This window comes from Paramormyrops kingsleyae, chromosome 14, assembly GCF_048594095.1.
Source record: "Paramormyrops kingsleyae isolate MSU_618 chromosome 14, PKINGS_0.4, whole genome shotgun sequence".
Classification (NCBI taxonomy): domain Eukaryota; kingdom Metazoa; phylum Chordata; class Actinopteri; order Osteoglossiformes; family Mormyridae; genus Paramormyrops; species Paramormyrops kingsleyae.
In genome coordinates this window covers 21725545-21777748 of record NC_132810.1, presented here as the reverse complement: position 1 = coordinate 21777748, position 52204 = coordinate 21725545, and the positions used below count along the sequence as shown (strand labels likewise).

Genomic DNA, 52204 nt, shown 5'->3' with positions numbered 1-52204 from the left:
CTGAAAAAACCTGTATCTTGGGAAAAATGTTACTCTTTGCATGCTTAACCCAACCCGCAGAAGAGAACGACATGCCTGGGGCGACTACTTCTATCCTAACATCTCATCGGTCTCTAGAACCTTGTTGTTTCCGTTTGCCTGTTTTGAGATAAAAAAGAGAAATCTGGCAGGTGTCCAAACCTCCCCACCCCAGGCGACAAACACCTGCCTCTAATACCCCAAATAAGAAAGACGACAATGGAGAGACTTGGGAGAGAAAAGCAGAAACACGGCCACATCTCCAGGCTTTTCACGCCAGCATCTTCTGCTTCATGCTCTTCATGAAGTTGAGATGGTGTTTTCCCCCATGTTTGATTGAAACCTCTCTTAGCAGTAGTTTAAGAATGTTTAAAACTAGAAAAAAATATATTATATAAATTTTAGAATTTAATGATTTTATAATTCTTCCAAACATAATAATTGCCAAAAATAATAATAAAAGACAAACTAGGCAAAGCAACTCAGGGCGACACATACCTGTGCAAGTACAGTGTACAGTATTTACACATAAAACGTGCATGTATTTGCATTTTTAGAGAAAAAAGTGCTCAAAATTCTATACTTATATTGATGGGTCATTACAGGGTCTTCAAGGTCCCGAAGGAAAAAGTCATTACAGAGTGTTTTTTGATTACAAACTATGACATACTGTATATCTGGTAGTTCAGAATAAAGAAAGTTTAAATAACAAAGTTGTTGATTAATTCGTAATAAAAATCACTTAATACTTTGAGAATAAATAATATTTTTAAGTGAAAGACAGGTTCCTAGATCCCATGATCTGCATTCAAAAATCTGTAATTTGAAAATACAGAAATACATGTAAAATGGTAACAGTACACCACGAAAACGTGTACTGTTACAGCCATAGTAATGTGCAATATTTACAAAATATTCAGCTTGCCGTAACTTTAAATAGAATAATAGTTTTGTGACTTACATGTGTTATTTTTCATTATGAAATGAAAAATGACTTTTGTTACATTAGTAACATAATGAAAACTGAACAGGCTGCACATGCAGCAGTGGGTTGGGGTTGGGGTTGGGGTTGGGGGAGGTCTCGTGGTTCCCTGTTCACTACCCAGAAGGTATAACCAGGATCAATATCTTCTGCAGGGTGATACGATTGGTGTGTGGAGTTCAGTAGAAGAAAATAGTTAATTAAACTGCTCATTACAAAGTTTGTGGATTATTTTCGGTAACCGTGTCACGATTTCTGATGAGACATTGCTGTTGAATTTTTCAGATATACTTCTTTGCCGCTTTTACTACCAGGGAAAGATTCAGTCCCATTATTCCGACCTGACATTTCTATGGCCGATATCTTCAAAGCTATGCAGCTCCCAGCAGACCAACCTAGACGTATAGATACTAGCGCTGAAGCCCTTTCATCTTTTTCAGTTTTTGGGTAAACTGCCCCTTTAAAAGTCTGTAAACCTGGTGATGAAAGTTATTAAAATGACAGAAAATAAATAAACAAATAAATACGACATTCTGTTAGGTATTTTAAATATTTGAAATACATAAAATACAATCTCTCAAAGTATTTCGTTACAAATTACATCTGATTTTTTTACATTCAGGAAAAATACAAATTACAAAATACTCAAAAGTAATTATGTATTTTAACTACATTTAATTGAAAGACTGCCCATCTCTGCCTGCATTTACTATACCTCTGCTATATCTCAGTTTTTCAAGTGGCAACACAGTGTTCGAAGGCAGGGGGACTATAGGGACTTCCACTGCAGAATGATTGTTCCTGGACCCAGCAGAATGAAGGCCACGGCTCTGGCCTGTGAGGCGGTATAGTGTTTCTTTGGAGGGAGCACACCAAACACAACAACAATGGATTCAGGCTCAATTATAGCACCACATATACCGTACGAAAAAATGTTATGACAATCTCTTTGTATTTTTTTTTTTAACATTGGAATGATCAAAACATAGGACCAGTTGTAACTTGAATACTTTGGCATCTAGGGCACTCAGCACTTACACCAGGGTATATACTAACCAACCTTTCATTTCTGTGGTGTAAGTGGTTACTTCTTTAAACTGAGTTTTTGTTCAGCTACACAATATCAACTCCAGAGATTAATTAAAGTCACTAATTTAGACTTGCATGGTTTGATACAAATTCATCTGTTGTTTGCACTTAAGCACAAACACTTCAGGATGGTAATAACTCTACAACTTCACTCAATGAGGAAGCTGGATGTTTTACTAGAGCAATTCCATTTAAGCTCCTTGTGCAGGGACAGTACGGCATACCTCCCTGAGTCATGAGATGACGTATTTAACCTCAATGCCAAAGTTTACATTTAACATGCACCATGAAACTAAACACTGAGGAAAGTACACTCTAATCAAAGAAGCCAAACACATCAAACTAACCCTTCACAGAGACAGAGACACAGTACACTTAAGCAATGCCTTTTTACATACAGAAATGGTTCCTGTGTTTATAAGTATGCCTTTCAAGAATTAAAAACAATAAACCACAAAATGTTCCGCTGAACACATTAAAATCAGTTTAATATTACCTCAAGCAATTCAACTTATTTATAATGTGTATGACTATGTTGTAACGAAAAAATCCTGCATTTGTTATTAATAGGCCACAAGACAGAAATGTGGCACGATTTATGTTAAATAACAACAAGAATAAGTAACAGGGTCTTAAAAAGTATTGATAAACACATGCTAAAAGGAAAAAAAATTGAGTGGCAGGAAAATGTATGGTTAGAAACATGCTAGTATGCTTGCTAGGGTATACTAAGAGGTGTATTCTAGCTGTAGCATGCTAGCAGGAGTATGCTTGCTGGGGTATACTAAGAAGAGTATTCTAGCTACAGCATGATAGCAGAGTATGCTTGCTAGGGTATAAGAGGAGTATTTTAGCTGCAGCATGCTAGCAGGAGTATGCTTACTGGGGTATAAGAGGAGTATTATAGGTGTAGCATGCTAGCAGAGTATGCTTGCTGGGGTATAAGAGGAGCATTCTAGGTATAACATGCTAGCAGAGTATGCTTGCTGAGGTATTCTAAGTGGAGCATTCTAGCTGCAGCATGCTAGCAGGAGTATGCTTACTGGGGTATAAGATGAGTATTATAGGTGTAGCATGCTAGCAGAGTATGCTTGCTGGGGTATAAGAGGAGCATTCTAGGTATAACATGCTAGCAGAGTATGCTTGCTGAGGTATTCTAAGTGGAGCATTCTAGCTGCAGCATGCTAGCAGGAGTATGCTTACTGGGGTATAAGAGGAGTATTATAGGTGTAGCATGCTAGCAGAGTATGCTTGCTGGGGTATAAGAGGAGCATTCTAGGTATAACATGCTAGCAGAGTATGCTTGCTGAGGTATTCTAAGTGGAGCATTCTAGCTGCAGAATGCTAGCAGGAGTATGCTTGCAGGATTAAGCCAGCAGGAATATGCTAGCAGTGATTAAAACTGCTCTTGCTACTCTGTCAAAGCAATCTACAGTTTACAATTATTTGTACTCCATGAAGAAAAGTTTAAAACTTTCTAAGAACAAGCACTAGCACATACTCTTCTAGCTTTGTTCTTTCCCATTGTCATGACAAAAATACAGCTCTGGAAAAAATTAAGGGACCGCAGCACAACTTTTTATTTAATTTATTTCTCAATTTATGGGTGTGCGTCTATGAATCATACACATGTTTTGCAAACTGCAGCCTGGTTCTTCCCTGCTTCTCCTTAATGAAGGGCTTCTTCCTTGCTTTATGGGACTTCAGTCCTGCTTCTAGGAGCCTGATATAAACTGTCCTAGCACTGCACTTCACACCTGCACTTAATGTTTCCCCATTCCTTTTGAAGGTCACTTGATGTCATCCTCCGATTCATGAGAAACTGCCGGATAAGCTGACGGTCATCTCTGGCATTAGAATGTGGCTACTGTCCTTTACCTGGTTGGTCTCTGGTCATTCCCAGTGTCTCCTGCTTCACCTTGTTCTAGTGTATTGCGGTCTTAGAAACTGTGAACCTAGAAGCAACAAGTAGAACCATGATTAAACCAGGATTTAAAAATGCAGATTTTGAAAAGCAAAAAGATGGCGTGGTCTCTTAATTTTTTCCAGAGCACTATGACAGGCCAGTCCAACGCTTGTGAAAGCACAAGACCCCCCTTTTCAAAATGCAACATAAATGGTAGCCTTGGAGTCTGCAGCTCCAATTTATGCTCATGTACTATTCATTGCACCAATGAGCATCCAGCATGCGGCTCCCAGCCAACCACACGTGGCATCCACACTCCATCATTACGACCATATGAGGGCCTCCCGCTCAGACCGTTTTGCCATAAACATCATTAAGCATTACAAAGCTTATTTTGAGCTGGTGGAAACCTCGTGCGGCAGCTGCGTTTGGCCAGCGGTTTCCGTGTCTTCTTACTGTAAGTCAGTTCCTCTCTGTGGAAGAGAGAAAGACAGCCCCAGTAAAATCCACGAGACCACGGGATTGCGGCGCTCCAGTCATGTGGACTATGTTTTGCAAAAGGGGCGTAGCATTGTACATTGACCTTAAAAGTCTCGACTCATCAAAAATTAGATTTTTGAATGGGCTAATCCTAAATTTATGATTAATTTTTACACTGATGTCACATTGCCAATTTAGATATTTAAACTGCTGCGTATTTACATTAGTTGAGAACTCTCGTTTCTTGTTCCAGAACTAGTCTCAACATGTAGACAAAGTAAGGTTGATAACACTTTTTGCAAATTGACTTTCTTATAAGACTGAACACCTAGGACTGACATTCCCAACACTATTTGCACTATACACAACAAAGACACCAACATCAAATGGCAGAGGCTCAGCCAAAGCCAACCAATGAAAACACACCACGGCCAACATTGCGTCATTCCATTGGATAAGGGAAAGCTAACTAAAAACAGAAAATTAGCTAATAGTAATTATTTATTCTGCCACTCGGTAGAACAAAATTTATAATACTCTACATCTAAACAAGTTTAGCTGTGTCCAATGGAAATACAATGTTGTAGTCCTAAATGGAGTTTTGAAAACGATAAGCTAAGGGTGGTGGCATGGTGGTCTGTGTTGTATCATATTTCCAAGTTTGTGGGCTTGAATCCTGTCTCCTGTGCATGTGTGGTTTTCCTCTGTCAGTATATACAGCTAGGCTAATTAGCAGCTTTAAATTGCCCTGAGAGTGTGTGTGTGTGTGTGTCCTTCATGTGTCCTTGGATAGACTTCAGGCCAACAATGGATACACAGATAAGCAATTACATCTTTTACGTTGTTTCCTTGTCTTCTCTTGATAACAGATTTACATTTAAAAAACATGCATTTCATTAACTAAATTGTACAATGTATTTTTAGGAACAACTAGTGTTACACTATCTAGATATTTCATGAAAATGTGAGCTGTATTTTATCTTAAAGTTGAACTTGCTTTAAATTTTTCTCTAAGAAGACAATAAATGAGGGGCATAATAAATATTGCATAATACTAGGCAAATACCTGTCACTAGGTAAGAACCTGGCACTAGGCAAATACCTGTCACTAGGAAAGAACCTGGCACTAGGCAAATACCTGTCACTAGGCAAATACCTGGGATAGCTGATGTTTGCTTCCCTAGACAAACGTGACGAAGGACTGTTCTGTCAGCTCCTGCATCTATCCATTGCAGATGTCTGGCATGCTCTGCAAACTAAGAAATTAGCTGAGCATCACAGTGACAGCATCTGTTTCCAATATGTAGCAGAGCGGAAGGGTGGGTGCCCTGTTTGGTGGTAGAAAAACTACAGCCTACTGTTCCTTTAAATAGGCTGCGGGTTAGGGCAGGACGGATGTGGGGCATATTGTTTTATCCCATATTCCATGAATCTGGCCAACAGCTTCGTCCCCTAGAAGACAACAAATGTACAATTAGGAAGGAATGCTTGCAATGCTGTCTGCAGCTGCCTTGCTCTCAGCAACATCACAGGGCTTTCAAATCCCCTTCTGCAGAAGCAGGTCTGGCCAAAACGTCTCTCCGCATTTATATATAAGACTTTTTTCCCACCTGCCAGTTACAAAGCTGTGGCACAAGCAAAACAATTAACTCAGATTATGAGGACATCAAACATGACGGAGAGAAGCTTTGAAGTTGGAAGTTAAAAACCAAAAAAAAAAGTCGGCATTTAAGAAAATGATCTTAATTGCTCATATCTGTGCAAAGACATTTCACCAGCTGTCTTGTTTTTTAGTGGTTTTATGTGACTGATGACCAAAAACAATTAAAGCTTTGAAATATTCTGCCAAAGACATAACATATACTTCTATAGGTTTATTTACAGCATAATTGGTTGCAGCACCATTACTATGCCTTATTAACTCATATGTAGGGCAACACGTAATCGCTACCCATTTCTGACACAGCATCTTCATTTTACATAATAAGTGAGCGATATTATTATTATTATTCTATTACGTAGTCACTTACTAAGTTACTGAATGGGGTGTATTCCTACAGTAAACCAGTGAATGAATATTATCTTTCCCTTGATAGAAACAAGGGAAGTACACACAGAAATCCCTGGGATAAGATAAGCTGGACGACAAGCTGTTGTGCACCAATGACATTCCCCCCTGGCGGGCCAGCATGCTGAAATGTAGATTGCCCGTACAGCCCCTTCACTCAGCTGCAGGCATGTCCCTGGCCTCCGCCCGGCATGTCGGCCAGCTAACAATGGCCTCCTGTACCCCATCCGATGGCCCCGGCTCCGCGGAAACAATGCTGGGCACAGATAGTGCTTCGAGTCAGGTAGTCGCGGATGGAACAGATTCGGCTCCAGAAGAATGCTGTCAAAACCTGCGTGACAGAGAAGTAGTTCTTATATCAAAGGCAGGGACATAGGGAAACTCTCAACATTATCATGATTACCAGTCTGTACCAATCCTGCGCTCTTCCATGCTCTGTACTGGATAACAGTGCATTTATGCGAGACTGTAAAGTTCTGATAATAGATTTGTAATAGGCATAGATGTTACCTGTATTGGCAAATGCAATGCACATTATTGTTTATATTCTACTTGTATTGCATGCTATTGGTAATAATCCACTTCTGCACTTCTGCATTATCTCTGTGGCTATTTGTGCATCTTTTTATTACACCACCAATTTATTGCATATTTATTATCACACCTTACCTTGCACTTTTCTCTTGTCTTTTCTTTTTGTCTTTTGTCTTGCACTGTCTTTTGTCTTGCACTCCACTGTCTTGCAATGTTGCTTGGAATACATGACAACAAAACTAGAAACGCGATTCATTACTTTCCTACAATGACTGGTCACAGGTCTAATGTACCCAGTAGATCTATTTAAACCCGCTGGCTTAAAGCATTACGTCACCAAACATGATTCGGTGATGTAACCAATTCTCACAAATTGACCTCAAGTTCAAAGCTATACTGGATTATGCCGCAACATGAAAAACACTTTAAGGCTTAAAAAGATTTTTGCTTCGAAAATTTTGCTAGGATGGGTGATGATAAGCGAGAACTTTCCAGTTGTTATGAGTGTTAAGAGAAAACACACTGCTATCCTGTAAGATATTTATCCAGGATAAAGCACGCTAGTTTCTGGTAGCTAACTTTGATAGGAATTTTTAGTTTTTATATATATCAAGTTACAGAATCCCAGCCGATTCCATCCAAGAAAACACCGTACAGCCTACAGGCTTCCAATAATCTCTGTTCCTGATTGCATGACATTATCTCCATCCCATATGCATGTTATGATGAAGATCGTACACAGATTACACATGCAATCATCTGACAACTATCACAAAGTAACACGGTGAACAAAACATTTCAGGGGGTGGGAGTTTCATCACGCACAGTTGGTAAACATATCTGTGCAGCTACTTGTTGTGTTTATAAACATGTTAAACACATGATTACAAGATTAGAATGAAAGTATGCGTGTGCTATCTGGATGTAAATGATTTCAACACAGCATAAAGTTACTTAAAAAGTCTGACGTCAAGATCACACAATGTTCGTTTCATCTGCTTTCACTGATCTTTAATTATAATACTATTCGTTTCATATAACACAAGTAAAAAGATTATCTCATTTGAACCACCCTGTACCCTATTTATCACCATAGGTTTTATTTGTTGTTCTGATTTAATCCTCTCCATATTTTATGTATAGTTGCAAAGCACAGTTCATACATTTATACAAAGAAGTGTCTATGCTCTTTTAAGAAAGAAATTCATGCTTTTATTTGCGCTTTAATTATTTTGACAGTCTGCACAATTCAGCAGGCAAACTACTTTAAAACGCAGGAGCTCAATTTACTGCCACATAGTTAAACCACCAGAACGAAGTACTATTTAGCGACACATAGCTTTCAGGATTATCATGGAAACTCAGTATTGCCGTACCCTAATAGAATAAAGCACAGAAAGAAATGATTTAATTAGGTTTCCTATAAATCTAGACTATAGATCTAGCAAGTACCTATATTGTTCTTTCATGTGTTTTTGTGGAATGGGACACCAATCAACACTGCATTGTTTTCTCTCTTATGCTGCTACTTCTCTATAAATCTAGGAGAGGCACAAAAACGGGGTGAATAGTTTATAAATCAATTGAATCTGTTGTTTCGTACCCAGTTTATTGCTGTTTTTGTTAAGAGCCAGTCAACCAGACACGGTTCCTTTTTTTTTTGTCAGTCATCGGGTTGTAATAACTGCATCCCTCATTGGATTTGCCAGGTAAATTTTCCTCTCTGTCAACCTGTGTCTCTCTATCTGGACTGTAACCCTAGAATTCAGGGTTTGCAGGACAAGGAGAAAAAAAAAGTTATCTGGAATGGAGCAAACGCTCTGGCACTCAGCACGAATGACTCGGAGTTCTGTATAAGATCCCATTGAAGTCCGAGACGAGTGGCTTTGGGATGGTCGGGACCTGAGAGAGGGAAAAATGACATGTTTTATCAAAAATTACTGTTTTTTTTTTTAAGAATGCTGCTTTCATGCCATACAACCACTTTTATCTGCCCAATAGGTGCCCGGCGATCTGTGTTTGTGGGTAAACAGTATCCTTATTACCTAGTTCTCTTTCAAGTACTGTATAATCAGAATCTATAATATATTTTCAAATAAATTTTGATTAAAGGGATAATTCAGAAAAGGTTTCAAAAGGTTTCATGTTAGTTATAAGTTAGACTGCGAATGTTGAGGCATTTACAAATATGTTTTGAAAGAAGACACTAAAAACATGTTGGCCTACATCAAACGCAGTAGACAAAACAAGATCAGAGGAGCATATCACCATCCCCATCACAAGTTAAAATCTGCTTTGTGCCATTCATACCTTTCCTTTTGCTCAGGTGTGGATACACATCCTGTTTCCTGTGGCAACAATCTGAGATCTGTATGATTTCAGACCTTCAAATGATGAAGATAAAGGTCAGATTTGGAGAGCTTAGCACCATTAAATGCTTCTAGAGATAAATGGGTTTTTGCAAAAAATGTTACTGCGGATGATGCCGGAGGGTACCTTTAATCAGCAACTGGGTTTTCTAGCCTATGTGCTTTCTTATTGTTAAAAATATGGTAGTTTTATATGAGTTTTTTTATTATGATAATTATGTTATTGGTCAAGAAGAAAAGAAAAATGCCTACGTAACTACAACTGAATAAAGACTAGGTTTTGAGATAATCTGTAAAATTTGTTAAATACTATAGGCTTTTTTACTTGCTTAAATTCATACAATATAATGATTTTATTTTCGGACATGTTGCTCATTAAATAGACCAAAAGCAGACCAAAAGTAAAAAAAAAAAAAAGTAGGAAAAACTCAATTATTGCAAGATCTGTTCAAAAGCAGCTTGCAGATGCTAATGACTATAGCTGAAGAGGAAGCAATAAGTATTTTGCACTGAACAGAAAATAAACATTAAAAGAGTCGTAAGTACAAAGTGACACAGTGAGCCCTTCATCAGGACAGCCGGTAAGGTAGAGCACAACCTCTGATGCATCAACAGTGCGTATCTTACCTGGGCTAGGATTTGTCGTGACGGGAGGAAGAAAAAAAATCAAACAGCAGAATGGTAATGAAATATGTGAAATATAAAAACCTCACTTGTACATCATGCTGTCTAAAAAAAGGTCTGCTTAATAAATGCATATAAATAAATAAAAACGAAGTGACATGCATGCAAGAGCATGTGCAGGAAAGTTGTAGCAAAAATAAATGTTTGGAGATCAAACTGAATTTAAACTGGAGTTTGGAAAAAGGTTGATCCAATAATCAGAGTAAGATTTGATAAGGATGATTTCTTAACTGACATCGTTATCTTCCCACTGTTCCACTGCTGTCTTCCTCACAAAGGTCATAGTGGAATGGATAATTTATGTATTCTAATAAATAACATAATTATTTTAATTTTTAGTCCTAGTCTTTAAATATATGTAAATATCTGATGGTCGTTTTCTTCTAGGAAAGCTTAGTTCCCTGAGGGAAAAGTTGTGCAGCAGCTAATCCTTTCTCAAAACATCCATCCATCCATTCAACACAAAACCAAACACTACTTTCAGTTCACACGCACAGCCAGGCCAAAGTATATGTTTCTACATATGTGAAGAAGACTACAAGTGACTAAAACATTGAACATGTGCCAGATGAGAGTGCAAGTACAATAGGTGAGTTGAATTTCAATATCAAGGTATGAGTGAGTCACAACAACGGATACATCTCTAGCAAGGTACAACATTGTCTGAGATGCAGAAGAAGTTCACTTCCTGTCCCAGCCCTGAGACATGATGATGAGGCAGAATGGATATTTTTCCTTGACTTTGACTCAGCAGTAGCACAATATATTACTGGAATGTGTCATTTATTTGGATTTTTTTACTTTGTCCTTTACAGTAACTTTGTCGAATACTGCAAATATGACATATTGCCCTACATGTAGAACACATTTTCTTAAACTATGTACAATTGGTTTCTATTTTTATTCAACATGTGACAGACCATATACACATTATACATGATTCTGTGTATATGCTTGGAGCGGTTTTGACTGGTAGTGTTTTCAGTTTGTCGCTGTAGTGTGTAATGACTGCTCAGTAGGGTTTATTTATTGACCGGCTTTGTGTGTGATCTGAAAGTAAGTGTTTGGTTTTGAGCAAAGATGAAATCATTTTGAGTAGATTGTTTGATTTTCCAAGATGAGTAAAAGGTTTTGTGAATGTAATTTATTGTATTGAGAAAATGATGAAAGGTTTCAGGAAATCTGCTTTATCAAGTCTGAAAAATTGTAAATGAGGACTACTGTGAGGACTACTGTGTGCTGTTTAGTTTGCTGCAGCCTGTATTTTCCATCTTGCATCAAAGTTCAAAATGCATGTATTTTGATGAATAAGGACAAGTGGGTTTAGAAAATGGATAGATGTGAAGAATGTGTTTAGAGTTTTGGAAGAACGGGTGACTCAGATTTGCAAGTTTGGTTCCCAGAATGGGGTATAGTGTTTTACCAATTCAGAAAAGCTGTAATGGTGCATGTATGTGTGCTTTTGCATGTTTCTAATTTTTGTGTGAATAACCATTGACATTTGCAATGCCAGCTGCATTATTAGAAAATAGACCTCTATAGTATCTGAAGGTCATGCATTTTTTAAAGCTATCGACCAACCTGCATACACAACGGCCCCTTGCAGATATGATTAGCCACCACTGCTTATTGTTTTAGTGCTGGAGTAACTGTATCTTTCAATCTTGAAATATTTTTCACAACCATTGATTGATATTTTAGAAAATCATAAGGTCTCCCTTAAATTGACAAATTGATAAGAAATTTATAGTAGAGTTTGTATTATAGTGGAGTTTGATTAAGTATTTCAGTATATTTGACAAGGTAGATTATTTATGCAAGAATCCGAGCCTGACAGATCATCTAATTCTAATAATATTCAAGTTTGCTTTGCTACCTAATTTGTGCCACTGCCGCAGCCCTATGAGATTACAAGGGAAACCGTTGTGTCCGTGTCGCACTCATTAAGGGTCTTAGTCATTTCCCTGCGTTTGTTAGACATTTAAGTCTGTGATTCAACAAGGTGTGTCTAACCCAGAAGTGTTTAAGGAAAAAAGTGAAACACGGTATTTACTTATTTACTTCTTGATTTATTTAATATAATTTTAATTAAAAATACAGGCATGTCGTACAAATACTACTGGAATTAACATTAATAACAAATCAAACGGAATCTAAATCTTCCCCTTGGCGTAACAAGGTTACTGGACCTCAAATAAAATAAAATAAAAGTTGGGTGTCACGCTCTTGACAGAGTATAATGGTGTGGCCTGTCTGCTGTAAATGTCATTTGTCAAGGCCAGAGATGTAGGGTAAACAATATAAAACTTGGTTAAGATAGATGAGATTTTGAAACCCACATTGAGTGGGAAGAGATGAGGTAGATTCCATCACTCAGCTGTTGTTTTCTTTGCACTACAACCATCAAAAACCTTGATCCCAAGAGACTGAATTTAATTTGTTTGTCCACAGTGCCGCTATTATGGTGAAAAAAATGCTTTCAAGAAATAACTCAATAAAAAGGAGAAAGGTTAATGCCCATTATTCAGCATTAGGCACTCGAACAATAAACAATAAGTCATTAGTCCTAACACACTCACCTTGTTTCCTTTGCATGTCTGGATTCCATAAACACGGCAACTCGCAGCATTTTGAAATGTTATGCGATATGCGTTCCATTATGCAAATCAACCTTGAAGTGCCAGAGTTAAGACAATCCCTACTAACAGTAAAAATGTAACAGTCATAGCTAAATGATGAAAAAAAAGATAGCTTTGCAGGTTACAACTCTGGACTGATGATATTGCATGGTGAAGAAGTTTGTAATTGTAAGGCGAGATGAAATATCTAATCAAAATGGGCAACTTTAATCAAAATGTGATTTGGGCAAATCATATTGGCTACCAAAGCCTATTATATCCATAACTACTTATTCAATAAGGGTTTAAAGTGTGCCTGTAGGTTATCACAAAATAGGAAAGGGCACAAAGTAGGGGACACCCAGGATGTAATGACAGTCCATCACAAGGCACACACTTTATGGCCAATTTAGAGGCACAAGGTCACGCACAATCCAAAAAACTCAAAACTCACGTACATAAACCCCACCTACAGGGGTAGGAACTAAACCCACAAGCCTAGAACCGTGAGGCTTTCATGTTAACCACAAAGCCACAATGTCACCCTGGGCTTCTCTGTACTGTAAACTAAAAAAATATGATAGAAAAAGAGGAGTAAATGCAGTGATTTAAAGTAAATGTCTAAATAGTGACAAATATACATGTGCATGTGTAAATGTGTGTGTGTGTGTGTGTGGGGGGGGGGGGTCATGTGTGTATGTATATATATGTATATACACATATGTAAACCTGTAATCTTGGGATTGTGGGACCATTTCTTTGATCCTCACAAAGGGAAACTAATTTTCATAAAATTCTGCGACTGCAATAAAAAAACTAAAAATGTCAAAAGTTACTTATGGTTAAGGTTAGGGCTGGGTAGGTGTTAAGGTTGTTGTTCAGATTAGGGTTTTTCCCATAGATATGAATGCAGAGTCCCCACAAAGATATGAATAATAAACATGGCTCTGTGTGTGTATGTGAGAGAGAGAGAGAGAGAGAGAGAGAGAGATGTAATGTGCCCTTTACCTACGTGTGACACAAATCTAAGACTGTGGAGTACAGAAGCATATTAAAAAATGTCTTTGTCTCAAACATTACGCCATTATGCTATGCTATTGCTTAGAACATCTAATTCCACGTTTTGGCAACAAAACCCTTTCTAAAACTATATTACCAATTTAAATTAAACCAAGTGATATATTGGCATACACAGGCGGGAGCACACACACACACTGTATTATTTAGTGGTGTATGGGATTATATTTAACTGACTCTAAGTGAACTTTCGTTTCCTTTTTTCAAGAAGAAATTATAATAAAGTGAAATATAAGAACCTTGGAAAAGATTGTGGCCCGGCTGTTACTGAAACAGGATAATGTTTTCCAGACAGATGTTCATTGTATCTGTAAAAACAGTTCACATAATAGCTTATGTCACATCTGCGTTTGAAACCTAAACTTTTAAGTACACTTAAGTTACATATTAGCCTAAAGAATACAATTATTTTGCAAGCTGACATATTTCTCATTTCACATGTACTAAAAATTTCCACAACAGTGAAAAAATAACACAAACATAAAGGCTGATCTTGTCGAACAGGGAACTAATGTGTCGCATGCAAAATCAGAGTTTCTTTTAAATGCTTGTTTTGTATGTTTTTTTTCACGCATTCTGTTCAGTGTGACACATAAAGTGGGGATAGACAGATGTATGCTGAATGAGTATTCTCAATGAAATAGAATTTTACCTGACACTTTCCTATTTGTCCTTCATAATCTTTTTTTGTCAGTATCAACAAGTAATACCCAATTCCACCTCCCTTCTTCCCTGAGGCAAGTATATATTCTGTTGTGTTGACAAATGTGGGTTTGGCATCATTTGGAGAACTTTAGAAGTTCTAGCTCTCATTTTCCATGCGAAACCATCCTCTCCCCGGCGGCTGTACACAATTGCGCCACCGTCTCCTTATAAATCGTACACCTGTTGGCCCTTGCTCTGGTTCTACCTTCCCCGTTAAGGCTCTCTTATGCATATTACTCACGCCACCCAGGCTAAGTTGAAAAAAAAGAGCAGAATAAGAGCTGCGGGTCCATTTGCAATAAACACAGATCAGCGAGACAAAAACGACAAGCTGTATGGGTGTGACTGCAAGGCTATAATATGCATTTGTTACAGTATAAATTATGAATACATAAACGTAACAAACCATATTGCTAAGAAGGTCGGGATGATAGGGTTAGCGGTTAGCAGCTTCGTTTAAAGGCTTTTCAGTCACTTGCACGTTGCCAATTTCCAATACTGACAGGTATGCATTTATTTATCTGCAGGGCGCCCAGCCTGCGACCTGCAGTGTGTAAAGCAAGCAGTTGTCTTGGCAGCTAATATTTCAGTGCAGCACATTCCTTACCTTTGGGGCACATTTTGATACTTACCTTCTCTTTTATCTTTTTTTATTTGCAATGTGAATAGTATTTACAATTCAGCACACATGCTCGGGAATATTATTGAGAACACAGTGTATCTTAGGTGAAAACGGGGGTAAAACTGAAAACGAATGTTTGCTCTATACGTAAAAAAACATTATTCAGTCATTTACTATCACATATAATGGTAAACAAAAATGGCAGTACTACAAGTAGCAAAAATGCTTTATTTCACTTTAAATACAATCTTTGAATTAATGCGCTATATTCCCACAGTGCGCATAATTCGTAAGTTTAATAAACAGGCCTAATCATAAACATAATAACTCTACTCAAAATCATCACCAATATTATTCTCAGTATTCCCTGGACACCAGCAAGTTAAATAGTTTGTTCCACATTAGGAAATGCAGTGGAATGCAGTGAGAGACCTTAGCCAATGAGCTGTTAACAGCAAGGGGAGTTAATGGATTGATCTGCTGCATCTTGTCAGTAAATTTACTGCTGACTTCAGGAATGTGCCAGATGAAAAAGCAAGTTTCACACTGCAGTTAGAAAACATGATTAGACCCTGCTATGTTTAAGGTCTGCTGGAACAATAAAAAAGCTATTTAAAGACATTAAGTAGCTGTTACTATATTTTCTACAACTGTGATGTCAGATTTTTTTGAAAAATACCCACACCAAGGTTTGCGACATTCGTATCACATGATGCACTCACCATGGGCGTCGCCGCCATTAAATCAGTTGAACTGATGGATTTTCTGAAATAGATTGTGTTCTCATATGAAACAAATGGTAAAATGTAAACTATAAATGTAGATATTATAGCAACTTCAACAATAAACTTTATGATGAAAAAAAATGAACAGTAAGTACAATAAGTATTCAGGCATGTAGCCAAGTAGTAAAAGTGGAGAAAATCTACCAAGGAGGATGCTGGACACCCCATGAAATTTATTTCTGGCTACGGGTCTGATTGGTTTATGTCCAAATAAGCTGGCTGTGATCTTAAAAACTTAGAATATAATGAAATTCTTCCATTGTTAATGTCATTCACAATGAGAAAACAAACAGCTAATTTCACACGGTGCATAATTTTGCATTATGACCTGAATGTATCTGTGCCTCAGGTAAATTCCATGGTTTGTAGAGTAAAACCAGCCTTTATTGTGGCATAAAATAAAACACATGCACTGTAAGAGAATACTTAAATTAGCGAGCAACTGTGATAGTTCACTCTTACGGGATGTCTAGGCCTAGAAAATCCTTTGGTTCATTTGAAGGTTCGGTTGCTGATTGCTTGGTCGTTTCATTTATTTGACGAGTTTATAGGAACATATCATGGATCCATCCATCCATCCATCTATCTTCCAACCTCTTAACTAGTAGGGTGGCCTGGAGCCTATCCCAGACAGTGTTGCGCACAAGATCTCTTTGCAGCAGTAATTGCATTCATGCTTCTTATTGCCCAAGGAACAATATGGAATTGTTTTGGAATTCTTCCAAAAAGGAACATATATCCTTACAGGATTTGGTTCAAAGAGGCATGTATCACTGATCAGAAAGATAGAAATAGGGAATTTGACAGGACCCTGTTATTAAATGAAATTGAAACGATTGCGAAATTTGATCTCCATGGGTGCATTGATGGTAAGAATTGTGCAATATTTTGAATGATTTTTGCAAAAAAAAAAATACAAAAAGTATTACCAGTCAGCTGTGTTTCAAATATTTCTGTGACAAACATGCAACTTTAAGTGTTTGATCAAAGTATTCAAAAAACATATCTTAACATCTAGATGAATTCTATATTTAATTGCAGAATACGGAGAAGACATATGGTTTTGGGACCAGTCCACCACCACAGACAATTTCTCAATAACTCAAAAAGTATTTGATGACGTTTTCGCAAACTCTGCAGACGGATTGTGTAGGAGATGAACTTTTCAGATAAAGCACACCGTGGGGGAAAGGTGACTGCAGAAGATGCTTGACCATGTAGACATGATAACTATATTTGATTTTGTTACTTTGTGTACTCTATATGACCTTTGATGGATTTGATTATAAATTCACAAAATCCTTATATGGACGAGCATCACCACTACAGGCTACAGAAACCATTTTGTGAACACAGCCATCTGAGCCATCTAAACATATTCCGTATTCCGAAGAACATTGTACTGGTCAGTGATTCTTAAACTTGTGTGGCACAAGATGATTTACTGAATATTCATATAAACACGAATACGTTCATATATTATGAATAAGTTCTTTTTTGTCACCAGCCCCCCCAATTGGAACATTTCATCAATAACAGTTTGCCAAGGTAAGTAAAATTTGTTGCGTTGAACTCTGAAATTTATGGTGGGCAGAGCTTGCTGGGTAGGTAATATTTCCATTATACCACGATATTTTTGTTCATCAAAATTCTCCATGGGCTGGTGTGACTCCCCCCCCCCCCCCATCCCATTCATGTTGTGGGTGAATCCTCACTCTCCATGAGACTTACCTTGAGGGTATTTAATCTTGTCACATTGCTATAGTGAACATCTCATTGTTTTTTCAGCTACATTGCCATTTGTATCCATACTTATTTTAATTAGTCTAGTACAGATAGATGTTTATTACCAAAGTTTTGAATTTCTGCTGTAATTGATTTTGTTCACAAATATACAATTTTTTAACTGAGAAAAATAAACCTATTCAGTTTCTGAATGTATTCTCTGCCTTTATTAGCGTTTTTTTGTTTGACAATCATGCATTAGCAATGATGTCTCTTCTTCTTGCACATACATCAGATAATTCCCTATGTAGGATTTACTTTGAATTCAATGATCTTCAGCATAATCTTTTTATCATGTGATATCAGAGAAGTTTTTATTATAGTTGTTATAGTTTGTGAGGTGTTGTCAGATACCCATTTTTTGGTTTTGGAATATGCAATGATCTCTTCCAATCTGTAGGCCACCAGGCTGTTTTTAAGGTTATTTTTCTGCAAAAATTTCAACACTTTGATTCTTCTTCCATTGCTTGTCATATTTCTGTAGTTTTTTTCTTTCAAAATGTTTTGTCTGCCAAATAATTGATTGTGTCATTGACAAATCATTCTGAGAGACTATGAGTTTGTAATAAAAATGCTGACAGAAATAATATTTGTATGTATCATATATAATTCAGGCCTATCTGATCAGTTGGCTGTGGATCTCTTTGCTATGGAGATCTACTGTGTTATCCTTCCATATCGGCTTGATCTTCTTTCCTTCCATGAGTCATTATTTGCCCATTGATGTCATTCAGCAGACCCACACAACGTTTTTTTACTCTCATAGAAAAAAATCCATGTTTTTCAATGTTTGTTTATTTTTTCCAATAACTTTTTGTAATATTTGTCTTTCTTGGTAGTTTTCTGCTGTTCTCCACTTGTACGAGATCTTTATCTCTCCTGATGTTGGCTTCTCTTTGCAGCTTCTAATGTACCTTCTGTCATCCAGCTTGATTTCATTGGCTCTGTCTTTTTCACCACTCTTTCCTCAGATTCTCATTTTCACCAGTCTTTTCTCAGAATGTATCATTCTGTCCACACCGTCAAGTAGGTCCAGCCTCTTGAAATTGGCTTCTGATGTTTTTCCTTTAACGTAATGTGTATATTCTCCAGGTAATTTCTTGGAAGGCTTTGCTCTACTTAGTAAGCTTGACTAGTTCATGATTCATTCCGTAATCTTATCTGGGCCATGTCTTTGCTATGAGATGGGGCTCTTCCATTGTCCATTACTAACGACACTGTCAATTAAAACTCTCCATCTGGCGATGTCCAGTTGTATGGATGGTGCTTGGATGTTTAAAGAAGTATTGGCGATGAAGAGTTCATTCCCAGAAGCTGATTAGTTGCTGTTCTGTGTGTGTGTGTCTTAATGTAGCTGGACGTCCACTTGAGAGTGAGCTCAGTGACAGTAACAGCACACAGTAAAGTGCCCTTTGAACTCCCCTATGAGGAGTTCCTGAAATCGTACCTGGGGCAGTATGAGCCCAAAAAGCTGAGCCCACGCTAGTTGTCAAGGATTTCAAGGTGCATAGAAGTAATGATGCCATGTTAGCAATACAGCTATAGTATAGTGTTATAATGATCCTCTTGGGCTGCCTTACAGAACCTACAGTTTTGATCCACATCCCTTGTGTGGCAGACTGAAGTGCAGGTGCATGAGCAGCAGGGAATCCGCCTCCTGGACACCTGTAGAGAACTTATTTTCAAAGAGTTGGCCAAGGTCATCAGTACCACACTGTCAGTACGAGGTAACTTTTCATAGCCAATTTGAAGGGTATACAACTTCTCTATACATTAAACTGTTAACTGCCAGATATTGTAATATTTTCTACAATAACCATAATGATCAATTTTGACCATCATATGATGAAATTGCTGCGTGGCTTGAAAGGGATCTTGACATTTATCTGGATGGTTATGGGTTTGAATCCCGTGGCCATAAGAGAAATAACACCATTGGGCCACTTTGTGAGAATGTCTGGCACAGCGTCTACTGAGGAATGTTGGTATTACAGGAACGGAGTTGAGGAAGGTATCAAAGGAGGCAGTTGAAAGGTTGAGTTTCCAATTGTGGCTTCCAAGGACAGTTAAAAACTAGGAAACACAGTTCCCAAAGCCAAAAGCAGGCTAATATTATCAATATTGAGTGTTACTGCAAGTACTGTATGTGTGGATACAGAAGAGGTTTATCAGGGATCCCATGAGACACTCTGGAGAAGTACAGGCACTGTACTTCCTTCGAGGAAGGCATCAACTTGATTATCCCAGTCATGCATCTGACCCAGCTGGCCTATAACCCCTGTTAGCATAACATTGTTGTTCCAATTGGTGACCTTTGGTGATGGTTTTGTTTTGATGCTAGCTTGTTACTGTGTATTGTCTTAATCCTGTTAGGTTAATGAAATTAGTAAAGGGATGGAAGGTAAAAATCTTGAAATGTGAATCTCTTACAATGGCATTCTTGGAGAACAGCAGTGTTCTGCAGGTAATACATTTACCTGTATACCTAATGTACCAGGAAGGGTGATGACTATATATACACGCCTTCTGCCTGCCTCTCCCCATCCCAGGCCAAAGTGCAGTTTGCTCCCACAAAGCAGCAGCAACAGCAGTTTCCAGGCTGTGGGCCTATATATATACAGTATATATATATATATATATATATATATATATATATATATATATATATATATGTTTTGGAAGCCATTAAGAAAAAAATGCTCTTCTTGTTTTATCCTGTTCATTTTGTGTTTAAATGCTAAAAAAAAAAAAAAAAAAAAACATATTTAGGTGTAATTTTGGGGGGCTGGGAACCAATTCATTGGTTTTCCATTATTTCTTATGTGAAAAATTCGATCAGAACTCGAACTTTTTAGGATTCGATCCGGAGTCCGGAACGGATTAAGTTCGAGAACTGAGGTACCACTGTGTTTATATATATATAGAGTCATATATATGAGGCGAGGCTGCCAAGTAGTAGGACAATCGGTAGAAAAAACTACTGCAGACTTCTTGGGTTGCAATAAATTTTGAATTTTAATGGATCACTCTTGGCGGTGACTGATACATGAGTGTTTAATTACAATTCAAAACTAGCACAGCATATTAATCTAACATCAATGGCATGAACCATCAAAAACTCATTTAAATGTACTCAGCAAGAAGTGTTTGACCTTTTTGGTATATTGCTTGGGCTAGAATTCCCACTACTACAATTTTAACAAAGGCACAATTAGTTAGATCATGAAACATTACTGCTTGGATTCTGGGTAATGTATTTTTTATGCAAAACAATGTAATTATTTTGGACAATGTGCAATTTGAACACAGCACAGATTTATGTTTTTGCACTGAAAAAAATAATAGTAAGTTGATCAATTATCTTGCATAACTTGTAATACATAAATTATGATCAAACTTATTTGTAATCTTTATCTTTATTAACTATTTAGTTTTACATGTATAATATTTAGCAAATCAAGGCAACATCTTAGAAGTGAAATTTCTTGGAATTTAGTTTCCTGTATTTCCAAATCTATTCCAATTCTTTTCCCCTATCGCAGTGAGCCATTCCAATTTAAATTTTAGCTCCAGGAAGAGAAATGGAATTCACAATGCATTCTCAATTCAATTCATGAATGGCCCTTACCCTGAATTATACAGACAGCATAATTGTGTATAAGAAATATATCAACACATGAATAAAACATTACTGTTACTTTTCTCCCAGGCACATATAAATGAACTGTATAATAATGAAAATCTTCAGTTCCCCATCAGCCTCGGATATAAATGGCGCAGTGCTGGAAGGAGTGAGGCTGCTGAAGAGCCTTTCTAAGAGCCGTAATACTGAATACTCCAGCTACATTCTCATTCTTCTCACAGACGGGGACCTGACTTCATGTACTTCAATATATTTCATGTAGACCTTTTTTGCGCTTTTTCCTATGACAAAGAAACACGCATGTGATTTTCTTCAGAAATCAAAGGTGGCTTTTGGGAGACTGACATTCATAATAACTTTGCTGTCTCTTAACTGACATGCTCAGTTCAAGCACTGAGTCACTACCATTCAACTAGGGTCTGACGGGTTACACTTTTACTGCACTATCCCATGTCTCACAGCATATAGCAGCTGTCCTAAGAAACTCACAGTTGCACAAATACAGCACTGAACAACGGCTACAGCTTGAATCAGTGTGAAACGTGAGATGTAGATCCTTAGAATGTTGAGATTTTTACACTGATTTTGAATTGTTTATGGAGGCAACAGATAAAGAAGTCAACATATCCCTCTGTATGTTATTTCAAACAAAAACTGAGTAGTGAGTGAAGAGAAATTCAGTGACACTAACAGTATTTTAAGAAATGTCAGCTAACTTTCGGGCATTTATTACATTGACTGTTCAAGCTTCTAGCTACTCCTAGATCATCCATCCATCCATCCATCCACCCATCTTCTAACTGCTTATGTAGGTCAGGTCACAAGAAGGGCCTGAAGCCCAACCCAGGCAGCACAGGGCCCAACACTGTAAGGGATGATGTATTTGTGATTAATTAATGTGCAAATGAGAGGTATGAAGCCAAAAACAAACTTCTCTTCCCCAATAGGTGTAATCAATCTAGACAGTATTCAGTATTCATTTCAAACTTTGCAGTTATACTTTTGAGTTATTGTATGGGTGCCGCACTGGAAATGATTACATTTTGAGACAAATTGCCCCAAATTTAAAGCAATGCCGTTTAGCAAAGCAAAAGATAACTGCAGACAACATTTGACGTATGTATGTGATTTTCTTCAATTATCTATTCTTCAGTTAGTCTCTGTGGATCTCAACTTAGGAACTTGGTATTGACTAACAAAACATTTTCAAATCCCTGGTTCCGTCACCCTGAACCTGACTGAGATCGCAGAGACCTGGAGGAAACCGGGCAGAAACTTCGGGTTTATTATTGTGCTCCACCCCAACTCCGTAAACCCCATGTTGCATGGCTTTGAGATGGTCCCGGAGCTGCACACGTCCTTGGTGACAGTGTCTCTAAACCCCCTGCAGTGCAGGTCGAGAAGGAGGAGGAGTGCACAGCATCTGCCTGTGACGCCCAGCAGCGTGTGCAAACCCAGGCGCTTGTACATCGACTTCAAGGATGTCGGGTGGCAAGACTGGATCATCGCGCCGCAGGGCTACATGGCTAATTATTGTCACGGCGAGTGTCCCTTTCCTCTGAGCGAAAGCTTAAATGGGACCAATCATGCCATATTGCAGACCCTGGTTCATTCCTTCAATCCCAAGGGGACGCTGCAGCCATGCTGTGTCCCGATCAAATTGTCCCTGACTTGTGTTCTTTATTCGCATGGCAACGACCTCTTGGTCTTGAGAAAACTTGAGGACATGGTGGTGGATGAGTGTGATTGCAGGTGAATGTATGTATTTTAAAAAGAGGATATCCTCATTTGGCCCGTCATCAATTATTCAATCAATCCAATCCATCTTCCAACCTGTTATCCAGAAGGGTGACCTGGAGCCAATCCCAACTGAATGTGGGATTATTCACGAGTATCTGAGCCTCAGCTACATTCGATGGTTTCTAGAGTAAAACCAGCCTTTATTGTGCTGTAAAAGAAAACACATGCACTGTAAGAGAATACTTAAATTAGCCAGCAACTGCAATAGTTCACTCCTATGGGATGTCTAGGCCTAGAAAATCCTTTGGTTCATTTGAAGATTCAGTTGCTGGTAGCTTGGTCGTTTCATTTATTTGACGAGTTTATTGAAACATATCATAGATCCATCCATCCATCCATCTATCTTCCAACCTCTTAACTAGTAGGGTGGCCTGGAGCCTGTCCCAGACAGAAGGATGGAAATTGGGAATTTGACAGGATGACACCTGGACTTTGTTATTAAATGAAACTGAAACGATTGCAATATTTGACCTCCATGGGTACATTATTGGTAACAACTGTGCAAAATTCTAAATGATTTTTACTGGGAAAAAAAAATGATTACCAGTCAACTGTTTAAAATATTTCCGTGACAAGCAGGCAACTGTTTTAAGTGTTTGATCAAAGTATTCAAACAAATGCTATCTTAACACATAAATTAATTCTACGTTTATTTTTACTGAATTTTATTTCTTTATCGATAAAAAAAAAACTGCAAGATGTCCGATAGTAACCGGTTTAATGTTCATATTTTTAAACCTCGAAATCGCTCTCTACGAAGCACCCAGTAACAAATAAGTTCAGAAATGTACACCTCGTTACATCATCTAATCCTGTTAACATTGAATTGACCCGCTGATTCCGCCTCTTTTATACGATTTGTAATTGTCAACGCTGCTGAACCCTTATTAATTACGTACACGTGGGGAAACAGAAATAAACTATTCGCACCTGCTAATAAATCAGCTGCGACCGCTGGTTGGTTCAGTTTAAAGAAGTGTTACATGACTGATAACATTTTGCGCAATATAACGGGAAATGGTCTGAAAATGCGACGTTTTTGCGTGTGTGCCTTTTCTACTATGAGTAATCTGAAAATTGGCGTTTTCGTTGTTTTATTTTGGGGGGCAGCTTGTTCTGAAAGCATGGACAGCGTGCAGGAGCGATTATTTTTAAACGCGCTTGGTCTTTCAAGTCGGCCGAAGCCAGTGCATCATGCCCCAGTACCTTCAGTCCTGTGGAAGATCTTCAGGAAAAATAAAGCCCAGGAGTCCGAGCCGCATCAAAACGATCCCTGTACTGTACCAGAATTTGGTGTCCAAGGAAATATTGTGCGAATCCTTCAAGATCAAGGTCGTATACTTTTGTTGCTTACTTACCTCGATAATTATAATTAATGCTATTGGAATTGACAAAGTCAGCTAAGAGGCATTGTAACATCTAAGGTAAATGGTCCTAACTGGTGGTGTGTTTTTTTTTTTTTTTTTTATGCACCTACTGTAGGTGGGTTATTCTCTGGCCCGAATAGCCAGTGCCCAACTTGTGTGGAGAAACACATGTTCTTCAACATATCTGTGCTTGAGATGGTGGAACAGCTGACTCTGGCGCAATTGGAAATAAAATTCAAACATCCCTTCTATCATTTTCCACAAGCAGGCGTAGAGGTATTTAGCATGTACCTCTATAAGGTGTTAAAGACTGCGTTAAAAGGAGTACATGACGAATCCAGTCGGAAGCTCCTGCTCTCTCGATCGATTCAACTAATCCCTGGTTCCGTCACCCTGAACCTGACTGAGATCGCAGAGACCTGGAGGAAACCGGGCAGAAACTTCGGGTTTATTATTGAGCTCCACCCCAACTCCGTAAACCCCATATTGCATGGCTTTGAGATGGTCCCGGAGCTGCACACGTCCTTGGTGACAGTGTCTCTAAACCCCCTGCAGTGCAGGTCGAGAAGGAGGAGGAGTGCACAGCATCTGCCTGTGACGCCCAGCAGCGTGTGCAAACCCAGGCGCTTGTACATCGACTTCAAGGATGTCGGGTGGCAAGACTGGATCATCGCGCCGCAGGGCTACATGGCTAATTATTGTCACGGCGAGTGTCCCTTTCCTCTGAGCGAAAGCTTAAATGGGACCAATCATGCCATATTGCAGACCCTGGTTCATTCCTTCAATCCTAAGGGGACGCCGCAGCCGTGCTGTGTCCCGATCAAATTGTCCCCGATCTCTATGCTTTATTACGACAATAATGACAACGTGGTTTTGAGGCATTATGAGGACATGGTGGTGGACGAGTGTGGGTGTAGATGAATGTATGTCTTATATAGGGGTGGGGTTAAATTTAACAATAAAGTTGTTTTAAACTTATTTCGTCTTTTTTTTTTTCCCCGTCTTTAACGATGTTTGCTCTAGTGCAAGCCCCAACTCAGTGTTTTGTAAATAGATTATAAATAGCGGTTACCTATGGCTGCCCTTACTTTTGGGCGATTAGCATATAAAATTCTTTATTCGGTGCCATAAATTCCAATTTACGCGCCCGCAGGATTATCAACGCAACCGCTGAAATTTAAGGCGTAAGATGTCATATTCTGGCTATTGGAATAGCTGGGTTTGGTGCCAGCTTGTGAACGCTGCAGAAATTCACAGGCAGTGGAATTGACCGTGGTTTTTTCCAAGAAAATGCATACAGGAGAACAAAAGTAGACTATAGAGACCTAAACACCCTGCGAACGGAAATTAAACATGTCACCTCAAAATCTGAGTAACATCTAATAATGTCCTTGGAAAATGTATCCAATGTGACTCCTGTTGTCTTTAAATTATTTATTGACACCCTAATTGTAGATAGAACGCGGCAACTCAATCTGCCGAACCTAATATTATAGTTAGCCCCACTCCATAGGCTACTTGTTTAATACAATAAGCTGTTTATTTTCTGTATTTTGTGGGTTGTCATTTATGGTAGGCCCAAATGTTATCCGCGCAATAGCTATTTATCAGTGTTTTAATAAAACGGGTCTACTATCAATCACAAATTACATCAATCTCAATTTGTAGATTTATGCAAGTTCTCTGTGATTTCAGAAGTGTATTCTGATATTAAAACGGGTTTAGGGCAAAAAAAAGCACTACAGGAACTGATGCTGTGATTTTAAACGTTTATGATCTGCCGTTACGATGTGAAGACCTATTTCGAAGGACAGATGCAACGATTTAACAATTTTACTACTTCGAACGTTTAAGTCTTTTGCATCTCAGGATAAAACAAACTTGGGTTCAGCCTTGCGTCAATGACATCACCGGCCAAGTAAAACGCGTCAGTGAAAACCAGAAGCCTCCTTTCACTTCCACCAAAGCAACCTGCGCCAAGTCAAGGAAACGGTAAAAGTTCGCCTCGTCTAATAAAAACGCGTATAGTGATGTAACCTACTGGGATACTTCCAAATTAGTATGTAACTGTGCCGGCGTGTTTTAACGGAGCCAATTAAGCCAAGGGATACTTTTACAACAATTTGGCTCAACATTTACATCCCGGACCAACTTATTATCCGATGAGATTGTACAAAAAGGAGCGTACTGTGTTGTGGAGGCTTTACGGAAATAAGCGAAAAGCCTAGGAATTAACAGTGGTGCCGCTTGAACCAACTCTGAGTTCTCATTTTGACTTTATGTGGACAATTTGTCTTTGTATGGGAATAATGAGGGCATTTTAAGAAGACCGACACGGCTTATGATCGCACAATACGCCAAGAGACGGAAAGCTTCTCCTCATTCATGATCACAGTCACTTTTCTTCCGTGTGAAAAGCTTCCATGGACCATTCGGAGAATATTTCGGGAGAATCACAATGTAAGGTGCAGCTGTTCTTCAATGGACAGAGACGCGATTGGAAACCCGCCGGGCTCTTAGTAATTCTGTGATCTTTTTTTATCTGTATGGAACTACTAAACGTAAAACTTTTTCATAGAATATTTCATAGTAGCCTAAATAATTCACTGTGCTCTGCTATCCGCTGTGTTTTGAGATTTTGGGAGTCGAATACTTGTCTTGTAAATGCAAACATATAGACTATATAATGTCATACGTATAGCGTTATCTTTCTCAGATTCATCCTGTCACGTATACTTAGGCGGTAGGTTGTGTTTCTTCGCTCTAAACCTTTTTTTCCTTAGAAAAAAAATGTCTGTTGTGGCACTTGTTGCTTAAGTTACGACAATTTAACCATAGTACTTCATGTCCAATTCCAAATCGTTTTTTTCAGTATCTGAAGTAATATGTTAGTTATGCTTCATAAGTAGTTACTGTACTATTACAGTTAGTGTACGTATACATATAGTGGTGACTAGGTTAACTGCAGACAAGCTTATACCAATTGAGACCAACTGATAAGGTCTGCTGGTTTAAAGTGATTTTTCAAAGGATGGATTCTTCCAAGAGAACATCGTAAATATAACTTGCTGATGTGTATATTGTAGCAGCATCCAAGCACTGACGACTCGCTCGCCATTCCCTAAGTACAGACTGATCATGGTCTCCGGGGTTCGTGCCCTTACAGTTCTGCTGCTTGCTCAGGTGTTGCTTGGCGGGTCAATAGGACTTATCCCCGAGGTGGGCCGTCGGAGGTATAGCGAATCGGGCCACCAGAGTCCACCACTCCCGGAGGATATCCTTAACGAGTTTGAGCTTCGTTTGCTGAACATGTTCGGACTGAAGCGGAGACCAAACCCCAGCCGGTCCGCCGTAGTACCGCAGTACATGATGGACCTCTATCGAATGCACTCGGGGAATGGAGAAGAGAAACTGAACAGGGCGAGATCGTCCTCTGCAAAAACTGCGGAGCGCTCTGCCAGCAGGGCCAATACGATTAGGAGTTTTTATCACGAAGGTAAGATTTTAAGGATAAAAACTCAGTACTACGTGCTACGCGGGCTATGTGTTGGTGTGCGTGTCTGTCTTTATTTGTTGATCGACGTCCTTTACAGTGTATTAAAAACTGCTTGCCGGAGATCTGTACCGTTCTAGCAATGACAGATTGGTTAGTGTATGTTTAACTAATGTTATATAAATTTTACAGAAATAGCTAGAAACATCACGCAACCACAATAGCAAGCCTTTAAATATTTAATATAATACAGATAACAGACAAAAAGTCTTATATAGCTACATCAGGCTACTCCATAGTTAGCAGACTGGAAGTTAAGGAATACGTACTTAACACTAGAACAGCCACTGGTAACTTATATGCTTCCTTTGATTCAATATGAAGCGGAAAAAATACTAATATAGCCTGTTATTAACAATGAATGTTTTAATCTGTTTGAACTCATTCGGAGTAACGCGCGTATCGAGAGCATTATTATGTTAGTAATAAAAACAGCGTACACCGCGTGAGCGCAGCTTAACTATTTATACTGGTTAAGTAGCCTAATTGGCAAGTAAACTGGGTTACTGGTACTTCGGGGGTACTCCTGAAAAATCACAGGTGTTAATGACCTGATATGTTAGTGTCGGTAACACTTGAAGAGGTATGAGTAGATCTGTCGTTTGACAATTTTCCGTTTTTTTCCCTTTGAAAAAAAATCGAAATAAGTCAAACAATAGCGACTTTTATGCGCTTGTGGTTAGCTGCGTATTTGTATAAGTATGCTTATTTTCTGCTTTACTTAATGACTCCTGGAAATGCTCAAATCAGCTCGCCATGCAAAGGATGTTGCATGTAACGCGTATTCATATTGCGCATTTATCGGGCGTTTTACGTTCCATTCATCGATATATCCATTTTAATACGTACATACATTCTTCTTATTTAGCCATATTCAGTCACCAGTCGCGTCAATTCACTGCGAACAGTTTAGCAGTTTCCCTTTTTTTTTTTTTTTTTTTTTTTGAAAAGAGGTAAATGTCTGGTCACAGAGCAGTGATGTTAAGTGTTGCAGTTTAACTGCCCAGCTCACAGGGAACTTTGCCAGAACGTTAGCCAACGTTATCTGAGGGTCTTCTCAAAGTTAGCCGAGAATGGGACGTTATTTCCAAGTTTTACATTTTAAGGTCCTGTCAATGTCAGTACAATAACAGTATTATTTAAACATAATTTTAGCGCAATTAATGTTGAAAAATTATTATTTTATAATGAAGTATTATTATGATCTTTGTGTAAAACGACATCTGCTGCCCTACCATGCCCTTTATTTCCTTTTATGTTATTAATCTTAGTTGCAGTAGTAGTTGTAGCAGTGGGATAATGTTCTGGGAACGTCAGGAACACTGGACACTTTGAGCATTTCAATACCTTAATCTTAACATTCGGTAACGTTCTTATCACAAAAAATTATCAACGGGGTGGGCCTTAGCCGTACATGTCTCTGTCCTATTTAAGAAAGGTTAACAGGAGAAAATATGTTTTATAGAGGAGTTTGCTTTGTCTGTGTCATGCAGGCGTAATTTACAAACTCTAATATTAATGCAACTCATTGTGAAGGGTTTTTTGGGTTCATATAGCGTTCACAGGTAAATAAATAGGCCCAGCTCAGTTATATTCCAAGGAATAATGTTAATAAACCGTTGCTTAATGATTTAATAGATTAAGATTAAATTTCTACTAAAATCATCAACTGTATATGTCTCTTATATCAATCCAAAACAGGTTGGGACACTTTCATCCTTTTATCTAGAAGATCAGGGCTTTATGTTTGGACCATCTGGAAATCTAGCAGTCAACTAAGGGTGGTTGTGCCTGTCTGTGTGATTGTTTCCATAAAAACAATTGTTTTCCATTAAATGAAATTTGTGAATGTCGTATTTGGCAAACAATATCTTAACCCTCCATTCATCATATAATTGTAGAGAATCACACACACAGGTATTATGATAGTTCATTTGACGTCTGTTATGCGTGCTTATCATTTGTTCAGCTTTCAAACATTTTACTCTTAAGTCTTGCAACTCTGAGCTATGGGAAGTTGAATGGGGTTCAAGGCAATTATTAGACTGTGAGTCCATTGTAGTCACCTTCCTTGGTGTCTAGGATAATGCTTTCACACAAATATTCACTGCTAAGACTATTTTTTGTTTCCTTTTTTTTCATTCCTAACCCTACAAGTAGGTTGGCACGAGGAATTCACCGTAATTTAAAAACCACGTACAGAATTTGACCTGACAGAGACTTCTTAATATCATCACAGCACATTAATAGCTCTTGAGAAAAACCTTAGGCTATATCAGTCATTTGTATGTAGCACCACTCAAGAGGAAATCTGTTTATTGTCTAGAGCTCCTCAGGGTAGTGGTGGAGATTTGAAGGGAAATCACTAAGTGCAAACACCTAAAGGACAGTGAATGGATAATAATGTATAACCCAAATATTGAGTAATACACCAAATAGCCACATGTAGTTTGAACAGTGTTAAGTAGATGTGTTTTTGGCAGAGCATAACAAACCTGTATGGAGACGGGTCAGTTTACAAGTCTGTGTCCGCTTCCAGAAGCAGGCTGGAGGGGTGGGTGAGGTTCCTTATTCTTCAAGGGTGGCTAATAACCCTTTACTATGAAACCTAATCTGAAAATAGTAGCAGTATGTTTACGGTAAGGCATTTAGGTGTTTGCGTTTAGTGATTCATTGCGAAGCTGTATGAGTTCACACAGAATTTATAGCAAAATAAATTATGCCATTAAAGAGTGAGGTCAAATGTTTTGGATCCTATGACTGAATCAGAATCAGATCATTAACGTTTGAGGTTTAATCAGATCATTAAGTTTAAAAAATTTAAATAGATGTCACTTTTTCCAGGATTTCTCTTACGGAAGGTAACAATTACTTAAACCATGTAAAGCAGTCTTAAATTTTATGTCCTAGTAATTAGATTGAAGTAGATCCATTCCTTCTTTAGCACCTTTTTCCTACTCAGGGTTGTGGGGGGTCTGGAGGAGCCTATGAGCACAAGGCAGGGAACAACCTAGGATGGGGTGCCAAGCCATTGCAGAGCACAGTCACACACCCGGGATGGGGTGCCAAGCCATTGCAGAGCACAGTCACACACCCGGGTTGGGGGGGGGCAAGCCATTGCAGAGCACAGTGACACACCCGGGATGGGGTGCCAAGCCATTGCAGAGCACAGTGACACACCCGGGATGGGGTGCCAAGCCATTGCAGAGCACAGTGACACACCCGGGATGGGGGGGGCCAAGCCATTGCAGAGCACAGTCACACCCGGGATGGGGTGCCAAGCCATTGCAGAGCACAGTCACACACCCAGGATGGGGTGCCAAGCCATTGCAGAGCACAGTGACACACCCGGGATGGGGTGCCAAGCCATTGCAGAGCACAGTCACACACACCGGGATGGGGTGCCAAGCCATTGCAGAGCACAGTCACACACACCGGGATGGGGTGCCAAGCCATTGCAGAGCACAGTGACACACCCGGGATGGGGTGCCAAGCCATTGCAGAGCACAGTCACACACACCGGGATGGGGTGCCAAGCCATTGCAGAGCACAGTGACACACCCGGGATGGGGGGGGCCAAGCCATTGCAGAGCACAGTCACACCCGGGATGGGGTGCCAAGCCATTGCAGAGCACAGTGACACACCCGGGATGGGGTGCCAAGCCATTGCAGAGCACAGTCACACACACCGGGATGGGGTGCCAAGCCATTGCAGAGCACAGTGACACACCCGGGATGGGGGGGGCCAAGCCATTGCAGAGCACAGTCACACCCGGGATGGGGTGCCAAGCCATTGCAGAGCACAGTCACACACCCAGGATGGGGTGCCAAGCCATTGCAGAGCACAGTCACACACACCGGGATGGGGTGCCAAGCCATTGCAGAGCACAGTCACACACACCGGGATGGGGTGCCAAGCCATTGCAGAGCACAGTCACACACACCGGGATGGGGTGCCAAGCCATTGCAGAGCACAGTCACACACCCGGGATGGGGTGCCAAGCCATTGCAGAGCACAGTCACACACCCGGGATGGGGTGCCAAGCCATTGCAGAGCACAGTCACACACACCGGGATGGGGTGCCAAGCCATTGCAGAGCACAGTCACACACCCGGGATGGGGTGCCAAGCCATTGCAGAGCACAGTCACACACAATTCACACCTATAGGCCATTTGGAAACTCCTCTGATCCTCCACATGTTTTTGGACTGTGGGGACAAACCAGAGCACCCAGAGGAAACCCCACAGCAACACAGGGAGAACATGCAAACTCCAGACATATGAAGCCATGGTGGGGACTCAAACCCTGGACCAATAGGTGTGAGGCAACAGTGCTAATCTCCATGCCTCCCCCTAGATTAAAACCAATTTCAGATTTCCCAGTTTTCTAATTGAAAATATATAACATATAAGCATTGTTGTGTATATTGTATTTGGTTCATGACTCACATTGCATCAGATTTGCTTTTGATATCCTGTAATCTGTTTAGGCTGTTACTAGAAGGTCAACAGGTGTGGAGCATTGCATGGATACTTGATAACAATGCAAATTTCGTTTTCCCGTCAGAGTCTTTGGAAGCTCTTTCCAGCTTACGTGGCAAAACGGCACAAAAGTTCTTCTTCAATCTCACCACCATTCCCGAAGAGGAACTCATCACGTCAGCAGAGCTGAGGATTTTCCGAGACCTGATGAAGGGAGGAGAGAATTCTAGCGCCACCTTTCACCGCATCAACGTCTATGAGGTTCTAAGGACAGACTCGTGCTCTAAGGAGCTCATCACAAGACTTTTAGACACGAGGCTACTGCAGCCCGATTCGAGCAAGTGGGAGAGCTTCGACGTCAGCCCGGCCGTCATGAGGTGGACGAAGGAAGGGCACGCCAACCACGGCTTCCTCCTGGAGGTGATCCACCTTAACGGCACCGGCTGGGATGCTAGGAGGCATGTAAGGATCAGCAGGTCCTTACATGAGGACGAGAATTCCTGGCCTCACATAAGGCCCCTGTTGGTGACCTTTAGCCACGACGGCCGTGGTGATGTCCTCCATAACAGAGAGAAGCGTCAAGCTAGAACTAAGCAAAGGAGAAAGCATAAGAGCAGTTGTAGACGGCACTCGCTCTATGTGGACTTTATCAACGTGGGTTGGAATGATTGGATAGTTGCTCCCCCTGGATACCATGCTTTCTACTGCCATGGGGAGTGTCCGTTCCCACTTGCAGATCACCTTAACTCGACAAATCATGCTATTGTTCAGACTCTAGTCAACTCAGTGAACACAAACATTCCCAGAGCCTGCTGTGTACCAACAGAACTCAGTCCCATATCCCTGCTGTACCTGGATGAGTATGAGAAGGTCGTCCTGAAAAACTATCAGGACATGGTGGTTGAAGGCTGTGGTTGTCGTTGAAAAGATTATGATCACATGTCTTTTTTTTTTTCCGGAGGAGACTGTCCATCACACAGTTACAAACAGTTGGGAAAGTAAATATTTATAAGAAATATTTCAAGTTAATCATTATGTTTTTCTGATGTACATTTTTTTAGTGGCAAAATCCCACTCATGAAGTTTAATTATCAGATATGTATTTATTTCTATTAAACTTTCTTTATCTAGTAAATAATTCATATCTATTTATATGTTATCATGAGGAAAAATATGGATTTTATAATAGTTTCTGAGAATGTGTGTAAGCTGTCTGTCTTTTAAGATGGTAGATTTTATAAAAGAGTGATCGGTTTTTACAGATTAACATAAGACTTTAATATAATTCTAAAAACCATATAGCTAAGGGAAGTACACTTATGAAATGGAAAGAAATAATATGACAGTTCTTAACACGGTATTCAATAATCTTTGCAGTGATTTTGAATGAAATGGTCCGTTCCTCCACAAGGATGTGACAAAGACATGAGCAGAGCGTGGATTACAGTTATGAGAGTCATTGCAGGCACAGAGAACAGTGAAAGCATCGTTAATGTGAATGCACTTATCTGGAAGCAATGTGAGAAGCAGTCGTTGACACTGAACGCCCGGGATCGTAGCTCGTGGAGCGAGAGGTGTTCGCTTTGTCTCAAACCCATGTATTCTGCCTAATGTCTTTATGGCTCTGATGAGTAAGGATTGTATTTATAAATGCGTCTCTTTAAGGCTCATACATTTAATTGTTCATTTCAGGACATTCTACACTTTCATCTAAACACCCCTCCCCCCCACCCAGTCTTTGCTGAAAATCCCCCATCTTTAATTAAAATTTCCTCATCTTCATCTACTGTCCTCAGTTCTTTAATCGTCGACATCACTTGCAATTATGACTTACATAAACAATAAAACTGGGCTATTCGTTATTATCAGGTAAACCCTTTTAACGTCTCCGTCATGTAATTGTATGTAATCATTGGACTTACTTTATATAGTTGTTGCGTTACAGTGACTAGGTTCCCAAGTAAAAGCTAGCTAGATAATCACAGAATTCTACATAGCTGCATATGTGGCAGGAAAACACAGGTTCTTATACCTAAATACATATTCGTTTAATGAAAACAGATGGTCTTTGATGGAGTAAAATTGTCTCCAAACGCTCATCTTGAACCTTTTGAGTCAGATGTTTAGCTTACTCATGTGTAATTTGAGTAGTGAAAAGATGCAGGAAAATGTAAACTTTGGATGAACCACCCAGCTGCAAGATAGGTAAAGGTGAAGGATGAGAAAGGGTGTAAGTATGAACAAGAATCAACAACAATGAGGATGTTTCAAGTCAGAATGAAGGTGTCTGAATTGTGGAGATGATAAAATGTGCTGAATTGACCATTGTTGACACGATATGCTGTACTAGCCTTTGCTGTATTTTTTTCTTTTGTCTTTCTGTAAACTGATTTGACGCAAAATCAAAGGGCTTGCTGTCTTTTTCAGAGAGATCGGCAAACTCTAAAGTGAGATTAATAAAAAATAACGCATCTGCTGCTTCTTCTGTGTAAACTACAATAATATGTGAACAAAATATGTGTCCCTCTTTGGTGAAACTGCTGACGCTTCTTCCAGTCAGTGTGTTGTATTTGTACTTGTCACTTGAAGTAAAATGTGTGTGAACTTCAAGCGACCAAATATAACCACATTTTATGTGTACGAGATATGTAGCTGCATCTTATATCGTTACAAAGCCTGCACTGTTCAGTTTATTTTATCCTTAAGCTCTGTTATCGTAAAGTTTTGGTACGACTCTAATGACTTGGAAATAACTGCCATACGTACATGAATGCAGAGTTTAAAAAAAAAGCTAAATTGTGTCAATACTTCTTTAGTTTACTGGTTGTTTTTTATTCGACGCTACGACGCTACGACGCTATCTTTGGCAGAGGCACATAACATGTTTAGACGTTTGTCATTGAAAACAAAGCCAGAACAAAGATCACTTTCTGGTTTATGGTCATATGCAGTATAGTTCGTAGTTTTTATACTGAGGATAATAATATTTATTATTATGAATAATACAGAAAAGAAAAATCAGCATGCCCTCAAGTCTATGATGGCCTAGAGTTTTCTTCTACTGCACTGCATTAACCGCCATGATCACTTGCTATAGTCTGTATAGAAACTATGCAGTTTGCCTGACAAATACACAAGATTTTTGTTGTTTGAAATATCTCAATATTTCACACATTGTACATGAATATAATGCAGTATGATTTGCAAAACCCGTTTTGCTATTGATGGATAGCTGATCACCAATGTTGACTCATTTGTATTGCCATCGTGAGATAGCTCAGATTATTAAATTGCTTTAGATACTTTTAATATTGTTTATTTTGAAGGTTGTCCACATAGTTTCAATTGAATTTCTCGTTATTCGTAACTGATAACCTCATTAAATAATGATGATGTTATTTCCTTTCCGTCAGCTGCTACTGACTCCACTTCTGTCATGTGACCAAGCGCCATGCCTGTCTATTGGTCCTCGGTTCGAAATCTGAAAATTTGAAAAGACCATGGAGAGAATTTGTCCCCAAGCCTTCCATTTTGCTAATCATCATTACCCGGGATCTCATCTGGTCTGAATTTGCACTATAGGGGCGCAACCACATGGTGTGATGAAAAATACACTTACAAAATTGCTTTGCTGCGATGCCAGTAGCCAATGTCTGAGTCTTTTACTGACTTTGGGAGGCAGCAAATTGCTTAATCCTGACTCAAACCTGTAAGTTTTAATCAAAATCAGAAAGGAAGCAGCAGTAAAGCGCACAGCGCTGCTTCCAGGGCTACCAGTAAGGGGGGTGTAAGGTGCTTGCAAGTTAAATGGTTTGATTTTACTGCTTAAATGTGTAAACTTTACCTTAAGAGGAGGGTGAGTGGAAAATATACTCTCATCCAGGCTTATACACTGCCCTCTCTTGGGAATTTTCCCCTTGGCTTCGGAGGAATCAAGTAATTCCTGTTTCAATGAGTCACCAAGGGCCCCATCTCACCACTGAGTAAGACCATAGAGCAGCCCTCCATGATTCAGTTGGCACCGCTGGTCTTTCTCTTCATTGAACTATAGGGGTGGATTTCTTGCCACTTATTTCCCGCTATTATGCTTTTTATGGTTCACTGTTAGCTTTGTATGGTTTCTGTGATGGATTGGTGCTGCTGGAAGAAAAACGTTAAAAATGATCTCAACCACAATGATCCTCTATATTTTGTGAAGTCTGGGTGCATGTGGGAATTTTGAAGTTAAGCGGAGAAGTTAAAAATGTACTTTAAAAAGAAAATCACAAAAGTTGATTATTCAGATTTTGAGAGAGAGTCCATGCTAATTACAGTATTAACTTAATTTGCAGTTGGGTATCGTTCTTGTCATGCCTCGCACCTTTACAGCATCCATCTTATATAGCTGGATATACGCTATATGGACAAAAGTATTGGGACACACCTCTTAGTCACTGAATTCAGGTGTAATCACATCCATTGTCACAGGTGTATAAAATCAAGTACCTAACCATGTAGTCAGGTTTACAATCATTTGTGAAAAATGGGTCGTCCTGAAGAGCTCAGTGAATTCAAGCGTGGTGCTGTCATAGGATGCCACCTTTCTTTTTTCATCAGCATTATAAATTATGCCAAATGTATATACTCGCTTAAGGCAAACATGTGACTGTTTTCTTTTTCATTAATTTCATGAGGGCAGTGATTTATTCTGAGAAACGTGGCTGCATACTTTCCGGCTTTGAGTGTGTCATCTAACTTTCAGTTCATTATCTCCCCTATTTCCCTCCCTGATGGATGTTTTGTGTTCCCGGGGACTTCCAAAGAAGTATTCAGTGGGTGCGTGTTTACATTCCAGGCGATGTAATGCAGTAGCCTGTTTTGGTAGCGTAGTTCCCAGGTGCAGACAGAGAGAGAGAGACTCGGGTAATTACAAAGGAACTCGCAGAACAGTATGACACAACTGTCCATGATAACCTGTTACTTTGCCGTTTATTTATTTTGATATGCAGCCTCTGAAATAACATCCTTAAAGGACACACTATTCATTCACCAAGAAAGACAATGATACATTTTGACAGGCTTTTTTTCCATCACAGACTTTTTTTAAGTTCCGTAATTAAGAAGAAAATGTCATCACCCTCATTCACCTTATTCTTTTTTTCTTTTTCTTTTTGCATTTTAGGACATGCTAATCGAATACATGCTTTTCATCCCTTATAAATAGTTTTTATAATTATTAGTGTATTGTAAGCGTATAGCTAGTGTATTTGTTGTACACTAGTGTAAAGTTTAGTATGAGCAAGAAGTGTGGTGACTTCTTTTAGAAAGAAGAAGAGAAGATGGAATAGAAGAGTACAACCTCACAAGTCTGGGAAAAAAAAGTTAAAGTTAAACTGTATTTCCATGAGCAAACCACTAGTAACTCCCTCTTGGCACCATCCTGGATTGAACATTACAGGGATCATAGGCAATAGACTCCGGAGCATAAAATGTTCTGATGAGTTGCCAAGCTTTTTGTGAATATATACACTATACATAAGCAAACACAGAAAGAATTAGCAGAGTCCTGAATGGTAGATTCCAGCAGAGTATGGTTTAGCTGGTTTCCAGAATGCAAGTCACTGTACATTAATATATTACAATCAATCATACCGCATGATTTCCTTATGGAGGGGTCCTTGAAGATAAATGAAATAATCATAATAATAACAATAGTAACCTGATTTTGTAAGTATGATAGAGGATGTAGCCATTTCCTGTCAGAGGATCTTCTCTGCAGATAGAATTTGCAGGATGTTTTGGAATGAAGTCCATGGCAGTGTCTTCTTAGCTCACAAACCTGTGTAACATCTGAAGGAATTTGTTCACAATTAGCGCAATATTCAAAACTATACTGGGTCTGAGTTTCAACTATTATGAAAAGAAAGTTTCTTTTCTGCCCCATTTTAAAATTGTATATTAATATGTGAAAATGTCACAGAAAACTTCATTAGATGTAACATTGATGTATCTTTATGGTGCCTACAGTCACATTCCACATCCCTACAAGTGAGGATTCTGAAATATCTCAGCGTTCTCCATCTTTCCTCAGTTAAATCAAATTGTTTTTAATGTTGTTCATATATTCATACATACTGTATCACTTTCATTTTCTTTTTTGCTGTTTATTTAATAGCAATTCTGGAAGAGTCAATGAGTATCCGACAAAAATATCAGTAAAATTCATTTTTTTGTAATGTGAAAAATGATGGCTGATGATATGCATTTAGGGGGAGATTTTGGTATTACAAATTTTAAATGATTAATTATAGTTAGTACACATCTTATATTATGAATTATGCTTTTATAAATTCAGGAAGGCAGGCTCTTATATTGGGCTTGTGTCTAAATACAATATGCCGGTATAGATATTATATTATATTATATTATATTATATGTTCAACCCCTATCTTGTATGACATTGTACAGTAAATGCTGTTACATTTTTGCTAGTCTTGTTAAATGTTGCATACCATCTGCCTGTAAAAGCTGTGTGTTTCACTGTCCACCCGTTTAACTGTAAGGATCTTTGAGTAAAGGAATTGCCGATGCACCTCAGAATACCGCATAATTTTGTAGCAACTAAGCATTTGAGGATTATGGAAACCTTTCCCATCACCTTCTCTTAGTGTCATTAATGTTAATTTCTGTTTCTTGAGCATAAACTTGCTTTTCATATGAATATTCCTTATTATTACGCGTACAGCAGCTTCCACCGAGAAAATGGTCTGAAAAGCTCTATATCGTTGCCTTTAAGCTTCCTGGGTGTCTGCATTTTTCTTTCCCACAGACTGTTTTGTCTGAAGCACTGCCCAGCTTCATCCTCCAGCTTCGTTTCATGGCTCTGTCATTTTCTTCCACTTCATTTCACCTTTGATGGTATCATATGCAGGTACTGGAACTAGCTTCCTCACCAGGCTTCCAGATGGGCCTGGTACAGTATATTTCTGCAAGCACATGGAACCATACTGAAGTGCTTTATTTATGAATATGTAAGTGGTATAGCTCCTTGTGGGAAACATATATTTACACAATATAAACCATATTTAAATAAAAATGTATATATACTTATAGTGACTGGTACTTTTTAAGTACTTATTTTGTATTGATACAGACAACAGTGAAACTGGATTCAAAGGCGTTTTTATTTATTCTGAATGTCACTTCAAATTGAAAATCAAAATATCCATCCATTTTCTGTACCCGTTTCTACGGCAATTCAAAGCATGGAAAACGGTCAGTGTTCACATTCTCCCGAATAACATTCTCACAAGAAACAAAGGCGGAATGGCTGGCTCCTAGAGTTGCCAGTGGGCATAATGGGTTAACGTTTTACCCAATAAATGCGTGTCTTTGGAAGGAATCCAAAGCATAACCAACAGGAAACTGTAACTTTGCAGGCAGAACAAAAAGGCATGACTAACCTAAGCAAGTATCGCAACAAGGCAAAGGGATAAAGAGGCTTGTTTGGTGTGTTTGGATTAACTGCCTGGATGCTGGATAGAGAGGAAACCACCCTTTAAAGACTCAATTTCAATGTAACATTTATTTATTAGAAATAATAATTATAACAACACTGGGTCATGACCTCCTCCTATGTCTGATGAGTAGCCCATTAAAACATCATTTTATTGCCTGTTTCTCACCCCTACAAAAACATCCTGTGTGTACTTGAGTACTGTGTACTGCTTACCTGACAACATCCTGTGTGTACTTGAGTACTGTGTACTGCTTACCTGACAACATCCTGTGTGTACTTGAGTACTGTGTACTGCTTACCTGACAACATCCTGTGTGTACTTGAGTACTGTGTACTACTTACCTGACAACATCCTGTGTGTACTTGAGTACTGTGTACTACTTACCTGACAACATCCTGTGTGTACTTGAGTACTGTGTACTACTTACCTGACAACATCCTGTGTGTACTTGAGTACTGTGTACTACTTACCTGACAACATCCTGTGTGTACTTGAGTACTGTGTACTACTTACCTGACAACATCCTGTGTGTACTTGAGTACTGTGTACTGCTTACCTGACAACATCCTGTGTGTACTTGAGTACTGTGTACTACTTACCTGACAATATTCGATTATACACTCGCAAACAACACTTTCTGTGTTACCTCATAACTGACAATGTGTTAATTAGCACAGTTCAAACGACATGGCAAAATCGTCTGTCCTTATTAGTGGCAATGCCCCGTGAAATATGTGGACTTCTATAAGTCAGCCAGCAAGCAACCCCCCCCCCCCCCCCCAAACAAACACGCCCAGCTTCCCTGCTGCTCTGATAGTCAGCTGTCTCTGTTTTAGATACCAAAAAACCTGTTATTTCATGTACTTCTAGCTGTCTCTGCCGTGATTTATTTTGTGTAAATATGCGCTTTATTCCCTGCAGGATCCCACCAGCAGATGGCAACAATTAGTCCATCTCACAATAAACAAAATACACGTTCATATAAATATTCTTCAAACCGCTTCCAGCATGTGTGATGATTCTAGCTTCTGTGGCGACAGTAAATTCACTGCATTTAGTGTGTTGGGGGGGATCACTATACACGATATGTGCACCCTAGAATTCCAGAAGGCAGAAAAAAGATGCAAGTACAAGTACGATACAAGTATTCCTTGTAACATGTTAGCAAGTCTGGAATATATTTTCTAGCTCATACATACAGCTATAGTTCGGAGAGTCTGCGTGACAGTAACTTACCCATGAATTATCATTGCATCACATCTCACGTCAGAAGATATTCTTCTTTGTAACTTTTCCTCGCTGAATTTATGTCACAAAAGTGTATATTTAGAGTGTGTGCTTATAATGTTTTTAAAATTCATCCTTAATCACTTTTTATTAACATGGGATTCTTAGCAAGAGTTAATGTGCAGGAATTGTGCAGATACAAGTTAGACTGGGTAACTGGAACGAAGTTCTACAACTATCCTTTGTACTTGTTACTACTGCTGGTACCCCTGCTACTACTGATGAACTCTAAATACAAATAACATTTTAGATTGTCTTTGGAACGGGTCACGTGTTATGTGCACCAGGCCTGCTGTTTGTTGCTGCAGAATGTTTGGGCAACAGCTTCTTTATATCGGCAGCTTGCACATAATAGGCTGAGAATCTACTGGTGCCTTGACAGGAAGAACAGAAACTGAACCAGACGATCTCTTAACTTTCTACATGTGATCTGCATAGCAACTTCTTGGAATAGTTTAGGGCTCTTACAGAGAAGTGTAGCAAGTCTTAAATATGACCACAGATATTTCTCATTATATGGGGAGCAGTGGAAGTCGTTCAAATACATGTAATGTCTTAGGTCTTTGTTAATTGCAAACCAATAACAGCAAGCAAAAAATGTGCAATGATAATTACATTAATTACAAATTTTGGCATCCAGACAACATTTTTCTTAATTGATATAAAAGGAGCTGGGGCTTACCCTCTGAGAGGAAACGGGCGGAGACGTAGACCTGGTATTCTAACCCGACGTTCCCCTAGACGTTATTTACGTGACTTTAGAGGTGGTCTTTGTCAAACGCTCACTACGTCTCTGACTCATTATCCAGTGGGTGTTAAGCCATCCATTCTTGTCGACAGCCCAATTAAAAGAGTGCATGATTCCACGGAGATTTAATATTGCTACCCCCCTCCCCCTCCATGGACGGGATGTCAGCTTCCCAGTTGTGGGTCTTTAATTACTGTCAGGCTCCCCCCTGGAAGTATTCCTGGGAAGAATTCCCTAGCCCCAAACTCCCTCTTTATAACTGATTACTGCACAGATGGCCAGATGCTTCAGTCACCACACAGGATCAGTTTCCCTGGGAGGAGTTGCAGAATTTGCCCCCCCACCAAATTCACTTCAACAAAACAACACGACCGGTTGCCACCAAATATCCCAGGTGGCCACCAAGTTCTCCTGAAACGTACACAATCACACAGCGAACACAAATTTCAATATTTATAAAATAAATTAAATTTGATTTTTAAATTTTGAATTTAAAAAATTTATTTTCAAAGGAACATAATTCTATATCTATCTATCTATCTATCTATCTATCTAGAAATCAGTTTGTATTCTAAAAACATGCAAGTGTCCAGCTCGTCTACTATATTGGTGGATGGCTATAAGCTGTGTACTGTCCTTTGGCCATTCCCATTTTGATGATAAGAGGATGGAATACCGATGTATCCATAGAGTGACTCCCGAAGACTACATATAAGCAAGGTACCCATAAATTAAGTATCATTACGAGTCTCTCTACCTTGCACCTCACGTTAGAAGACATTCTGCCTTGTAATATTCATTTTCCTCTTTGAAGTTCCACCATGAAAGTAGATATTTAGAGAGAAATAGGTATTTATTTAAAACACATAGATGTTGTTGCCAAAGGAAAACTGAAGACATTTTCCAAGTGGTGAAATTAAGCTAGGCCACCTTAAATGGAATTGAACAGTGTGCAGTGTGCACATGAGCACTGATGTATATGAACAAACTTGCAAAATCACAAGGCAACGAGCTTGACGGAATTACCGAGGATCTTAAGGTTGTTAGATGTTTCTTTGTGAAGTTTTTTTTCTGTAATACGTTCAGACTCCTTGCAAGTATCATTCTATCATCGTCATTTTCAAGTTCTTTACTACAGAGCAGTTCCATAAATTTCTTGCTTTTGTGCATTTTACGGTGCTCTGTAATGAGTAATAGTATCTCCATCTGGACATACTGTTTTATTACCTTTTGCTTGGCTTATTTAATTATATCGATTTCATGGGAGCAGCTACATACAGCAATTAGAGAATCCTATTAAGTATTTAGTGTTTGTTACAGTTAGTATGGGATAATTGATGGCAGACTAAAGTAAGTTGCTTGTTCATACTACACATCACTTCCTTCGCTGTTTAATAGCACAGCATGCAGGGAAAGTAAGTAATAAAGCTTGGGTAGCTAAACTCAGATATGAGTTTCTTGTATATTAATCTTTGGGTCAATGTAGACATATGTATTTTGCATACATTTTTATATATATATATATATATATATATATATATATATATAAATGTGACCCACTGTTGCTCATTTTTACAGGTGAATATTCACCAAAGATTGTTTTATCAATTGCGCTAAAATAATTTTCTCTTAGGGATTTCAACATGCAATCAAATGAGGATCACAAAAAAAAAATGCAGATTAAGCCTCTTATAATCAAAATCCCTGTCTGAATCTGTTCCGATCTCTGGGCGAAGACGATTGGGATATTTACCATGGCCTTCTCAACAGATAACCACTGCAGAATTTTCTGGTGCCCTGAACCGAAACAATGGCGCAATCAGGCTTATGTTGATTGGATTTGTTCTGCTGCACTAAAGCCCTTTCCATTTTAATCAATGCACTTACTTCCAAAGCTGCTCAATGCAACACGTCCTTGCAGAATTACTAATAAGGCACTCATGTAAACCTGGCAGAGCAACAGGTCAGATTTGGATCACGATCTTCTCAGACAGACTATTCATTTTACAGTTTCAGAATCCTTATAAACTATATGTTACAGACAATAATATGCAAATACATCATCCCATATAAGATGTACTCCTGCCTTGTATCTGTGGAATAAGATCCATGTTTTCTGCGATGGTGATAGATGGATTGATGGGTGAATTTGGAGTTTGGGTGTTCACCCCTTGTCGTCATAGGGATTCCTCTGGGTTCTCTGGCTTCCACACACAATCCAAAAACATGCTAAGGTAAACTGCCATATTGTTTGTAACTGTGACTGGTGTGTGTAGGCACCTGGCTATGGGCTGGTTATTCCCAGCCATGCACCCTTAGATTCTGGGATAGGCTATGGACCCCTGCGACCCAACACAAGACAAGTGGTATAGAAAATGAATGCATGGATGCATAGATAAATGGATGCATGTATAGCCGTATATTTTTAGTATAATCTACATAGGCTACCAGGTGTGAGAAATGTATAATAATATACTGTTCATGTCTATATGTATTACAGTATATAACATTTGCAATCCTGGGCTAGATAAGCAGTTTAGGAAGACGGATGGTATAATGTAATATACTATGAGACCTGAAAGAGAAAATGGTATCGATCTTTACCCTAATGAATGGCCTCTTACCACAAAACACGTCAAATCAATGTTCTTTTCATGTCTCATGGCAAAGGAGATTGAATGAGTGAAAGCATAGATTACACACATTAGCATTAGTCAAATGAAATGTCACTGGATGCTTTCTGTAATATATAGCTGAAAGTTGTGAAATGTCCTTAATTTGATCACAGGGAAACTAAGCAGATGCTTCTTGGACAAGAAGAATGTTGCCCATATGTTTACGGTGCTGCTCAGCTGTGGGGATGTGGTTTCATCCACTCCGAGAAGTACAAAGGAGAAGATTATATGTCTTAGAAGCTGATGCCTGACATAACCTTTTTAATTTAGACTATACCAAGGTCAAAGGCATCTTATAATAGTTCAGGACCAGCCAAAGACGAACTGAAACCTTTAATCCAGTTACTAAAAAGAGCGCTGATCAGAGACATGGCCAAGTGTGGCTGAGAGACTCTGGTCATATAAAGTTATAACGTAAAAGGACTTAGAAACGACCGAACAAGACGTAGACCGATGACGACTCCTGAGTGTTAGGGACCTACACCTATAAAAATAGCGCTATATTCAGATGCACAAGATGGGAATAGGAGATAAAAGCAGCTGTCATTTTTCAGCGAGAAGGTAACATAGTTGTTAGTGACGTGGACATGCAATCACGAGGTGACTGGCTTCGGAATCAGGAGGGGTCCTGCTCTTCTGTCCTAGACACTCAACCTGACAAAAGTTGCATAACTTGATAAGGAATAAAATTGGCATGATAGATGGTTTCTGTAGTTACGTTATACTTAAAGCTGACATTAGACAGTGGCAAGAAGAAGAGTTTGTGGAGCATTTCGAATGATCCTGTACCATGTTGACCTTATTGCTTCTGCTGTTCTGTTTTTGATACAGTTGTGTGTTTAAAAAACGTTGGCATGCATTTTCACTTAAGCTTCAGGCATGTGTCCTAAAATTCCCCTGAAAATTTCCTGGTAAAATCCAGAGGTGGTTGTTCCCAAAGTGATGCTGGGTTCTGTAGCTACACCGCAGCCTCTATCTCCAGCTTGTGGTGCTGCTGATCACCGTGCTTCACGGCAATATTTCGTTTTCATTAAAACCAATGTTTCTAATTGACACCAAATTATGTCAATCTCATTTGTTGATGTACAATTCCTCAAATATACCCCTGCTTGGCCTTTAACAAACTCTTAAAGCTAAAACATAATAAATAAATTTTATTAGAAAATACAGAAAACACTAAACGCAATGTTTTTGGTAATTTATAAATACATTCATAACAAATAATGTGTTCATAAAGCATTATAAACATACTTATCAAAAGGCATAACACATTATAGTCATGTTTACTATGCATTATGAATGCTTTATGAAGCTCTCATCTATAATGCACTATCGATACCTTTATAATGTATTATAATTTTCAGTATAAGCATTAAGGCTGCTTTGTACTGCATTAGATAGATGAGAGCTTCATAAAGCAGTCATTATGTATCATAAACATGGCTATAATTTTATAAATGTTTAATAAATGCATTATAATGCATTATGAATGTGTTTATAAATGACTCAAAATATGATAGGGAGCTGGGAGGGAGCAAAAACAGGAACTCTCTGTGGGTCCCCTGGGCCAGACTGGGAAACACTGCTTTATTGTCTTTCTGGATAAATACACATTATATACAAATGGAATATGTATGTCACTAAAACATTACTTTAAGTTACAAATTTACCACACGGGTAGGATATGTGAAACATGACCAAGCCAAAGAGATCAACATTCACAGGAGCTGGGTAGATGGTTATGAAACGGCACTTTATTCCTCTTTGGGCATTCTGCTTAGTGAAGTGTACAGGAATAAAAGAATTATATTTTCCTCAGCTTCAAATCAAGGGTGACATCTGGACACCATTCTCTTCATTTAGCTAGCAGGGAGTTTGCGTTGGGAGGAAAAAACCAGTTCATTCGTTTCCTTTCCTCTACATTTGGCCACCGGTAGTTTTGCAGTGAGCTTTCTAATTTATGGCTGCTCACGGTTATAATTTCTCATACCTTTAAAGCCATATCTGACCATTTTCTGCTGCGGAGGCAGTGATTCATGGCGATTTAATGCCGCCAGCGCCCGCTGCTTTGAAAATCCTCAACAAGCTTTCTTGCGTTTAAATTCTTTTTCATGCGCAGTTACATTGTTTATGGTAACTGTAGCCATAGTGTATGACAAATGGACTGGAACCAAAAGGATTCTGGTATGGGGGGACTTACACCTCCATCTTATTTTGGATAGTGCAAAATACACACACACACACACACACACAGAGGTTTGTAATTATATCATTGTGAGGACTCTCCATTCATTTCTATCTCCATTCTATTTCTATTAATTTCTAAATCTCTAATCCCAATATGACGATCTTAAGCCCTACCCGGCTCTAACCTTCACAATAAGTAATTAAACAAAATATGAGACTTTTGGCATTTTTAGTTTTTGGATTGCATTCACAGATCTTTGTGGGGACCTGAAAAATGGTCCCCACAACGTTAAAATAACAGGTTTTTATGACATTGTGGGGAACATCTGGTCCCCACAATGTAATACAAACATAATCCACACACACACACACACACATACACACACATTAAGAGAACTTTCCTTTATAGACCCAATGGTACTATTTTACAGTATTGAGCAACAGAACCTCCAATCACAGCTGTTTACTGTGCTGACTAATTAAAAACTACATACACCTCTACCTGCTGATCTAATATGTGATTACAGATAATCCTAAAGGGCTAAAATTCTAAGTAACGGCTAAATATCTTGCGACAATAACGGGTATGAGACACAAACAGGCATGAGAAAACATATATAATACAAACCGAGCTGGAATGAGGTCTAGCATCACGTCCTGTCTGAGAATACCTCGGGCGACTGTCGCATGCTTTCGTGCATGACAACAGGCCATAGTGGTTTGTGACGGCGCATGACAACGTCTCTGAAGGGCCGGTATTTAATCAGTCCCATGCCGGGGCACCTTTTCAATAACTGATGGTGATTTTCTTTGATGATTACCTTCCCATTACAGTACGTGGTCTCATGCCGGGGGTCAGGTTGGGCACCATTGTCCTCAGCTCTCGGAGGCTGACGTCCACTAAAACTGGCCTCCTTTTGTGGGTCTACCGTCTTGCTGTTGTTTTCCCAGCTCCCCATTGTCCTCGACTCCCAGCCCTCTGACTTTATCGCACCCCTTCAGCTATCCAAGGGGTAAATGCAGGTGGCAATAAAGTCTCTGGGCAGGGAAAAGCCGACCCACCCCCCGCCACCCCCAGCCCCCCCGAATGCTGAATGTGCACCCATTCCCACTCTCTCCTGATCCTAGATTTTAATTTACAGCTTTCTCCTGAGGACAAAGGATTGTGAGATACTGCTCTGCCTTAGTCTGCCCAAATTAAACCTGTCAAATGCTGAAGTCTTTCTTACAAATTATAATAGAGCAGGGTCAGACTCTGTTTAGAAAATGTCCACAGTTTTAATCTCTTTCTGAATTCAATATTAATAAATATATTGTGCATTTGTTGGTGAAATATGGCAAACGTTCTTCTGTGCTACTTTTATGTAGTTTTTTTTTTACCATTTCATCTAATAATCAAATCTAACAATTAGGCATACCACTTTTTTTTTTTGTTTATAAAACTGAAGCTTCAGTTTCAGTCTAGAATGACAGTTTTAGTCAGTTTGACATGATTATTACAAATTATGTGTACCAACAGATAAAGCACCAGTGATTATGCAAAAGTTTTCCACAATTGATATGGTCATGGTTGCCTTAATAACTTTTTTAAAAATTCAAACTGTCACAAAAAAACATAAAATTAAATAAGCATCATTAACATGTTACATTCAGTTGACAGAAGTTATTTTGGAAGAAGAGAATTTTATTTTTAACTCTACTTTTGCTTGTTGTTATTTGTGAAAGAAATGGCTTTATATAAAAATGAGCTAAAAATAACTTGATTATGAAATATAATTTGAGAGATGGCTGTAGTCTTTAGTGTATAGGTACATCACTGACTATGTTACAATGTTGACTAATGAGGGTTTTGTCATAGAGTCACACCATGATTTGCAATCAGAAGCTATACTATGCATGCTTTATAGATTGAAATGAACATTTCATATATAGGAATATATGTGGGGACAAAAGAATAAGCTCATGGATCTGGTTCAGCTGAGGAAGGAAAAAAGTTACATGTGTTCATAAGGCTACATACGTTTTGAGAGGATTTCCAGGTAAAATATCTTCTTCAGGGGTATTAGAGCAGAGCACCTTGGCGGACGTTACCCAGCATCCTTTGTTTTTTTTGGTTCGTAAAAACTGCATTTATTCTTCCAGGTAACTATGGCAAAGCTGGTAGCACAGCAGTTAAAGAAGTTTTGCGACTGGAACATTTGCTGTTTTAACTATTAAGAGAGACCCTGATGTAATACCCATGAGCAATGGTACTTAAGCTTAAGCGCTTCAGTAGAAATACCCATCTGTGTGAATGTGCAAGAACTGTATGTGACTTTAGATAAAAAGAGTTCTTTGTATTCTACACAATAAGACAGCCACCCACTTGATACTTCAGTGTACTTTGCCACACCTGCCACTAGAGGGCGGGTTATTCTGACATTTAGGAAATTGATTATGCCTTTCTCCGTTTGGACGGTGAAGTGTGCATTTGCAGGGATCATTCAGCTGCCTGCTTTGGTTTTTAGAATAAAGTCACAAGCCTGTGCTCCTGCCTACTGTTAAGGAGAATACATCAGTGTGTGACTGAGATCCAAATACTGGGGATGCAGAGCTTTACATCTGACAAGGTCTGTGTGCCTCATGGTTGACCCAGTAGATTTGGAAAGGCTTGCAGTGCGGTTCTCTCGCTATTTTAAGCTTTGAAGCTGCAATATGAGAAAGGAGCCATATGGCATTCTCCCCCCCCCCCCCCCCACCAAGTTTTTCAATGTTATTCTTACATTTTGTAAATGACAAAATTAGAAAGTCACCTTGCTCCTTTGTATGTGGCGTTTTCATTATTAGAAAGTGCCAGAAACAAGTAAAAGATATAACATTTAAACTGTGCTGAGCATTGTAGGCCGTAACCATAATTGTATCTAATTGTTAAATAAAAAATTTGATCACGAAAATTATGCTATATTGCACCCATTGTAAGGATTACAATAAAGCCAAATTAAAATAATAATTGAACGATCATTATATTACGAGATTATATTATAAGATGATTCTATATAGTATTATGTATGTTGGTGTCTACCTAACCTAGTCTAGCTAAAATTTAATGTATTTAATGTACCTACCTGTAGTGTGCATTGTTCCATATGTATCCAACATATTTTAACAAAATTTTAATTAGATATTTAATAAATAGTTAATTATTAAGTGGACAAAAATCTGTATTGTAAAAGTCAATAAACGTGTGTACATTTTCCTGTATAACCAGTGTAAACAGAAAAAAAATGCTGAACAAAGAAGAACTGGATTCCTTTTTAACTGAAGCATACTGTTTTCTAACCAAACAGCATAAAAAGGCTAAAATATCATATTTGTGAGATATGTGTGACTAATTGAGGTCAGTGAAAAGGCACAGTGCAATTTGGTCTTAAGCTAAGCTGGCCTACGCAGAAAAGGTTCACTGAAACCACCAAGGTCCCAGGAGAACTATCTTTAGACCCGACATAGAAATAACAACAAATAACCCAGAAATACTACAAGTGTCCTTTTCTGTGGGCTAGGATGTTTGAAGAATTTAATTATTTTATGAATTGTTTCCATGTCTATCCATGGTCTGAGGATTGTAACATATTTTCCATAAGCATTGAAGAGAGAGGGGGTGGCATGGAAGTGCAGTGGTTAGCACTGTTGCCACATGCCTCTGGGACTTGGGTTTAAGTCTCTGCCAGGGTTCCGTGTGTGTGGGGTTCCATGTTCTCCCCGTGTCATGGGGTTTCCTCCAGGTGCTCCAGTCTTGCCCCCCAAGGTCAAAAAACACTGTGGTTATCTAGAGTTACTAAATTGCCCATAGGTGTGAATGGTGTGTGAGTGTGCCCTGTGTTGGGTTGGCGCCCCATCCTGGGTTGTTCCCTACCTTGCACCTTATAGCCACCAGGATAGACTCCAGACCCCCCACAAATCTGAATATGATACATGGTTATTATTTGATTATGATTCCAATTGTAATTCCCTAGATGTTTGGGGTCCTTATAACAAAATAAGAAAATGGTCAAGACAACTTAAACAAAACAAAAACACAAACAAACAAGTAAAATCAAGGGTAAAAAACCCAACTGGCTGTGCAACCCCCGCTATATCGTGGATTTTTCCCCGATGCATCACTGTTGCAAATCTTGCTTGTGGTCTGATTGTTGTGAGGAAACTTTTTGTGAACTTTTCGTTTTGTTAAGCTCTACGACGGCTCCCAAGCGTCCTGCATCTTCTAAGCGTTCTGGTAGCAGTGAGCCTAAGCGCCAGAGGAAGACCTTGACCATTTTTACTTTTTTACATTCCATTACGTATACAGAGAGAGAGATGTGTATTTATATACATATACAGACGCTCCTCTGCTTACGAACTTTCAACTTACGACCTTTCAGACATTCGAACGGGAGCCCAATGAACGTGTTCATTGGGCTCCCGTTTCCCTTTCCGCAGCATCAATTTTTTTTCTGCGCGGCAATTTCCGCCTAGTATGACTTCTGGCCGCTACTCCCGCTGCACAGCAGCGTATTGTGCGAAACTCCCAGAAAATGATGTTGAATAACGACTTCCGAACATTTCTTAACATATTCTTAACATATTATTATCATTATGTTACTCATATCCTTAGCCGAACATCCACATTTATATGTGTTTACAAAGTGTGTTTTAATAAGTTTACATGTGTTTAAAGCCTGTGGGAGTGGTATTTTAATGCTTAAACTATAAAAAAAATGTTTGTTTATATGGTCTTTCTATATCGTGGATTTTCACCTATCGCCGATGAGTCTGGAACGTAACTTCCGCGATAGGCAGGGGATCACTGTATATCAATAACATCAAAAGGCCTTGAAGTCAAAGGCAAAATATTATTCATGTTATCCTGGCTCACAGGACTTAATGAGGGTCTAGAGGCAAATCAATTATTGTGTCCATTTTACTTCAGTGAGTCATCTGGCTGAGGTGGTCTTTGTTCTGACCAGGAATTTCAGCACCTGTTGTCAGAGAGGCGTCTCATTTGGTTGAATTTGTTTTATGATGTTGAACCATAGGCCATTTCCCTGTGATTTCTTCTACATTCGGTTATAGCTGTCAGTTTGTAATTTCTCCTGATCATTCAACTGTCCAGCTAATTTCACATCATCCACCGACCTTGCCTTGACCCTTACCTTTTTCACTTTCCCCACTCTGGGAAAAGTTGTGGAAATCTCATCCTTTCCCTCTGAGATAATTAACCTTTG

The 52204-nt window shown here is 39.0% G+C and overlaps 3 protein-coding genes across 4 annotated transcripts; all 3 read left to right on the top strand.

The window, feature by feature from the left end:
- Positions 1-22563: 22563 nt before the first annotated feature.
- Positions 22564-23121, top strand: LOC140578324 (protein DVR-1-like; the record flags this gene model as incomplete). The annotated part of the gene is made up of 1 exon (XM_072698829.1): positions 22564-23121. A coding segment is annotated over one exon (558 nt), but the record flags the coding sequence as incomplete, so codon positions are not given.
- Positions 23122-24105: 984 nt separating this feature from the next.
- Positions 24106-25510, top strand: gdf3 (growth differentiation factor 3). Its single transcript, XM_023839343.2, has 2 exons — positions 24106-24497; positions 24648-25510. The coding sequence occupies exons 1-2, from the start codon at positions 24149-24151 to the stop codon at positions 25451-25453; spliced, it is 1155 nt and encodes a 384-aa protein (XP_023695111.2). The 5' UTR covers positions 24106-24148; the 3' UTR covers positions 25454-25510.
- Positions 25511-26427: 917 nt separating this feature from the next.
- bmp2a (bone morphogenetic protein 2a) lies at positions 26428-35047 on the top strand. Of its 2 annotated transcripts, none has more exons than XM_023839134.2 (3): positions 26428-26524; positions 27716-28028; positions 32654-35047. In XM_023839134.2, the coding sequence occupies exons 2-3, from the start codon at positions 27842-27844 to the stop codon at positions 33490-33492; spliced, it is 1026 nt and encodes a 341-aa protein (XP_023694902.2). In that variant the 5' UTR covers positions 26428-26524; positions 27716-27841; the 3' UTR covers positions 33493-35047. The 2 variants fall into 2 exon arrangements, with proteins under 2 accessions (XP_023694902.2, XP_023694901.2); XM_023839133.2 differs by having other exon boundaries at positions 26438-26992.
- Positions 35048-52204: the final 17157 nt, after the last annotated feature.

What these genes read in the sequence shown, in the direction of transcription:
- gdf3 (XM_023839343.2), top strand. Translation starts at nt 24,149, where the DNA reads ATGACTGATAACATTTTGCGCAATATAACGGGAAATGGTCTGAAAATG. An exon ending in GCGAATCCTTCAAGATCAAG is followed by an intron (nt 24,498 to 24,647) that starts GTCGTATACTTT and finishes CACCTACTGTAG; the next exon opens with GTGGGTTATTCTCTGGCCCG.
- bmp2a (XM_023839133.2), top strand. Translation starts at nt 26,918, where the DNA reads ATGATCACAGTCACTTTTCTTCCGTGTGAAAAGCTTCCATGGACCATT. An exon ending in TATTTCGGGAGAATCACAAT is followed by an intron (nt 26,993 to 27,715) that starts GTAAGGTGCAGC and finishes CTGCTTGCTCAG; the next exon opens with GTGTTGCTTGGCGGGTCAAT. An exon ending in TAGGAGTTTTTATCACGAAG is followed by an intron (nt 28,029 to 32,653) that starts GTAAGATTTTAA and finishes TTTTCCCGTCAG; the next exon opens with AGTCTTTGGAAGCTCTTTCC.